This window comes from Choloepus didactylus, chromosome 2, assembly GCF_015220235.1.
Source record: "Choloepus didactylus isolate mChoDid1 chromosome 2, mChoDid1.pri, whole genome shotgun sequence".
Classification (NCBI taxonomy): Eukaryota; Metazoa; Chordata; class Mammalia; order Pilosa; family Megalonychidae; genus Choloepus; species Choloepus didactylus.
In genome coordinates, this window is record NC_051308.1 from 117015558 (window position 1) to 117071644 (window position 56087).

At 48.2% G+C, this 56087-nt stretch overlaps 10 non-coding genes and 2 pseudogenes across 10 annotated transcripts; 6 read left to right on the top strand and 6 right to left on the bottom strand.

The window, feature by feature from the left end:
* Positions 1-1586: 1586 nt before the first annotated feature.
* Positions 1587-1720, top strand: LOC119528350 (annotated as a pseudogene).
* A 7581-nt stretch (positions 1721-9301) lies between these two features.
* On the bottom strand, positions 9302-9473 carry LOC119528400. Its single transcript, XR_005215699.1, has one exon. It is a non-coding gene; the product is annotated as a U1 spliceosomal RNA (small nuclear RNA).
* A 5288-nt stretch (positions 9474-14761) lies between these two features.
* On the top strand, positions 14762-14835 carry TRNAN-GUU. Its single transcript has one exon. It is a non-coding gene; the product is annotated as a tRNA-Asn (tRNA).
* Positions 14836-22821: 7986 nt separating this feature from the next.
* LOC119528339 lies at positions 22822-22985 on the bottom strand. The gene has a single exon (XR_005215646.1). It is a non-coding gene; the product is annotated as a U1 spliceosomal RNA (small nuclear RNA).
* Positions 22986-27008: 4023 nt separating this feature from the next.
* On the top strand, positions 27009-27081 carry TRNAV-CAC. Its single transcript has one exon. It is a non-coding gene; the product is annotated as a tRNA-Val (tRNA).
* Positions 27082-34299: 7218 nt separating this feature from the next.
* On the bottom strand, positions 34300-34401 carry LOC119528384 (annotated as a pseudogene).
* A 3912-nt stretch (positions 34402-38313) lies between these two features.
* TRNAV-CAC lies at positions 38314-38386 on the top strand. Its single transcript has one exon. It is a non-coding gene; the product is annotated as a tRNA-Val (tRNA).
* Positions 38387-40596: 2210 nt separating this feature from the next.
* TRNAG-CCC lies at positions 40597-40667 on the top strand. The gene has a single exon. It is a non-coding gene; the product is annotated as a tRNA-Gly (tRNA).
* A 4070-nt stretch (positions 40668-44737) lies between these two features.
* LOC119528294 lies at positions 44738-44900 on the bottom strand. Its single transcript, XR_005215610.1, has one exon. It is a non-coding gene; the product is annotated as a U1 spliceosomal RNA (small nuclear RNA).
* A 1051-nt stretch (positions 44901-45951) lies between these two features.
* TRNAE-UUC lies at positions 45952-46023 on the bottom strand. Its single transcript has one exon. It is a non-coding gene; the product is annotated as a tRNA-Glu (tRNA).
* A 4105-nt stretch (positions 46024-50128) lies between these two features.
* Positions 50129-50202, top strand: TRNAN-GUU. Its single transcript has one exon. It is a non-coding gene; the product is annotated as a tRNA-Asn (tRNA).
* Positions 50203-53283: 3081 nt separating this feature from the next.
* Positions 53284-53357, bottom strand: TRNAN-GUU. Its single transcript has one exon. It is a non-coding gene; the product is annotated as a tRNA-Asn (tRNA).
* Between the last annotated feature and the right edge of the window lie 2730 nt (positions 53358-56087).

Consider the following 56087-nt stretch of genomic DNA (forward strand, 5'->3'; position numbering starts at 1 on the left):
TAAAAGTGACTCACGCAACTGTGGGTATGCATGAGTCCAAATTCTGTAGAGCAGTCAGCAAACTGTCAACCCCAAGGAAGATGTCCGATGAACTCCTCAGGAAATGAACGGGCAACTTCCATGAACTCCTAAGGAAACTCTTCACTGGGCAGCTGAAGAAGTGAAGGTTCTCTATCTGGCTTGCTTATAAGTCTTCAACTGGTTAATTGGATTAAATCCAGCCAATTGCATTCTCTCATTGTGGAAGACATGCCCTTTGGTGAGTCATCAGTCACAGCTGCAGTCAATTGACTGATGATTTAATAAACCAGCCTATTGGTTTATTAACCAAACTCAAATGTCCTCACAGCAATTGTTAGGCCAGTGCCTGCTTGACCAGGCAGCTGAGCACTATCACCAGGCCAAGTTGACACCTGAACCCAACCATCACAGTCCACCCCTTGTCAACTTGGCAGTTATACACATCACACAAAATGATAACCTATCTCTAAGTAGATAACAATAATAGACATACATTTTGCCTAACAATACTCTGCTGTGCAGCATACAACAGGAAACACACTAAATCTCTCCAGAATAGGGTGCAACTCCTCGGGTGACATTAGCTCTTAAAATTGATTTCCTTTAGCTTAAATACAGCAAAATGAACAGTACAGGTTATGCCATATGATAAGGGAATAAGACAGAGAAGAAAGCAAAGATATTTGCTTTACAGACAAATACAAACATAATCATAACAAAACAAGGAGGAAGTATTCACTCCATCATAGTCCTCATTTCTGTAACTGGTCACGTGGCCATAGTTCATATTTACCACTACCTTCTTCCACTACCCATTCCATGTTCCCTTTACCCTCAGCAAGCACTTCAGCTGGCCATGGTTCTTTGCCTGGTGGGGTGACCCAAACCTTCATTCCTGAAGTTTCTTGGCCATTGGTAGTCCTGCCTGGATTGGGTTGTTGCAGTTTTCCATTGACTTTAATCACAGGGCATGGTAGTACTAAGAGACACCCTAGGGGATCTCCTGTATTCCAGGAAAACTATTCTTTATTTCCATTTTGTAGTTGCAGTGCTATTTCCCCTTGATAGTCAGGATCAATCATCCCAGCCAGTACAGTAATCCCTTCCTTGCCTGTTGATTCAGAGGCATAGGAAGACCAAAGTGGCCAGGCGGCAGTTTTAAGTTCCAGTTCAATGGGATTATTGTTGTGTTTCCTGGTGGAAGCACTCCTCCTTTTGGAACCAAGACCTGTAGACTAGCAGAGCTTAAGCTTGCAGGGACAGGAAGCAAAAATTTACCTAGTGGATCACTAGGAGTGAGAGTGAGTGGTGCCACTCCTGTTTCCACCCCTTGATTCCTGGACCCATGAATCCTGGCTATGGGAGAAACAGCACCATAGAGTGGATGCTGATTCAGAGCATACACAGTCTCCTGGAGAACACTGCCCCAACCCTGCAAGGTATTGCCACCTAGCTGGCACCGTAATTAAGTCTTCAACGGGTCATTCCACCGTTCTATCAACCCAGCTGCCTCTGGATGATGGGGAACATGGTAAGACCACAGAATTCCTTGAGCATGTGCCCATTTCCTCAGTTCGGGGGAAGTACCATGATCACGAAGGTGGTTTCCCAAGGCGAGGCTGGTCCATTGCACTCCGGGGCCTGTTGACCACTGCGATTTCTCCGCTCACAGGAGACTCGACTGCATAATTTGTCTTGTGGGGTCGGGGGAGGGGGGATTTGAGTGGTCGCTTTCCAGGATGTTCTCCGTTGTCACGATGATAGACCTGCGATTTCTCGGCCAGCTGGGGGCGGTCGGCAGTACTCCTCTCCTGCGCCCGCCTTACCTAACCTCTGCTGATTTCTCCCCGAGCTGTTTTCAGCGCTCCGAGCTCGGCCTGCCCGGATCCCGACAAGGCCACACAGGCGCGCTTAACTTAACGCTTTTTGTTTCCCTCTCCCTCTCCCTCCCTCCTCCCTCCTCCTCTCCTTCTCCCATCTAAAAGCCCCTTGAGTCCAAGACCAGCGCGTTTGCCCCAATTCCCGCTTTTCTCCAACCAGGCACTTCATGCCCAGCGCTCCTCATGCCGCTGAATCTCCCACCTGCCTCGCGCTCCCTCCCGGCAAGGGGTCGCACACCCAGAACAGAGTCCGGCTCTGGCTCAGGTTTCCGCTTCAGGGCGGGGGGATTGCTCGCGGGAGGGACCCGGCCGGTTTAGCTTGCGTCTGCAGGAGAAAGATGGGAAGGCATGGATATGCGCCCTCCCCATGTGAGAAGAAGGCCTTTCCAAAATCTCGTCGGGGAACTGAAGGAAGGAGGGCGTCTTTCAGGAAGAAGGAAGCATGGTAGCCTGTGGTCGCAGGGAGGCTCGTGGAGCCGAGCGCCCGATCTCTACCTGCATTATACAGACGCTATGGACATCTCGCTTGGTTTCCTCCTCCAGGTCCCCCTCCTCGCCCTCCTCCTCCTCATCTATCCTGGTGTTCTCTGAGTCCCTATCTTCCTTTTGTGCCTGGGAACCTCCCTCCTTCCACCCCAGATCACACATTTCCTTGGGTCTCTGGCTGGACAAATAGACGTCCTGTATCAGGCCAGAGGACCACTGGGGATTCAGAAAGAAAAGAAGGGCCACCAGATTGTGGCTGCAATAAGCTGGCCATTGTTAGGGGCTGTATGCCCCGCTACTGAGGAAGCTTTAGCAGCAAAGGTGGCCATAAGCCACCTCAGAGGTAAATTAAACTAGAAAAAGATATGAGGCTAGCACACGCAGGAATGAAAGATGCTCTGGATTAAAGTTTACAAATATTGGCATACCAGCACACTAGAGTAAGAGGGCATAAACTGCCCAAAGGGGAAGTTAGGCATATCCTGGCTTCCCCTGACTGAACCATAAAGTGTGGGACCCTGTTTATTCCTCATCAAAAGATGATGAGCCCCTGTCTGACTTGGAAATTGATACTAAGGAAAGTAAGCATGCTCGACCTCTGTTCCAACAAAGGATTAAAGCAGAGGAAGTTCAGCACCCTGATCCTCCATGGAAGGAAGAAGGTGGGGCAGTAGCAGCAGCTTCTAATCAGAAGGTGCTCATTTCATCCTGGGAGCTTTTTCCTCTGGTCGAATAAAGAGATATTAGTAACCAATATTGACAAAAGCCTGGGAGCCATTAGCAAACTGGTTGCTCCTGTTTCATTTTGTGTTAAACCTTGCTAATATATTATTTAGAATATTTTTAGATTTTTTCCAGTCAACCTGTGTTAGACTTCACGTGGGGAAAACAACAGTGGACATTTGCTGTGTGTCCACAAAGATACCTTCAAATGTGAAAATCTCCAGAAAAGCCTGACTACTCTAACAAGTTCTTGGGTATTGTCTGGTTGGGTAAAACTAAGGCTATTCCTTCAGCTGTTGTTAAAATGTAAAGTTATCCCACATTGCCTACTTCTGAATAGTTGATGGCTTTTCTTGTGTTGTTAAGTTATTGGAAAGTGTTTATACTCTATGTAGTACGAATTTAAAAACCTTTGTATACCCTAATTAGAAAAGGAAAAGCGAGGGAATGGGATTTTCCACAGTAGGCTGTGTTTGAAAGGACTAAACGAAGTATTGTGTAAGCACAGACTTTAAGTGGGGGTGAGCCCCGATATACCCTGTGACTTAGATGTGGCCAGTGCCAATATTGGCTTTGGGTGGGGTTTGTGGCAAAGGGAACAAGCTAAATGTGTACCTATTAGATTCTCATCCAAACTGTGGAAGGGCACAGGACTCAGATACAGTCCACCGCCGCCTTCCCGCCCGGACCCCTCCCCTCAGCCCGCGCTCCCGCCAACGCTGTGCAGCCACCGAGCCCGCGACCTCAACTCCGCGCAAGCTCCCAGCGCTGATTTCTAAGACAACCTTTCATACGTTCGGTTTGGACGATTGCAATGTCCCTGTAGCAATTCTTTCCGAACAACTGCCCCTGAAGAATCGTATCTGTAATCAGGAGGCCGAGCCAGCGTTGGTGGTTCAAGGGTAGATTTCTCGCCTCCCACGCGGGACACCCGAGTTCCATTCCCAGCCACTTGGTTCCCCGCAGGTCCTGCTTCCACCGCTTCCCTACCCTTCTGAAGGGTTAGATTAGCAAGTGCACTCACTCAGCCCATCTGTTCCATCCCAATACTCTGGGGTCCCCCCTGACAGGAGCAGCGGCCCCGAGAAAGCCAACCCAAACCCGCACAACTCACTGGAGAACCCATACTTACCATCCTTCGTCTAGTCCTTCCTCTTTTTATTTCTACTTTCTAAACTCCTGCTTTCATATCGAATTTCTGCTTTCATATCGAATTTCTGCTGACATGTGAGGTTCTTTTTTACTTTTATTTATCGAAAAATTAAAAAACAAACAAAAAACTATTTCAAAAAAAAAACAAGACAATAAGAAGAACAAATAACTTAAAATAAATACATTGCCTCCAACATGTTCCTACCATACCCCGTCCCCCCTCCACCACCAAAATTAACAAACCATAGTCGTTCCTGAGCATTCCCATAACATTGAGATTACCCTGCATGCCTTATCTGCTCTTCTTACGTTATGGTTCCCCCTTTACTAGTTGCTGTCTATCTCTACATCCCCTACATTCTACCACACAAAATATTTATTTTACATTTTTCACAGAGTTCACATTAGTGGTAACACACAATCTCTCTCTTTTAGTGCCTGGCTTGTTTCACTCAGCATTATGTCTTCAAGTTTCATCCATGTTGTCATATGTTTCACGACCTCGTTCCTTCTTACTGCCGAGTAATATTCCATCCCGTGTATGTACCACATTTTGTGTATCCACTCATCTGTTGAAGGACATTGGGATTGTTTCCAGCTCCTGGCAATTGTGAATAATGCCACTATGAACATTGGCTTGCAAATATCTGTTCGTGTCACTGCTTTCGGAGAACATATACTGAGAAGTGAAATTGCTGGATGGACGGGTAACTCGATATCTAGTTTTCTGAGGAACTGCCAGACTGTCTTCCAGAGTGGCTGTACCATTATACCATCCCAGCAACAATGAAGAAGAGTTCCAATCTCTCCACATCCTCTCCAGCATTTGTAGTTTCCTATTTATTTAATGGCAGCAATTCTAATTGGTATGAGAAGGTATCTCATTGTGGTCTCAGTTTGCACCTCCCTAGTGAAGCTAGTGAAGATGAACACTTTTTTTTCTCATGTGTTTTTTAGCCATTTGTATTTCCTCTTCAGAGAAATGTCTTTTCATATCTTTTATAATTTGGTTGTTCGTACTTCTGTCACTGAGTTGTAGGATTTCTTCATATGTGCAAGATATCAGTCTTTTATCAGATACATGGTCTCCAAATATTTTTTCCCATTGAGTTGGCTGCCTCTGCGGTCACAGTTGATTCGTCGGGGGGGGGGGGGGGTGGCGGCCGGTTGCTAAATCCTAGGCTCTCAGGATTGCTTGGAGGGTACCGGCGGCGGGGGCTCTTTCCCGGAGGCGAGGGCGAGGCGGGGGACTTGGCCAGGTCCCCGGCGGGGTGGCGTGCAAAGTATGGAGGGCGGCGAGAAAGGAACAGGCGGGACACGTTTCTTTTTAGGGTGAAGAAACCAAGAGAGTTTATTAGGGGAGAGTACAAGCTTATATCGGGCGTTTAGAGGGCGGGGTAGCTGTAGAGGTTAAAGGCTTGGATTGGTTCTGAGAGGGCGCGGAGGTTGATTGAAAAGGGGCGAGAGTTGCTCCGGTAACGGTGTCTGGCAACAATGTATGCGCACTGGTGGTGATGGGAGTTGCACTGGCAACGGGGAGTGTCCGGGCAAGATAAGAGGGTGGGGAAAAGGCGGTTCCCTCCGGCAAGCCTCCCCTAACAGTGTTATTTTGGGTGAGGAAATGGGGCCTGCCTCCGGCCTCACTTTCCCAGGCCCGGGGGACTGCGGAGGGCGCTGTCGCCCGTGCCCACCACCCTCCCCAGGGGCTGATCGGGTCCCCCAGCCCAGGCCCGCCAAGTTGAAGCACGTAATGAGTGTCCCGCATGCCTCTTCACCTTTTTGACAAATTCCTTTGAGGTACAGAACCTTTTGGTTTTCAGGAGTTCCCATTTATCTATTTTTTCTTTCATTGCTTGCGCTTTGGGAGTAAGGTCTAAGAAGTGACCTCCTAATAAAGGGTCTTGAAGATGTTTCCCTATGTTATCTTCTAGTAGTTTTAGGGTACTGTCTCTTATATTGAGGTCTTTGATCCATTTTGAGTTAATTTTTATGTAGTGTGTGAGATAGGGGTCCTCTTTCATTCTTTTGGATATGGATATCCACATCTCCCAGCTCCATTTGTTGAAGAGACTGTTATGTCTCCCATCTGCTTTTGCCGTTTTCAGTCTTCACGTAAAAGTCTTTCGACTGGGAGGCTTAGTTCACTGATGATCGTCCTAAGTACCTAATATTGACATGGAAAGCTGTATATTGTCCTCTAAGGACTGGTTTAGCTGCACCTTCTGCAGTGTACACCGCACATGAATTTCCATTCAGTTCAGAGTATTTTCTAAGTTCTCTTTCCATCTTTGCCTTCAAAAAAGAATTCTAAACTGCCAAATACATGGGATTTCCTTCCTACGGTTTTGTAACTGAATTCTAGATGCTGGTTGATCCTCTTCAAATGTCTCATGATGAGCATATTCTCCTCCAGAGAGTCTCTGATCTTGCCTCTAACAGGCACTTGGGGAACACCACACCAATCCTGATGCCCTAAGGTTCCCCACACTACCCAGGCTGTGTATTAGAACAGGAAAATCCACTAGGGCTCAAGTCTCTGGTCACGATTTTCGTGTACTTTTTAAACTTCCCCTTGTACTGTTTGTAAAGCCAAGACTGCCTTGTACAAAGAACCCTGGGATTTGAAGGGGCAGGGCCAGATCGCATCACCCTTATGCTGGGGGTTGGGAATTGCGGTCACACCTTAAGGTGGTGAGGACCACCTCCTTTGGGACTTCTCAAATTTGCCTGGGAAAAACCTTGACCTTTGTACTCTTTGTCCTCAAGAACATTGAACAGAAAGAGACCCAATAAACTATCGTTGGCAGTTGGCCTCACGGCATAAGGAGCTTTGAGGTCTGCATTTTGACGTTTTTCACTGACACCTGCAAGCATTAGTGGCAGGCTTACCATATGCCTTAGGTTTAAACTTTTAAAAGCTATACATAAAGCAAGCAAGCAAACAAACAGACAAGCCACACAGTTAAATAAAATATATTATCTGCTCTTACTTTGGCAACTAGACCTTCATAAGCACCTGGAGGGTAAAGCTGAATTTAGAGTCCCTGGATGACTTGGACACCACACTAGAGAAAGGAAGCATGGTGAGAGCCTTTCCCTTACCACTTGCCCACAGGCCTCCTCCAACCAGGGGGTGTTCTGCACCGTCTACCCATGCAAGCCCCATCCACTAACTCTCTCTTCCCAACATGTTATCCCTTGACACCTCCACCCCACCCCACCCCCACCTTTCCCTGGGCGTGGAAACGCTACACGTGGGCTAAAAGACACGTGGGCAAGGAATTCTGGGATTTCCTGTGGCTTGGATGGGCCCTTGAAGGAGAGGGGTGACGGGCTCCATGTGGGAATGTCCTCCACATTATCCTTGCCCAGTGAAAGAAAGCATAGCTGGAACTGGCCACTTGATATTAGGAAGTTGGGAGCATGCAAACAAAACAGAAGAGAGCAGAGAAAAATCAATCAGTGTCAAGGAAGCCAGCATATTGGGTCAATTGTCCAGAGTCCTCAACCTGAGATGGTGCCAAGCTAGGGAAATTTGCCCTCAAGGGCCTGAGTGTTGGCAAAAATTGTTACAGGTAATTTGGTTGGCCGTAGGATTGATACAAGAAAAATAATTGTGAAGCATATTTGTGTAAAGTATTCTCTGTGGCGTTAGTTTTGATAATGAGAGAACAGAACCAACTGATGATTCAACGGTAACTGTAGTGTTTAAAGGTATTATCAATATATTCAGACATCAAAGCTAAGCAACTGCTAAAAAAAGGAGTTAGCTGATAATACTGATTCGGGTGGTATTACTGATGAAAATAATACGACGAGATCACAATTCTCGGGCACGTGTCACCTTTCTTCCCTTATGGAAAGCTCAGAACTGAAGTGGGGCCCCTTTCCCTTAATCTTAAAACATCTGCAAAGCAACAGTGTTGTGTAAATGGCATTAGGCCACGAGGAGGAGGGAGTGAGACTGTGCCTGTACCAGTTAAAGGAAGCGAAATTTTACCATTTACGGGAGGCAAAGCTGCGGTTGCACGCATCAGCCAAGCCTAACCCTTTTAACAATAACTGCTCCAGGTCCAAATGAAACCCTTTGTAACCCTTTTAATAATCAATAACTGCTCCATTTCCAAGTGAAACTCTTTGTGAAATTGTTTTTTTGTGATCAAGAGCTAACTGCCAACTCTGCTTCTGTTCGAATAGCTTGCTTGCGTTTCTAGGATACGGTTTCTGTCCATATAAGGTACCAGCGCACACAGGTGGAAGCTGCTCACTGTTTTCCCTGTGTGGAGGGAGTCAAGCTGAGCAGTGGCCTGCCGACTAATAAAGGTTTTTAAATTCTAATTGGCTGTCTTGAACTTTAACTCGCGGGCACCGTAACAAGACCAACCCAAGGAAATGCGTGGTCTGGGGTGGAGGGGGGGAGATGGTTCCCAGGCACAAAAGGAAGATAGGGACTTGGAGAACAACAGGATAGAAGAGGAGGAGGACGGGGAGGGGGAGGAGGAAGCCAAGTGAGATGTCGGAAGCATCTGTATAACCCAGGCAGAGGTTGGGCGCTCGGCTCCACGGAGCCTCCCTGCGACCACAGGCCACCATGCTTCCTTCCCCCTGAAAGAGGCCCCTCCTTCCTTCGGTTCCCAGACGAGACTCTGTAAAGGCCTTCTCCTCACGTGGGAAGGGCACATGTCGCATGCCTTCCCCACAGGGCGCGGCCAGTTGAAGTACCCTTGTCCTGCAGGAGCAAGCTAAACCGGCCGGGTCCCTCCCGCGAGCAATACCCCCGCCCTGAGGCGGAAACCTCAGGCAGAGCCCGACTCCCTGTGCCGGGTGTGCAGCGGGAGCGCAAGCGTAAGTTAAGCGGAAGCATAAGTTAAGCGCGGCTGTGCGGCCTTGTCGGCATCCGGGCAGGCTGAACTCGGAGCGCTGAAAAGAGCTGGGGAGAAATCAGCAGAGGTTAGGTAAGGCGGGCGCAGGAGAGCAGCACTGCCGACCAACCCCCGCTGGCGGGGAAATCGCCACTCTATCTTGACAACATAAAACGTCGGGACAAAGCGCGCACGCAGCTCCCCACCAACTTACATTACACAGTCGAGATTCCCGCACGTGGGAAATCGCAGGGGTCAGCAGGCCCCTGGGTGCAGTGGGCCAGCCTTGTTCTGGGAAAACCACCTTCGTAGTCTTGGCATGGTAGTGCGCACCCCGCCCGCACACTTCAGCCTCCTCTCTCTTCACTGCACACGCACGGTCACCACCCTCCCCGCCACCCGCCCGCCGCCATTCTTCCAAATCGCTCTCGCCAATGTCATGCGCGCCCCAGCCACCAACCACCGCCCACGACACCGCCACCTCTGCCGCCTTGAAGCAGCCTCCGCAGACCGCCAGCCACTGCGCTGCCTCATCTGCATAACGCACAGGCTGCCTCTGTAGGGTCACTCGGCGTCACCTCCCTGGGTCTCGCTCTCCTCTAGGGTTACAACGGACACAGTATTTATCTCCACACCTCTTGGGAGGATAGACTGGAAAAGAGGAAACGCGGACGGTGCCCATGTGCGGTTGAACTATACAATCCGTTGCCTGGTTGTGGGGTTTTACTGTGACACATCCCATCGTGTTGATCTCGTGGTGTTCATTTTTACCCCTACCTTCTGCTCATGGAACTGATGATGACACTTCCATTTCTGCGTAGCTCACAAGCCGCCTGCGTTGGGCCCTGCACCGCCTCACTTACTCTACAGACGACGACCTGCAGCCCTCGAGGACCTCACCCAGCCGCTCGCCTCCCTCCCACCTTCGCGGGCAGCGCGCCCCAGTCACCTCCTCCAAACGCCTAGAAAGCATTTTACCAGCAAAAGGAGCCGAGGAGCCGGAGCTGAACAGCTGACCACGTCATTTCCAAGGGAGGCATTTCAATCGCCATGAATTGGCCTCTGCCTCTGCCTCTGTCCCTGCCTCTCCCTCAGTTATTCCGAGCTGAGTCCCAGCTGCGCCCTCTCGGCGGCTTTACTGTAGCGGGACAGGGATTTGAATCGCTGCTTGGCTGTGCCTATTGGGGAAGATGGTCAGTAGCCGTCTAAAGTCACTGCCGCATTACCATATGGTGGTTGGTCTGGACATAAGGGAAGACTCAGCGCGTGCTGTGAAGCTGCCCACTAGAACTTCGCCCCCTTCCCTGGTGCTTTAGGAGTGGTTGCGGAATCTGTTGTGCTGTGGCCCTTGGAGCACTGTAGACCTCTGCGGAGCAAAACGTTTCCCTGACCGGGAATCGAATTCGGGGCGCGGTGCTGAAAGCGCCAAATCCTAGCCGCTAGATCACCAGGGAGCCGGAAAGTACGTTTTTTTTTCACGTTGCTTCTTCCGGGTGTAGAAACCAGTACACTGAGAACTGGGAAGCCCCGGCTCACCTACCCTCCGGGAGCCGCGCGCGTCCCTCCAGGAATCGTCCCCGAAGGCCGGTGCATCTCTGCTTTCTGCACAAGGCGAGCCCGCATGCGACGCACCGAGCGCTCTGCCGGACCAGTGTTGTGCCCGCAAGTCCTGCCAAGACCACAAGCCAAGGAGTGAAGTGGATCCCCAGGCTGTACCTCCGAACTGATCTCCAGATTCGCCTTTGCGAGGCGGCAGCGTGTTGAGAGATGGTCGCGGGAGCCAGGCCTGTGGACCTGGTTAAGGGGAGAAGGCTGGAGGGGAGAAGCCCAAGGAGAGAAGGGGGCCGAGCACCGAGACCCTGACATCTCCATCTCTGCAGAATCGGGGACAGCCTGGAAGGAAAACTCGGTCCAGCAAGGCTTCGGGGTCCTGAACTGAACTCCTGATCTTCTCCCTACAACCTGCTGCACCTTGGGTTTGCCCAGTGTTTTAGTTTGCTAATGCTGCCGGAATGCAAAACACCAGAGACGGATTGGCTTTTATAAAAGGGGGTTTATTTGGTTGCACAGTTACAGTCTTAAGGCCACACGGTGTCCAAGGTAACACATCAGCAATCGGGTACCTTCACTGCAAGATGGCCAATGGCGTCTGGAAAACCTCTGTTAGCTGGGAAGGCACGTGGCTGGCGTCTGCTCCAAAGTTCTGGTTTCAAAATGGCTTTCTCCCAGGACGTTCCTCTCTAGGCAGCAGTTCCTCAAAAATTGCACTCTTAGTTGCATTTGGGGTACTTGTCCTCTCTTAGCTTCTCCGGAGCAAGAGTCTGCTTTCAACGGCCGTCTTCAAACTGTCTCTCATCTGCAGCTCCCGTTGTTTCTGCAAAGTGTCCCTCTTGGCTGTAGCTCCTCTTCAAAATGTCACTCACAGCTGCACTGAGTTCCCTCTGCCCATCAGCTCATTTATGTGGCTCCACTGATCAAGGCCCACCCCGAATGGGTGGGGCAATGTCTCCATGGAAATATCTCATCAGAGTTATCACCTACAGTTGGGTGGGGCACATTTCAATGCAAACAACCTAATCCAAAGGTTCCAACTTAATCCCCACTAATATGTCTGCCCCACAAGATTGCATTGAAGAATATGGCTTTTTCTGGGGGACATAATACATTCAACCCAGCACACCCAGCTTAGGTGATGGAAACTCCATCATATGCTGAGTCCAAGAAACGTAGACGCTGGTGGTTTCCTCAGACCCAATAGCCAACTGGTCAGCAATCCATGTTTCCTCATTGGTCAAGAGTGGACACTGATCCACACCAGGGTTTCTCAACCTGGGCACCCTTGATATTTTGGATCAGAGAATTCTTTGTTGGGCAGCTCTCCCGTGCAATGTAGCATATTTAGCAAGATCCCTGGCCTCTGCCGACTCCATACCAGTAGAATACCCCCCAACAACACCCACAAGCCTGCCCAATTCATGACAATCATACATGGCTCCAGACATTTCTTCTCACCTTTTCTGGAGTCTCACATCTCTTTCCGTTCAGTCTACAGGGATACTATGGGGGCCATTTTATTCTGCTACCTCGAGCATTCCAGAACAGCAGATGAGTGTGCGAGGGGAAGAATGTGCTTAGATTGTGGTCCCCTTCCCTCTGATCCTGCTTCCCAGCAAGTGCTACCATCCCGGCTCCTCCCCAATCCCACCAGAGGAATTAGGTCCTGGGTCAGCCTGAGCTCTGGTGACACCGGGTGGGGAACGACACATAGGGAAAACCACCTGCTCCTTTCGGTCCTGCCCAAGAGGAACCTCAAATTGTCCTGATGCAACATTAAAATGGAGAATCCACTCTTGTTGGGGGATGGATAGTGGGGGAGAGGTCAAAAGGAAGAGGAGAAATCCCGTGAGATTTCCGGATCTAAAGTTACCAAGAAATCGACCTCCTCTTGAACTGGGTCCTCCCGTGGCTGGGGAAGGTGAGTCGCATACCAGGGTCCAGTTTGCCAGATTACACAAAGCATGCAACATGGCCCGCCTACCAGTGACTAGGCAATCCCCAGACTTCCCACTTGGTAGCATTTGAACTTCCCTACCTAGGATTTCTGTGGATTCCAAGGATGCAATCGTTTTTGGTTTTCAACTGCCCTTATTGGAACAAAGGATAGCATGTAATGGAAACAGGAAAACACCAGAGAAGGCAGGGCAAATGTTGTTGAGACTCTGAAACACACACCCCTCTTAATTTTAATTGCAGTTTCCCAGGTAGACCCCACCACCACCACCACCAGCTTGGGCTCATTTTACTTTTAGTGCACAGCTGGTGGAACCTAACATGAATCTGGGAGGTTCACGGAAGAAGATTTGAAGTACAGTAATCATTTTTTTAAAAATATGCATTCCAAAAAAACCATGCTCATAACAAACACGTCAAGCTCACCTAGGCCATATTTATAAAGATGGTCAAGTAGAATTATACATAAACAAATGACGATGTCATCAAAGGCCTTTAAATATATGCTACTTCCACTTAAGTTCATCTCTTCTCTTTCTCCAAGAAGAGACATCCGCTGCCAAACCGAAAAATCAGTATTCTAGGTCTTGCCTATTCATCCCCGCTCCATATCTCAGGCTCTCCTGCATCTTCTTTCAAAAAAGTCAGCTCTCCTTCAGCCTCCGAACATCACATCCAACCATCAGCTTAGCGAATTAGGGACCCTCCATAGGACTCTAGCTCTCTTGAAAGGAGAGGAAATTGTAAATAACACAATGCTTTGTACATTTCACAGTTACACACAACTGAAGAAAACTGTTCCCAAGATTAAAGGCCTGAAAAATTAGCTCTTTTTTTCCTCCAGGAAAAATCCAGATGCATTGCTGATTTTTGAAGGCATTTTGCCTCTTCATCAGCTCTGCAAACAAGTGGAGGTTTATTCTTGTAGGGTACAATAGAGGATCTTTGGTCACAGAGGGGCAACAAGTACACGTGTGGGCATGTGTCCCACTCTGAAATGAGAAAGGTTAAGTGACAGCATATTTTGTTCTGTGGGATGGTTTCATCAGTTTTTGCATATTTCAAAATTTATTGCACTGTATGGAAAAGAAGAACAAAACTGGAAGTCTTGTACTACATGACTTTAAGACTACACGAGGCATAAGGCCACACAAGTAGAGAAATGGACTGAGTTGAGAGGCCTCAAACAGTCCCACACATACATGGTCAGCTGCTTTTCAATCAATGAGAAAGGAAATCATTTCAATAAATGGTGCTGAAACAACTGGGCATAGATGTTGGGGGAATAATAAACCTCTATTTCTACCTCACACTACATGCAAAAGTTTACTTGAGGTACATCCTAGACCAAAAAACATACATACTAAAGCTATAAAACCTTTTGAAAATATCTTTGTGACTCAGTAGAAGGCACGGTTTATTAAACATGATGAATACAGTATAAGTATGAAAGAAAGGAGTGATTAATTAAGCTCATCAATATTATAAATGCCTTCTTATTAAAAGACATCGTTAAGAAAGTGAATGGCAAGCCACACACAGGGAGAAGATATTCACAAAACACATCTGACTACAAGCCTGTGTCTAGAATGTATAATGAGCGCCTCCAACCTCATAATAAAAATATCAAACCACCTAAGTTCTTTAAATGGGTAAGAGACAAGTGATAACTCAGAAGAAAAGATACACAGATGGCCTTATATGAAAAGCTACATCAAAGAGTCCCCAATATTATCAGTTGTCAGGGACATGGAAATTAAAACCATAGAGAGATAACACCATTCCCAGTAGAGTGGTTCAAATTATAAAGACTGGAAACACCCAACCTTGGTGAAGATGTGGAACAACCACAACTCTCTCACACCTTGTTCATGGGAATGTGAATGGGTGCACAACGTTGGGAAAGTTTTGGCAAGATTTATAAAAGTTTTGCACGTACCTCTCTTTGATACCAGGAATTCCACACCTAGGCGTTTTTCCAAGAGAAATGAAAATATATGTCCACAAAACCGCTCATGCAATGAGTGTTCAAAGCAGCTTTATTCATCCGGCAATGGACTACTATTCAGCAATGAAAAATGGACTGAGTTCTCGATCACCATGGTTATCCAGGAACAGTTTCGAGGTGTCTCCGTGGCGCAATCGGTTAGCGCATTCGGCTGTTAACCGGAAGGCTGGTGGTTTGAGCCCACCCGGGGACGACGCTGTACGTTTCTGCAGCACTATATTCATAATCACTTTTATGCTCCACATGTTTTTGTTTTGTTTTGTTTTGTTTTGTTTTGTTTTGTTTTTTGATAAAGGAATCTCTACCCTATTTTGTTTGTACTATTATTTGGTCCTTCCCACATACTTTTTTCTCCCACTGCAAAACATCTTAATAGGTTCTCAAATATACACTTATTAGAAAAAATATCTGTATCTCTCATTAGATGATTATGTAAAATAAAAACACAAATCACACATTGACAATAACCCCTGCAGTCCAACAATATCCCCATCAGTACAAATTTACAAATAATTTTAAAAAGAAAAACTAGAGACAATAGACATTTAAACCAAGGTAACTGAGACTAGACTACATTAAGTACACTCATTCAAGTACAATAAAGTTGGCATTGCTGCTTATAATCACGGATAACACAATTTTAGGTGCAATTTCATACAATGGAATATGTTAAGTCATCTCTGATTCAACATGATGTCTTCAAGGTTTATCCATGTTGTTGCACATATCAGAACTTCATTCCTTTTCAGAACTGAACCATATTTCATCCTATGTTCTTCCGGTTTGCTATTGCTGCGGTCATGCAAAACACACAGAAATGTATTGGCTTTTATAAAGGGGGTTTATTTGGCTTCAAAGTTACAGTCTTAAGGCCATAAAAGTTGAAATTATTCAAAGCACATTCTCTGATCACAATGGAATACAATTAGAAGTCAATAACCATCAGAGACTTAGAAAATTCACAAATATCTGGAGGTTAAACAACACACTCCTAAACAATCAGTGGGTTAAAGAAGAAATAGCAAGAGAAATTGCTAAATATATAGAAATGAATGAAAATGAGAACACAACATATCAAAACATATGGGATGCAGCAAAGGCAGTACTGAGGGGGAAATTTAGAGCTCTAAATGCAAACATTAAAAAGGAAGAAAGAGCTAAAATCAAAGAACTAATGGAGCAACTGAAGAAGCTAAGAATTGTACAGCAAACTAATCCTAAACCAAGTAGAAAAAAAAAAAAGAAACAAGAATTGAAGCATAAATAAATGACACAGAGAACAAAAAACAATGGAGAGAATAAATAACACCAAAGTTGGTTCTTTGAGATCAGCAAGGTTGACAGGCCCCTAGCTAGACTGACAAAAGCAAAAAGAGAAAAGACCCAAATAAACAAAATAATGAATGAGCGAGGCAACATTACTGCAGATCCCAAAGAAATTTAAAAAATTATAAGAGGATACTATGAACAACTGTATGCAAACAAACTAGATAATTTAGAGGATATGGACAATTTCCTGGAAACCCATGAACAACCTAGACTGACCAGAGAAGAAATAGAAGACCTCAACCAACCAATCATAAGCAAAGAAATTCAATCAGTCATCAAAAAGCTTCCCATAAATAAATGCCCAGGGCCAGATGGCTTCACAGGGAAAGTCTACCAAACATTCAAAAAAGAACTGACACCAATCTTGCTAAAACTCTTCCAAAACATTGAAGAAAATGGAACACTACCTAACACATTTTATGAAGCTAACATCACTCTAATACCCAAACCAGGTAAAGATGCTAAAAGAAAGGAAAACTACAGGCCAAATTCCCTCATGAATACAGATGCGAAATTTCTCAACAAAATACTTGAAAATCGAATCCAAAGACAAATTAAAAAAAAATCATACCCCATGACCAAGTGGGGTTCATTCCAGGCATGCAAGGATGGTAAAACAAAAGAAAATTGATCAATGTATTGCAACACATTAAGAAATCAAAACGGAAAAATCAATTTATCATCTCAATAGATGCTGAAAGAGCATTCGACAAAATCAAGCACCCTATTTTGATTAAAAAAACACTTCAAAAGGTAGGAATTGCGGGAAACTTCCTCAATATGATAAGGGCATATATACTCAGAGATGCCTGTAAGGCGTTTGGCTTGTACATTAGGAGTTGTGAGTTGGAAAGGCAGGTTTGTAGTTGAGAAAGGGATGTGGGGATAAATGTAGATCTGATTGAAAGTGCAATGGCTAGACATGGTGCATGTCTTGGGTGCTGAGCAGTGGTCAAATAGAGCCAAAGCTATGAGAGGTCAAAAGGAAGGTCCAGGTCCTTCTTGAGATCGGGTTTACGACTCAGCCACAACCTAGCCCAACTTCTCAGCAAGAGTGGCATCATTGCATATCTTCAATCCCCATCTTTCAAAAAGTCATAATGACTCTAGTCCCAACACGTGGGGGAACTCTGCAGGTTCCTTTCCTCAGTTTCATTTCCCCAGCAAGAACTGGGAAAAGAAATCTCTTTTTATTTCAATTCCATGAAAGGACCTACATGTCAATATTTCAGCGATCAATAAATCGTTAAAGCCCTCTCCGTTTTATAAAACGGATTCACCAAATGCATCTCAGAGTCACAAATGGTAAAACTCAATGCACCACCGAGTCCAATTTAGGAAACTGTATTCCCCCTAACCTGTAAACATCGATTGCATGCCTACTCTAAATGAATGTTTATAATTAGGATATTTTACATATCCATTGAAATGCTTTGAACCCCTTAAAAAGCAGACTCACGATATTGCTATCATGATGGCATGACCGGTTCATCACTTTGGCACCAAAAGAAATAAAAACTAAAATAAAAAAGCAGCTGCAGAGCTCTACCTCCAATTGACCAAAATTTGTTTCCCCATTATCTCTATTTTGATTCTGACCTTTTTCTTCTAATTCTACTTCTGCTTCTTCTTTCTTCCCGGGATCAGAATTTTACTTACCAACCTTATGACTTAGGGCTCCTTCTGAGACCCACTGAGTAACATTTCGAAGTTGGCAGTTGAAGGTTTGGGGTCATAAACAAGGGACCTGGATGAATTTCTGATGTTTCTCTATAGGGCTCTCTAGGTGTGGTGGGAAAGATCCTTTTGCAGATTTGGAGTTTGCGCTAACGAACAGGTAAAACGGGTATTTTGATAGTTTCGTTTGAATGCCATGACTTTATAGTGTTGCCTGAAAGAAGTCTCCTTGGCGAGGCAATACTTTAGGTGTCTGTAGGTGTTTCAGCGCTGATTTCTAAGACAAGACTTTGTACATTCGATTTGGACGATTGCAGTGTCCTTCTAGCAATTCTTTCTGAAGATTGCTGGTGAAGAATCCTATCTCTAGGGCTGGGGCCAGAGTAGCGTTGGTGATTCAGTGGCGGACTTCTCGACTCCCACGCGGGAGACTCGGGTTCCATTCCTGACCAATGCAACTTGTGCCACGCGGGTCCTGGTTCCACGGATCCCCTTCCCTTTCGAAGGATTAGATTAGCAAGTGCACTCCAGTCAGCCCATTCTTCCCATCACAATGCACTGTCGTCCTCCCTGCCCGGAGCAGCGACCCCGAGAGACCCAGATGAAAGCAAACTCACACCCGCACAACTCGCTGGAGAACTCATACTTGACGTCCTTGGTCTATTCCTTCCTCTCTTTGTTTCTGCTTTGTAAACTCCTGCTTTCCCAAATTGAATTTCTGCTCCCATTTGGGTTTGTATTTTTTAAACTGTATTTATTGAAAACTTAAAAAGCAAACAAACAGAAAAATATTTCAAACAAAACAAAACAATAAGGATAACAAATAACCTAAAATAACTACATTGCTTCCAACATGTTCCTACCATACCCACCCACCGCCCCCCCCAACAAAATTTACATACCGTATTCGTTCCTGAGCATTCCCATAACATTAAGATTACCCTCCATACCTTATCTGTTCTTAGATTATGGTTCCCCCTTCACTAGTTGCTGTCTATCTCTACCTCCCCTACCTTCTACCACATAAAACATTTATTTTACATTTTTCACAGAGTTCACAGTGGTAACATACGATCTCTCTCTTTTAGTGCCTGGCTTATTTCACTCAGCATTCTGTCTTCAAGGTTCATCCATGCTGTCACATGTTTCACAATCTGGTTCCGTCATAGTGCCGCATAATATTCCATCGTGTGTAAATACCACATTTTGTGTATCCACTTACCTGTTGAAGGACATTTGGATTGTTTCCATCTCTTGGCAATTGTGAATAATGCCACTATCAACATCGGTGTGCAAATATCTGTTCGTGTCACTGCTTTCAGAGAATAAATACCGAGAAGTGAAATTGCTGGATCGAAGGTGTAGCAACTGGTGGCCTGAGAAAAACAGGCCTGCAGATCTTTGGTGCACAGCAGTCTGCATGACCTAGGCAGCTAAATGTTTAACTTATTGTCTTTCTAAGCCAGTAAATAGAAAAAGGGTAAATTTACCTTAAAATGTAACTTTATGGGAAGCAGGCAGGAAGTGAGAGACTCAGCCTCACAAAAAGAGCAAAATGTAATTGTTCAAGTGTTATTCTAGTTCTTCTTGCACCCCCCCCCCCCAGGTCAGAGTAACCTGTTCCTGCATCTATGCTCCCCCACCCTTAGAAAGGCCTTTGTCTTAAACACTTATAAAAGGCTTTCTGTCCGCTTTGCATCACTCGGTCGTCTTACCTGTGAATGCGATGCCTGCCTGGCCTGAGAGAGCCGTCATGATCTCTCCATGACTTCTCACCCTGTAAGTAAGCTCTGAATAAAAGTTCATGTGTCGAAAAATGCTCGTTGTCTTCTTTGGCCTTTGGACTGGCATGGCCCTCTTGGTCTGCGACAGAAGAGTAACTCCCTATCAAGTTTTCTGAGGAACTGCCAGACTGTCTTCCAGAGTGGCTGTACCATTATACGGTCCCACCAACAATGAAGAAGAGTTCCAATCTCTCCACAAACTCTCCAGCATTTGTAGTTTCCTGTTTGTTTAATGGCAGCCATTCTAATTGGTGTGTGAGATGATATCACATTGTGGTCTTAATTTGCACCTCTCTAAAAGCTAGTAAAGATGAACCCTTTTTTATCATTGTGTTCTTTCCTCTTGAGAGAAATGTCTTTTCATATCTTTTATAATTAGGTTGTTTGTACCATTGTCATTGAGTTGAAGGATTTCTTCATACATGAAAGATATCAGTCTTTTATCAGATACATGGTTTCCAAATATTTTTTCCCATTGAGTTGGCTGCCTCTTCAGCTTTTCCATGAATTCCTTTGAGGTACAGAAGCTTTTGGTTTTCAGGAGTTCCCATTTATCTATTTTTTCTTTCATTGCTTGTGCTTTGGGGGTAAGATTTAAGAAGCGATCCCCTAATATAGGGTCTTGAAGTTGTTTCCCCATATTATCTTCTAGTAGTTTTATGGTACTGTCTCTTATATTGAGGTCTTTGATCCATTTTGAGTCAATTTTTTTTGTAGGGTGTGAGATAGGGGTCCTCTTTCAAACTTTTGGTTATGGATATCCAGATCTGCCAGCTCCATTTGTTGAAGACATTATTATGTCTCCCATCTGCTTTTGCGTTTTCAGATTTCTTGTAAAAGACTTTCGACTGGGAGGCTTAGCTCATTGATGATAGCCCTCAGTATCTAATATTGACATGCAAAGTTGTATATTTTCCTCCAAGAACTGGTTTAGTTGCACCTTCTGCAGTGTACACAGCACGTTCATTTCCATTCAGTTCACAATATTTTCTAAGTTCTATTTTCATCTCTTCCTTCAAAAAAGAATTCTAAACTGCCAAATACATGGGATTTCCTTCCTATGGTTTTGTAACTGAATTCTAGATGCTAGTTGATCCTCTTCAAATGTCTCACAATGAGCATATTCTCCTCTGGAGAGTCTCTGATCTTGCCTCTGACAGGCACTTGGGGAACACCACACCAATCCTGGTTCCATAAGGTTCCCCACACTACCCAGGCTGTGTGCTAGAACGGGAAAATGCACTAGGGCTCAAGTCTCTGGCCACAATTTCTCGTGTACTTTTTAAATTTCCCCTTGTACTCTTTGTAAAGCCAAGACTGCCTTCTACAAAGAACCCTGGGATTTGAAGGGACAGGGCCAGATCGCATCACCTTACCATGGAGGTTGGGAACTGTGTTTGCACCTTAATGTGGTGATGACCACCTCCTACCAGACTTCTCAAATTCACCTGGGAAAAACCTTGACCTTTGTTCTCTTTGTCCTCAAGAACATTGAACAGAAGAGACCCAATAAACTATCATTGGCAGTAGCCCTCAGGGCAGAGGGAGCTTTGAGATCTGCATTTTTACATTTTCCACTGACACCTACAAGCGTTAATGGCAGGCTTGTCAAAAGCCTTAGTTCTAAACTTTTAAAAGCTATCCATCAAGCAAACAAACAAGTGACACAGTTAAATAAAATATATTGTTTTCTCTTCCTTTGACAACTAGACCTTCATAATCACTTTGAGGGTAAAGCTGAATTTAGAGCCCCTGGATGACTCAGATGCCACACAAGAGAAAGGAAGCATGGTGAGAGCCTTTCCTTTACCGCTTGCCCACAGGCCTCCTCCAACCAGGGGGTGTTCTGCACCGGCTGCCCATGCAAGTTCCATCTACTATCTCTTCTCAAAATGCTAACGCTTGACACGTCCACACAGCCACCCCTCCACACACACTCACACACACAGCCCTGGGTGTGGAAATGCTACACGTGGGCTAAAAGACATGTGGGCAAGGAATTCTGGGATTCCAGGTGGCTGGGCTGGGTCTTTGGAGGAGAGGGGGCCACCGGCTCCACGTGGGAAAGTCCTCCACATTATCCTTGCCCAGTGAAAGAAAGTATAGCCCAAACTGGCCACTTCATATTAGGAAGTTCGCACCAGGCAAACAAAACAGAAGAGAACAGAGAAAAATCAATCAGTGTCAAGGAAGACAGCATGTTGTTTCAATTGTCCAGAGTCCTCAACCAGAGATGGTGCTAAGATAGGGAAATTTGCCCTCAAGGGCCTGAGTGTTTGCAAAAAATTGTTACAGGTGGTTTGGTTGGCCGTAGGATGGATACAAGAAAAATAATTGCGAAGCATACTTACCTGAAGTATTCTCTGCGGCATTAGTTTTGATAATGAGAGAACAGAACCAACTGATGATTCAACGGTAACTGTAGTGTATAAAAGTATATCAATATATTAGACATCAAAGCTAAGCGACGGCTCCAAAGGAGTTAGATGATAATACTGATTCAGATTGTATTACTGATAAAGATAATACGACGAGATCAAAATTCTTGGACACTAAAGGCACGTCTCACCTTTCTGCCCTTACGGAAAGCTCAGAACCACCCAAGGAAATGTGTGGTCTGGGGTGGAGGGAGGGAGGTTCCCAGGCACAAAAGAAGATTGAGACTCAAAGAACACCAGGATGGGAGAGGAGGAGGAGGAGGAGGGGAGGAACCGGGAGGAGGAAGCCAAGTGAGATGTCGGAAGCATCTGTATAACCCAGGTAGAGATCGGGCGTTTGGCTCCACGAACCTCCCTGCGACCACAGGCCACCATGCTTCCTTCTGCCTCAAAGAGGCCCCTCCTTCCTTCAGTCCACCGGCGAGACTCTGGAAAGGCCTTCTCCTCACATGGGAAGGGCGCATATCCATGCCTTCCCACCTTTCTCCTGCAGGAGCAAGCTAAACCGGCCGGGTCCCTCCCGGGAGCAATCCCCCCCCCGCCCTGAAGCGGAAACCGGAGCCAGAGCCGGACTCTCTGTTCTGGGTGTGCGGCCGGTTGGCGGGAGGGAGCGCGAGGCAGGTGGGAGAGGCGGCGGCATGAGGAGCCTTGGGCGTGAGGTGCCTGGTCGGAGAAAAGCGGGAATTGGGGCAAACGGGCCCGGGCTTGGACGAGGGGAGGATAGGAGGAGGGAGGAGGGAGGGGAGGGAGAGGGAGAGGGAAACAAAAAGCGTTAAGTTAAGCGCGGCTGCGTGGCCTTGTCGGGATCCGGGCAGGCCGAGCTCGGAGCGCTGGAAAGAGTTCAGCGAGAAATCAGCAGAGGTTAGGTAAGGCGGGCGCAGGAGGGGAGTACCGCCTACCGCCCCCGCTGGCCGAGAAATCGCAGGCCTATCATCCTCACAACGGAGAACATCGGGAAAGCTAGCACGGAACCCACCCCCCCCCCCCGCCACCGCCCCGCAAGACAAATTATGCAGCCGAGTTTCCCGCGAGAGGGGCCCCGGAGTGCAATGGACCAGCCTCGCCCTGGGAAAACCACCTTCGTGATCATGGCATCTCCGCTGCCAGGTAAGTATGCACACGCACCCCGCCCGCACACTGCAGTCCCCTCTCTCTTCACTGCGTACGCACGCTCACCACCCTCCCCGCCACCCGCCCGCCGCCATCCTTCCAAACCGCTCTCGCCACAGTCACTCGCGCCCCAGTCGCCAACCACGGCCCACGGCACCGCCCCTTCCGCCGCCTTGAAGCAGCCGCCGCAGACCTCCAGCCACTGCGCTGCCTCATCTGCATACCGCACAGGCTGCCTCTGTCGGGTCACTCAGCGTCACCTCCCTGGGTCTCACTCTCCTCTAGGGTTACAACGGATACATATTTATCGCCACACGTCTTGGGAAGCTAGACTGGAAAAGAGGAAATGTGGAACGTACCTAGGTGGGACTGAACTATACCATCCGTTGCCTGGTTACGGGTTTTGCTGACACATCCCATCGTGTTCATCTTGTGGTGTTCATTTTTACCCCTACTTTCCGCTCATCGCACCGATGACACTTTTCCATTTTTGCGTAGCTCACAAGCCGCCTGCGTTGGGCCCTGCACCGCCTCACTTACTCTACAGACAACGACCTGCAGCCCTCGAGGACCTCACCCAGCCGCTCGCATCCCTCCCACCCTCGCGGGTAGCGCGCCCCAGTCACCTCCTCCAAAGGCCTAGTAAGCGTTTTAACAGCAAACGGAGCCGAGGAGCAGGAGCTGACCCCGTCATTTCCGAGGGAGGCATTCCAATCGCCATGAATTGGCCTCTGCCTCTGCCTCTCTGCCTCTGGCCCTGCCTCTGCCTCAGTTACTCGGAGCTCAGTCAGAACTGCGCCCTTCGGGAGGCGGTGGCAAAGTACGCGGACTCGACCGGAATGCGGCCCGACGGGGATTTGAATCTCTGCCTGGCATAGCTCTGTAGACCTGGGCGGATGCTCCGGTCTCGAAAGGTCTCGAAAGCCACTCTTCCCTGCGTGTGATGCAGATAAAGCAAGAACCTCTGCGTCCTCAGGGAAAGAAGGGGGAAGTGTTTCGAAGAGGGCTTCCTACAGCAAGCTAAGCGGCTGGATGGCCAGCACCGGTTTAGGACGCGCCCAGCTGGACTTCGTTATTTCCCGCTCACCGGCATTTTGGGGTTCCTTGCGCCGGCACGTGTGCATTTGGCTTCTGCGACACACTACTGTTACGCGGACGAAGGGGAAGTTTCCAGCGTGAAGAGATACATTGCAAAAGGGTTCCCAGACCGGGAATCAAACCGCGAAGTCGAAGTGAATACACCGGATAACCAGGCTGTGGGCCACAAGGGAGCTTCAGCTTGCTCCTTTTTCTTTCTGTATCCTGCCGACGATCCCTCCTTGCACTGAGCTCGGAGAAGCTATGGCCCGCCTACCCTTCCGGATGCCGCCAACCCCTCCAGGGATGTCCCCGAAGGTCGTTCCTCCCTGCTTTCTCCAAAAGACCAGCCAGCATGCGACGCACCCACCGTTCTGCCAGGCCCATGGGCGCGCCTGCGAAACCCACCAGGTCCGTAAGTGACAGAGTGCGTTGATGGTCTTGGTAGCTCCAACGAACTGATCTAGGGATACGCCATTCCAAGGAGGCAACGTTAGGAGAGATGGTCTCCTGATCAAGGGCAGTAGAGGAGGCTGAGGCTGCCGGGAGGAGGTAAGAGAGGAAGCACCGCGGGTGAGAATGGGCCCATCACTGAGGCCCTTCACCCCAACCCCCAGCATTTCCAGCACATACACACGCCAAGTAGACCTAACCGCTTGGGTGGAGTTCTCTTTCAAGCAAGCCTCCCAAGCCCTCCCAGGCTTTGACTTGAACCCTGGATGTTCCCCCAGAAAACCTTCTGCACCTGCAGTTTTCAATATTAATTGATGGTAACTCCAACCTTCCAACGCTCCTGAAAATCAAACAAACAAAACAGAACAAAAACAAACAAACAGAAAAAAAACAAAACAAAAAACAACAACAACAAAACAGACTTCTCCGTGACTCCTGTGTTTCCCTCATAAACCTGCACACTATTGGTCAGAAATTCATGTTTTCTTCTCTGCGAAGTGTAGATGTTGGCCAATGAAATCCTTCCCTTTCGTGATCTCTGCATTTCAGTAAATGACTCTTCTGACAAAGGAGGGGAGGTCAATTTAATGCGCGACCCTCCACTCGCTCAGAATTTAGGGTTTGAGGAAATTGAATTCGGATGCTGGGTTTGGGTCGCCATTGCTGCTGCCACTCAGAATTGGCCTCGAGACCCAGGAACATGGCTGACGCTGCCTTGGTGCGGCTCCTTTCGCCGGATCGCATCAGGTAGCACAGAATCTTGGGGTGGGACTTTACCGGGTTAGCAAGAAACCGGCCAGTCGCAGGTGGCGCGGGGTTCTACGGCTCACACGGAGAGTTGCAGGTCCCGTGATGCTGCCTGCCCTTTCCGCTCCTGTAGGAGAAGGATAATTGCCCCCTTTGTCCTATCGAGGAGGGGCCCTAAAGGGTTCTGACCCGATAGGAAGGTGGTGAAACCTCTTACTCTTCGTGGTCAGGGTAGGCGGGAGAGAAGACCCAAGAGAGAAGGAGTGGCGGATTGGGGGTGGAAAGAGTCATGAAATTTTCTGATCTAAAGCTACCATGAAGTCCGCTTGGTCTTGAGCTGGGCCCTCCATCGCTGGGGAAGATACCTTGGACCAGTCGCGCCACGTCTCCAGTTTGAGGAAAAGCAGGACATGCCAAACACCGCGATCAGCTTTCCAGTGAGCACGTGACCCTCGACTTCTCCGGATTGGAATCCCCTGAACTTCTGGAGTGAAAGGAGCACTGAAACCACCGCAAAAGAAAATACATTGTTGGGGCGAAAATCGCACAATCTTCCCCCGACATCAGAGAAAGAGAGAGAGAAACAGAGAGTGAGGGAGAGAGAGAGAGAGAGATGGAGGGAGGGAGAGAGAATGTGACGGTCTTTCAGCAAAAAGAAACTCTCTCTTCCCTTTGGCTTTTTGTTGTGATGACAACGTGTAGACGTCTCCAGACGCTACCTTTCTCTGAAAACCGCCCTTGGTCTGTGTGAAAACTGGCAGTCCACGACCTGTTGATCAAGGAACGTATTTAAAAGGCAAACAAAACGATGGCTCAAGTATGGAAAAGGGTGAATAAAAGTGCCCTTGGAAGAGAAACTCAAGACAGGTAAGGAATCATTGGAGCGATTGTGAAATCTGTGTGGGCTTGTCCCTGGGTCCTCCACCTGGTCAACGCCCTGATACTTTTGCAGTCGTTACTCAGCCTCGAGACTAGCCTTCAAAGGAAGTCAGTAGAGGCGGCCGAGTGTGTGTGGACCTGTGTTGGAGGTTCGAGGCTTTCCATCAGTCGAATGTCTTTGCCTCGGTACCGGCGAAAACCCGAAGGCCTGACGGAAGTACTGGACTTCAACTGAGTGGAATAGAAGGAGCGACAGCGGCAGGCAAAGGAGGAGTCCCCTTTGTCGGGGAAGACAACGCAGAGACGTTGAGGCGAAAGGGCTTTCCAGGAACGCGAGCAGGTCTGGCCCATCGGAAGTCTAGGGAAGAGACGGCCGGTTCCCGGGTGAACTTGAAGCATGGATCATCTGTCAGGAGCCAAGAACCCCAAGCGCCGGTGCCGTGAAGAGTGCCACCGAGACTCTCGTCCGCAACCCGGGAGGCGCGGTGTCCGCGGTGGGGAGCGTCGGGGACGCGGCGGAGCAGCAGAAACGGCCGGCTCCTGCAGCTCCCGGGAGCTGGAGAGCCTGTCAAGGCGAATCCTGTCCATGGGCGCTTAGTTCCAGAACCAAGCGAGATGCGGAAGACTGAATCCAGCGTGTGGGGCTCGGGGTCCTTAGGCGCAAAACCCTAAGCCAGGGCCTTTGGGTCGCAGCAGTCTCCTCTGCCCCAAAGAATCTCGCGGTGCTCTCCGAGACCTTTTTCCACCACTTGGCTGCTGGTGCACGAATTTTTCGAAACCCAGTTGAGTTTGGTACATTGCAAACCCCAGCAGTTGGGGACAGCAGGGCGGGGATTTTCCAGGACGCATCACCATCCGCGGTAAGCCGTGCGGTTTCCGTAGTGTAGTGGTTATCACGTTCGCCTCACACGCGAAAGGTCCCCGGTTCGAAACCGGGCGGAAACAGCTTCCTTTTCCTGACCCCACTCTCCCGATACTCTGCACTCCGTGGTGCTTGCTTGACACCTACCGAGTGGTGGCAGGCACTGGACGAATGCAGCCAGACCCAGGTCTTAGGCGCCTGGATTCGCAGTGTTCCGCGCGGAAGTGCCAAGGGCCTTCGGCACCGCCTCTTGCCCAGCATCCTACCCTTCCCTGTTCAACTGCACTCACTCAAAACCAGTTGACCCCGTCGCTTCTTTTCCGGTCTCTTAATTCTCCACCTATCTATTTGTGCATCCTGTTGTCACTAGCAAAACTGCCTTGTCTTGCGTAGCTTCTAGGGAGTCGCAAAGTCAGACAGTACAGTTCTCTTTTTCTACACAAGGCTCACTAAAGTTTGAAATGTGCAGAAACCGGGATAACTGTCACACGGATCAAAGTATGATGTTTGAAGTTCAAACCCTCTCTTTTCAGGGTGAGACACAGGTGCTCACATGTACTGGTTGCCCCCTAGTGGCCACAAGTCCTCTGCTGTAACCGCGGGGGCGGGGTGGGGGGTGTCTTTAACACTCAGCACTGAGTCTGGATATTTTCCTGAAAAACAGCCAACCAACCAACCAATCAGACAGACAAACTTCTAACTAACTAAATAAATAACTAACTAATAAACAAACAAACTCACTTTTCAGGCAGGATTTTGGTTTTAGGAAAAGTTTCTTTAGTTATGCACAACCATGAAATGTTCAAAGAAAGCCTTGTGAGATTTCTAATTTCCCCTTCCTGCTAGGAAAGACAGAGCCCTCTGTTGCAAGCTGGAGATTGAGGCAGAGTTGACTTTTCACTGCCTATGAAAGAACATGGGTGTAAGAATAAGATGATGCAGAGTGGAGAAGAAAAGCCTGGAAACAGAAAACCGCTTGCCATGTCTGGAAGTGGCTGTCAGAAAGAGAACATCCTGGATGGGCATATCCAGCGAAGAGGAACTTCAGTGGAAACAGCAGTTTTTAAGGCCATGTTTAACATTTTTCTTTGGCTATATATAATTTTTCCTTCCTGTCTAGGGGCGGGGGAGGGGTGAGGGGCGCGTTGGTACAGGTGAGCTTGGTGTGTTTATGATGCAGTGTTTTGGAGTGAATAAAATGACCGTAAGACTACAAATGTTCATCAGCGATCCTCCTAGCCTCATCTTAGGTCCCAGAAACAGTGCATTTAGAAAGTAAAATGGGCCCAACCTGGCGAGTTTACCTAGGAAAATGCAATCAAAACTAAGGGCGGAGTGCTTGTGATGGTGGCACTCAGTGTGGCTTTTCCGACTACAGTGGATTCCCTAGTTCCTTCACACAAGATCCTTTCTTCAAGGAAGGGCAAGTTGCATCCTTGGGATCCACAGAGCTGCCGGAAAGGGAAGCTTAATTGCTCTTCGTCACAGAGGACTAGGGATTGCATACTCCGTGGTAGGCGGGTCAAGGTCGTCTGCTTTGTGTACTTGGGCAAACTGGAGGCCAGCCATGGGAGCAACCGGTTCCCGAGGAGGTCGTCGTCTTGGTCCTTTTAGCTATGGGAATCTCGCGGGATTTCTTCCCTCCCCTTTGAGCTAGTTCTCCCCAGCACCTTCCCGAACAGGAGAGGACTCAGCGCCTTTCTCTCCAGTCAGGACTCTTTGGGAGCTCCTCTTGGACAGGACCAAAGGGGCGGCTGGTTTCCCCGACATGTCCCTCATAGCTAAGCGTCTCCGGGGCTCAGGCTGAGCCAGGACGTCACTGCCGTCCGGTGGGAGCGAGAGGAGCCGGGGTGCGGCGAATGTTGGGGGTGACCAAATCTAACCACATTGGCTCCCAAACGGCGCACCCACTCGTCGGGTGTTCGGGGAAGCGGGAAACGTGGCGGCTCTCCTCTGCAGGCCGGACAAAAAGACATATGAGGTCCTAAAGGGTCGAGACGATACTCGCTGAGATCACCCACATCCCTCCTAAAAGACCTGGAGGAAACGCTGATTTCGAGGCCACGGCTGAAGAAAAGCGCAAGGGCGGTGCAGCCGCTCGGTGCGGAGATTAAGGTCTCAAATCCTAAGGAACGGCAGTGTAAGCTTGGGCGCGATGCTTCGTGGCTCTGGAAGGCCACTCCCGTACGAGCGTGAAAGGGAGAATACGAAGACCGTGGCGCCCAGGGAAGCTGAGCCTCATCGTTACCTCCCGTGTCTACCTGGGGCCGAGTGCTGTGAGGCTGGGTTCGGAGTAGCATTCGTAGTTTAGTGGTAGAATTCTTGCCTCACACGCGGTAGACCCGGATTCGATTCCCGGCCAATGCACTGGGTGCCCCGCGGCTCCTGGTCCCACCGCTTCCCTACCCTCTCGAAGGCTTAGATTAGCAAGTGCACTCACTCAGCCCATCGGTTCCTTCGCAATACGCTGGGGTCCTCCCTGCCAGGAGCAGCGGCCCCGAGAAAGCCAACCCAAACCCGCACAACTCACTGGAGAACCCACACTTAACATCCTTCGTCTATTCTTTTGTCTTTTTATTTCTAAACTCCTGCTTTCATATTGAATTTCTGCTCACATGTGGGTGTTTGTTTATTTTTGTTTTTTAACTATCTTTATCAAAAAAATTAAAAAACAAAGAAAACATTTCAAACCAAACAAAACAATCAGAAAAATGAATAACCTAAAATAACTACATTGCTTCCAACATGTTCCTAGCATAACCCGCCCTCACTCCCCACCCCCACCCCCACCAAAATTAACAAACCATAGCCGTTCCTGAGCATTCCCATAACATTAAGGTTACCTTGCACACCTTATCTGTTCTTCTTAGGTGATCGTTCCCGCTTCACTAGTTGCTGTCTCTCTCTGTGTCCCCTACCTTCTGCCACATGAGACATTGATTTTACATTTTTCGCAGAGCTCACATTAGTGGTAACATACAGTCTCTCTTTTTGCGCCTGGCTTATTTCACTCAGCATTCCGTCTTCGAGGTTCATCCATGTTGTCATATGTTTCACGACCTCGTGCCTTCTTACTGCCGCGTAGTATTCCATCGCGTGTATGTACCACATTCTGTGTATCCACTCATCTGTTGGAGGGCATTCGAATTGTTTCCATCTCTTGGCAATTGTGAGTAATGCCACTATGAACTTTGGCTTGCAAATATCTGTTCGTGTCACTGCTTTTGGAGAACATATACCTCGAAGTGAAACTGCTGGATGGAAGGGTAACTCAATATCTAGTTTTCTGAGGAACTGCAGACTGTCTTCCAGAGTGGCTATGCCGTTATACCGTCCCAGCAACACTGAAGAAGAGTTCCAATCTCTCCACAATCTCTCCAGCATTTGTAGTTTCCTGTTTGTTTAATGGCAGCCATTCTAATTGGTATGAGATGGTATCTCACTGTGGTCTTAATTTGCATCTCCCTCATAGCTAGTGAGGATGAACACTTTTTTTTTTCATGTGTTTTTTAGCCATGTGTATTTCCTCTTCAGAGACACGTCTTTTCATATCTTTTATCATTGGGTCGTTTGTACTCTTGTCATTGAGTTGTAGGGTTTCTTCACATGTGACAGATATCAGTCTTTTATCAGATACATGGTTTCCAAATATTTCCTTCCCACTGAGTTGGCAGCCTCTTCACCTTTTTGACAAATTCCTTTGGGGTGGAGAAGCTTTTGGTTTTCAGGAGTTTTTCCATATATCTATTTTTTCTTTCATTGTTTGTGCTTTGGGGGTAAGGTCTAAGAAGGGACCTCCTAATACAGGGTCATGCAGATGTTTCCCTACATTACCTTCTAGCAGTTTTATGGTACTAAGTAGTCTTTGATGCATTTTGAGTTAATTTCTGTGTAGGGTGTGAGGTAGGGGTCCTCTTTCATTCTTTTGGATATGGAAATCCAGGTCTCCCAGCTCCGTTTGTTGAAGAAACTGTTATGGCTCCCATCTGCTTTTGCTATTTTCAGTCTTCATGTAAAAGTCTTTCAACTGGGAGTCTTAGCTCACTGATGATCGTCCTAAGTATCTCATATTCACATGGAAAGCTGCATATTGTCCTCTAAGGACTGGTTTAGCTGCACCTTCTTCAGCGTACACAGCACATGAATTTCCATTCAGTTCAGAGTATTTTCTAAGTTCCCTTTTCATCTCTGCCTTCAAAAAAGAATTCTAAACTGCCAAATACATGGGATCTCCTTCCTATGGTTTTGTAACTGAATTCTAGAGGCTGGTTGATCCTCCTCAAATGTCTCACGATGAGCATATTCTCCTCCCGAGAGTCTGTGATCTTGCCTCTGACAGGCGCTTGGGGAATGCCACACCAATCCTGATGCCCTAAGGTTCCCCCGACTACCCAGGCTGTGTACTTGAATGGGAAAATCCACTAGAGGTCAAGTCTGTGGCCACGATTTCTCGTGTACTTTTTAAACTTCCCCTTGTACTCTTTGTAAAGCCAAGACTGCCTTGCACAAAGAACCCTGGGATTTGAAGGGTCAGGGCCAGATCGCATCACCCTTACGCTGGGAGGTGGGAATTGGGGTTCCACCTTAGGGTGGTGAGGACCACCTCCTACGGGACATCTCAAATTCGCCTGGGAAAAACCTTGACCTTTGTTGTCCTTGTCCTCAAGAACACTGAACAGAAGAGACCCAATAAACTAGAGTTGGCACTCGGCCTCAGGGCAGAGGGAGCTTTGAGGTCTGCATTTCTACGTTCTCCACTGACACCTGCACGTGTTAGTTGCAGGCTTACCAAGGGCCTCAGGTCTAAACTTTTAAAAGCTATCCGTCAAACAAACAAACAAGCACACAAGCCACACAGTTAAATAAAATATATTGTTTTCTCTTCCTTTGACAACTAGACCTTCGTAATCACCTGGAGGGTAAAGCTGAATTTAGAGTCCCTGGATGACTCAGATGCCACACCAGAGAAAGGAAGCATGGTGAGAGCCTTTCCCTTACCACTTGCCCACAGGCCTCCTCCAACCAGGGGTGTTCTGTACCGTCTACTCATGCAAGCCCCATTCACTAACTATCTCTTCCCAAAAGGCTATCCCTTGACACCTCAACAAAGCCTCCCTTCCCCCCGCCTCCCCGCACACACACCACCCTGGGTGTGGAAACGCAACACGTGGGTGAGGAATTCTGGGATTCCCTGTGGCTTTGATGGGTCTTTGGAGGAGAGGGGGCCACGGGCTCCATGTGGGAATGCCCTCCACATTATCCTTGCCCAGCGAAAGAAAGTATAGCCCGAACTGGCCACTTCGTGTTAGGAAGTTGGCACCAGGCAAACAAAACAGAAGAGAGCAGAGAAAAATCAATCAGTGTCAAGGAAGCCAGCATGTTGCGTCAACTGTCCAGAGTCCTCAACCTCAGATGGTGCCAGTCTAGGGAAGCTTGCCCTCAAGGGCCTGAGTGTTGGCACAAATTGTTACAGGTATTTTGGTTGGCCGTAGGATGGACACAAGAAAAATAATTGCCAAGCATACTTACGTGGTGTATTCTCTGCGGCATTAGTTTTGATAATGAGAGAACAGAACCAACTGATGATTCAAGGGTAACTATAGTGTTTAAAGGTATATCAATGTATTCAGACATCAAAGCTAAGCAACTGCTCCAGAGAAGGAGTTAGATGATAATACTGATTTTGGTGGTGTGCCAGTTTGAATGTATTGTGTCCCCCAAATGCCATTATCTTTGTTGTAATCTTGTGTGAGCAGACGTTGTCAGTGTTGATTAGATTGCTTTGAGTGTTTCTTTGGCGATGTGCCACACCCAGCCGTGGGTGATGACTCTGATTGGATAATTTCCATGGAGGTGTTGCTGCACCCATTCAGGGTGGGTCTAAGTTGAGTCACTGGAGCCGTATAAATGAGCTGACATAACAGAAGGAACTCAGCGTAGCTGTGAGTGACATTTTGAAGAGGAGCTACGGCCAAGTGGGACACTTTGAAGAAAACACAGGAGCTGCAGATGAGAGACGGTTTGAAGACGGCCGTTGAAGGCAGACTTGCTCCTGAGAAACTGAGAGAGGACCAATATCCCAAGTGCCACTAAGAGTGACATTTTTGAGGAACTGCAGCCTAGAGAGGAACGTCCTGGGAAAAGCCATTTTGAAACCACAACTTTGGAGCACATGCTGGCCACGTGACTTCCCAGCTAACATAGGTTTCCTGGACACCATTGGCCATCCTCCAGTGAGGTACCCGATTGCTGATGTGCTCCCTTGGACACTTGATGGCCATAAGACTGTAACTGTGTAACCAAATAACCCCCCTTTTATAACAGCCAATCCTTCTCTGGTGTTTTGCATTCTGGCAGCATTAGCAAACTAGAACAGGTGGTATTACTGATAAAGATAATACGACGAGATCAAAATTCTTGGACACCAAAGGCACGTCTCACCTTCCTTCCCTTACGGAAAGCTCAGAACGACCCAAGGAAATGTGTGGTCTGGAGTGGAGAGAGGGAGGTGGTTCCCAGGCACAAAAGGAAGATAGGGACTCGGAGAACACCAGGACAGAAGAGGAGGAGGAGGACGGGGAGGGGGAGGAGCAAGCCTATTGAGATGTCGGAAGCATCTGTATAACCCAGGTAGGGATCGGCGCTCGGCTCCACGAACCTCCCTGCGACCACAGGCCACCATGCTTCCTTCTGCCTCAAAGAGGCCCCTCCTTCCTTCAGTCCACCGGCGAGACTCTGGAAAGGCCTTCTCCTCACATGGGAAGGGCACATGTCCCATGCCTTCCCACCTTTCTCCTGCAGGAGCAAGCTAAACCGGCCGGGTCCCTCCCGCGAGCAATCCCCCCGCCCTGAAGCGGAAACCGGAGCCAGAGCCGGACTCTCTGTTCTGGGTGTGCGGCCGGTTGGCGGGAGGGAGCGCGAGGCAGGTGGGAGAGGCGGCAGCATGAGGAGCCTTGGGCGTGAGGTGCCTGGTCGGAGAAAAACGGGAATTGGGGCAAACGGGCCGGGGCTTGGACGAGGGGAGGATAGGAGGAGGGAGGGGAGGGGAGGGAGAGGGAGAGGGAAACAAAAAGCGTTAAGTTAAGCGCGGCTGTGTGGCCTGTCGGGATCCGGGCAGGCCGAGCTCAGAGCGCTGGAAAGAGTTCAGCGAGAAAACAGCAGAGGTTAGGTAAGGCGGGTGCGGGAGGGGAGTACCGCCCACCGCCCCCGCTGGCCGAGAAACCGCAGGTCTATCATCGTGACAACGACAACGGAGAACGTCGGGAAAGCTAGCCCGCAACCCAACCCCCACCCCACCCCCCACCCCCGCCGCCCCGCGAGAGGGACCCCGGAGTGCAATGGACCAGCCTCGCCCTGGGAAAACCACCTTCGTGACCATGGCATCTCCGCTGCCAGGTAAGTATGCACACGCACCCCGCCCGCACACTGCAGTCCCCTCTCTCTTCACTGCACTCGCACGCTCACCACCCTCCCCGCCACCCGCCCGCCGCCATCCTTCGAAACCGCTCTCGCCACAGTCACTCGCGCCCCAGCCGCCAACCACGGCCCACGGCACCGCCCCCTCCGCCGCCTTGAAGCAGCCGCCGCAGACCTCCAGCCACTGCGCTGCCTCATCTGCATACCTCACAGGCTGCGTCTGTCGCGTCACTCGGCGTCACCTCCCTGGGTCTCACTCTCCTCTAGGGTTACAACGGACACATATTTATCTCCACACCTCTTGGGACGATAGACTGGAAAAGAGGAAATGCGCGCGGTTCCTAGCTGGGGTGAACTATTCCATCCGTTGCCGGGTTATGGGGTTTTGCTTTGACACGTCCCATCGTGTTGATCTTGTGGTGTTCATTTTTACCCCTACCTTCCGCTCATGGCACCGATGACACTTTTCCATTTCTGCGTAGCTCACAAGCCGCCTGCGTTGGGCCCTGCACCGCCTCACTTACTCTACAGACGACGACCTGCAGCCCTCGAGGACCTCACCCAGCCGCTCGCCTCCCTCCCACCCTCGCGGGTAGCGCGCGCCCACTCACCTCCTCCAAACGCCCGGTAAGCGTTTTAACAGCAAACGGAGCCGAGGAGCAGGAGCTGACCCCGTCATTTCCAAGGGAGGCATTCCAATCGCCATGAATTGGCCTCTGCCTCTGCCTCTCTGCCTCTGGCCCAGCCTCTGCCTCAGTTACTCGGAGCTCAGTCGGAACTGCGCCCTTTGGGAGGCGGTGGCAAAGTACGCGGACCCGACGGGAAGGTGGCCCGACGGGGATTCGAATCTCTGCATGGCATGGCTCTGTAGACCTGGGCGGATGCTCAGGAACCCTCGTAAGCCACTCTTCCCTGCGTGTGATGCAGATAAGGCAAGAACCTCTGCGTCCTCTGGAAAAGAAGGGGGAAGTGTTTCGAAGAGGGCCTCCTACAGCAAGCTAAGCGGCTGGGTGGCCAGCACCGGGTTTAGGACGCGCCCAGCTGGACTTCTCTATTCCCCCTCACCGGCATTTTGGGGTTCCTTGCGCCGGCACGTGTGCATTTGGATTCCGCGGCACACTACTATTAGGCGGACGAAGGGGAAGTTTCCAGCGTGAAGAGAGACATTGCAAAGGGGTTCGCCCACCGGGAACCAAACCGCAAAGTCGAAGTGAATACACCAGATAACTAGGCTGTGGACGACAAGGGAGCTCAGCTTGCTCCTTTTCTTTTCTGTATCCTGCCGACTGTATCGCTCCTTGCACCGAGCTGGGAGAAGCTATGGCCCGCCTACCCTTCCGGACGCCGCCAACCCCTCCAGGGATGTCCCCGAAGGTCGTTTCTCCCTGCTTTCTCCAAAAGACCAGCCAGCATGAGAAGCACCCAGCGTTCTGCCAGGCCCATGGGCGCGCCTGGGAAACCCTCCAGGTCCGTAAGTCACGGAGTGCGTTGATGGTCTCGGTAGCTCCAACGAACTGATCTAGGGATACGCCATTCCAAGGAGGCAGCGTTAGGAGAGACTGTCTCCTGATCAAGGGCAGTAGACGAGGCTGAGGCTGCCGGGAGGAGGTAAGAGAGGAAGCACCGCGGGTGAGAATGGGCCCATCACTGAGCCCCTCTCCCCAAACCCCAGCGTTTCCAGCACATACACAGGCAAGTGGACCTAGACAGATGCACACCTCTTGGGTGGAGTTCTCTTTCAAGCAAGCCTCCCAAGCCCTCCCAGGCTTTGACTTGAACCCTGGATGTTCCCCCAGGAAACCTTCTGCACCTGCAGTTTTCAATATTAGTTGATGGTAACTCCATCCTTCCAACACTGCTGAAAATCAAAGAAACCAACAGATAAACATAACAAAACAAAAACAAAACAAAACAACAACAACAAAACAGACTTCTCCTTGACGCCCGTGTCTCCCCCATAACCCTGCACCCTATTGGTCACAGATTCATGTTTTCTCGTCTGCGAAGTGTAGACGTTGGCCAATAAAATCCTTCCCTTTCGTGATCTCTGCATTTGAGCAAATGACTCTTCTGACAAAGGAGGGGTGGTCAATTTAACGCGCGACCCTCGACTCGCTCAGAATTTAGGGTTTGAGGAAATTGAATTCGGATGCTGGGTTTGGGTCGCCATTGCCGCTGCCACTCTGAATCTGCTCTTCCTGGTCTGTCCTCGAGGCCCAGGAACATGGCTGAGGCCACCTTGGTGCGACTCCTTTAGCCGGATCGCATCAGGTAGCACAGAATCTTGGGGTGGGACTTTACCGGATTAGCAAGAAACCGGCGAGTCGCAGGTGGCGCGGGGTTCTAGGGCTCACATGGAGAGTTGCAGGTCCCGTGATGCTGCCTGCCCTTTCCGCTCCTGTAGGAGAAGGATAATTGTCCCCTTTGTCCTATCAAGGAGGGGCCCTAAAGGGTCCTGACCCGATAGGAAGGTGGTGAAACCTCTTACTCTTCGTGGTCAGGGTAGGCGGGAGAGAAGACACAAGAGAGAAGGAGTGGCGGATTGGGGGTGGAAAGAGTCATGAAATTTTCTGATCTAAAGCTACCATGAAGTCCGCTTGGTCTTGAGCTGGGCCCTCCATCGCTGGGGAAGATACCTTAGACCAGTCGCGCCACGTCTCCAGTTTGAGGGAAAGCAGGACATGCCAAACACCGCGATCAGCTTTCCAGTGAGCACGTGACCCTCGACTTCTCCGGATTGGAATCCCCTGAACTTCTGGAGTGAAAGGAGCACTGAAACCACCGCAAAAGAAAATACATTGTTGGGGCGAAAATCGCACAATCTTCCCCCGACATCAGAGAAAGAGAGAGAGAAACAGAGAGTGAGGGAGAGAGAGAGAGAGAGATGGAGGGAGGGAGAGAGAATGTGACGGTCTTTCAGCAAAAAGAAACTCTCTCTCCCCTTTGGCTTTTTGTTGTGAGGACAACGTGTAGACGTCTCCAGACGCTACCTTTCTCTGAAAACCGCCCTTGGGTCTGTGTGAAAACTGGCAGTCCACGACCTGTTGAGCAGGAAGTATTTAAAAGGCAAACAAAACGATGGCTCAAGTATGGAAAAGGGTGAATAAAAGTGCCCTTGGAAGAGAAACTCAAGACAGGTAAGGAATCATTGGAGCGATTGTGAAATCTGTGTGGGCTTGTCCCTGGGTCCTCCACCTGGTCACCGCCCTGACACTTTTGCAGTCGTTACTCGGCCTCAAGACTAGCCTTCAAAGGAATTCAGCATAGGCGGCCGACTGTGTGTGGACCTGCGTCGAAGGTTCGAGGCTTTGCCTCGGTACCGGCGAAAACCCGAAGGCGTGACGGAAGTACTGGACTTCAACTGAGTGGAATAGAAAGAGCGACAGCGGCAGGCAAAGGAGGAATCCCCGGGTGAACTCGAAGCATGGATCATTTGTCAGGAGCCAAGAACCCCGAGCGCCGGTGCCGTGAAGAGTGCCACCGAGACTCTCGTCCGCAACCCGGGAGGCGCGGTTGTCCGCGGTGGGGAGCGTCGGGGACGCGGCGGAGCAGCAGAAACGGCCGGCTCCTGCAGCTCCCGGGAGCTGGAGAGCCTGTCAAGGCGAATCCTGTCCATGGGCGCTTAGTTCCAGAACCAAGCGAGATGCGGAAGACTGAATCCAGCGTGTGGGGCTCGGGGTCCTTAGGCGCAAAACCCTAAGCCAGGGCCTTTGGGTCGCAGCAGTCTCCTCTGCCCCAAAGAATCTCGCGGTGCTCTCCGAGACCTTTTTCCGCCACTTGGCTGCTGGTGCACGAATTTTTCGAAACCCAGTTGAGTTTGGTACATTGCAAACCACAACGGTTGGGGACAGCAGGGCGGGATTTTCCAGGACGCAACACCAGCAGCGGTAGGCCGTGCGGTTTCCGTAGTGTAGTGGTTATCACGTTCGCCTCACACGCGAAAGGTCCCCGGTTCGAAACCGGGCGGAAACAGCTTCTTTTCCTGACTCCACTCTCCCGCACTCCGTGGCGCTTGCTTGACACCTACCGAGTGGTGGCAGGCACTGGACGAATGCAACCAGCCCCAGGTCTTAGGCGCCCGGTATTCGCAGTGTTCCGCGCCAAGTCCCAAGGGCCTTCGGCACCGCCTCTTGCCCAGCATCCTACCCTTCCCTGTTCAACTGCACTCACTCAAAACCAGTTGACCCCGTCGCTTCTTTTCCGATCTCTTAATTCTCCACCTATCTATTTGTGCATCCTGTTGTCACTAGCAAAACTGCCTTGCCTTGCGTAGCTTCTAGGGAGTCGCAAAGTCAGACAGTACAGTTCTCTTCCTCTACACAAGGCTCACTAAAGTTTGAAATGTGCAGAAACCGGGATAACTGTCACACGGATCAAAGTATGATGTTTGAAGTTCAAACCCTCTCTCTTCAGGGTGAGACACAGGTGCTCACATGTACTGGTTGCCCCCTAGTGGCCACAAATCCTCTGCTGCAAACCGCGGGGGCGGGGAGGGGGGGTGTCTTCAACACTCAGCACTGAGTCTGGATATTTTCCTGAAAAACAGCCAACCAACCAACCAACCAACCAGACAGACAAACTTCTAACTAACTAACTAACTAACTAACTAACTAATAAACAAACTCACTTTTCAGGCAGGATTTTGGTTTTAGGAAAAGTTTCTTTAGTTATGCACAACCATGAAATGTTCAAAGAAAGCCTTGTGAGATTTCTAATTTCCCCTTCCTGCTAGGAAAGACAGAGCCCTCCGTTGCAAGCTGGAGACTGAGGCAGAGTTGACTTTTCACTGCCTGTGAAAGAACACGGGTGTAAGAATGAGATGCAGAGTGGAGAAGAAAAGCCTGGAAACAGAAAACCGCTTGCCATGTCTGGGAGTGGCTGTCAGAAAGAGAACATCCTGGATGGGCATATCCAGCGAAGAGGAACTTCAGTGGAAACAGCAGTTTTTAAGGCCATGTTTAACATTTTTCTTTGGCTATATATAATTTTTCCTTCCCGTCTCGGGGCGGGGGAGGGGTGAGGGGCGCGTTGGTACAGGTGAGCTTGGTGTGTTTATGACACAGTGTTTTGAAGTGAGTAAGATGACCGTAATACTTCAAATGTTCATCAGCGACCCTCCTAGCCTCATCTTAGGTCCCAGAAACAGTGCATTTAGAAAGTAAAATGGGCCCAACCTGGCGAGTTTACCTGGGAAAATGCAATCAAAACTAAGGGCGGAGTGCTTGTGATGGTGGCACTCAGTGTGGCTTTCCGACTACAGTGGATTCCCTAGCTCCTTCACACAGGATCCTTTCTTCAAGGAAGGGCAGTTGCATCCTTGGGATCCACAGAGCTGCCGGAAAGGGAAGCTTAATTGCTCTTCGTCACAGAGGACTAGGGATTGCATACTCCGTGGTAGGCGGGTCAAGGTCGTCTGCTTTGTGTACTTGGGCAAACTGGAGGCCAGCCATGGGAGCAACCGGTTCCCGAGGAGGTCGTCGTCTTGGTCCTTTTAGCTATGGGAATCTCCGCGGGATTTCTTCCCTCCCCTTTGAGCTAGTTCTCCCCAGCACCTTCCCGAACAGGAGAGGACTCAGCGCCTTTCTCTCCAGTCAGGACTCTTTGGGGGCTCCTCTTGGACAGGACCAAAGGGGCGGCTGGTTTCCCCGACATGTCCCTCATAGCTAAGCGTCTCCGGGGCTCAGGCTGAGCCAGGACGTCACTGCCGTCCGGTGGGAGCGAGAGGAGCCGGGGTGCGGCGAATGTTGGGGGTGATCAAATCTAACCACATTGGCTCCCACGAACCGCGCAACCACTCGTCGGGTGTTCGGAGAAGCCGGAAACGTGGCGGCTCTTTCCCCTGCAGGCCGGACAAAAAGACATATGAGGTCCTAAAGGGTCGAGACGATACTCGCTGAGATCACCCACATCCCTCCTGAAAGACCTGGAGGAAACGCTGATTTCGAGGCCACGGCTAAAGAAAAGCGCAAGCACGGTGCAGCAGCTCGGTGCGGAGATTAAGGTCTCAAATCCTAAGGAACGGCAGTGTAAGTTTGGGCGCGATGCTTCGTGGCTCTGGAAGGCCACTGCCGTACGAGCGTGAAAGGGAGAGTAGGAAGACCGTGGTGCCCAGGGAAGCTGAGCCTCATCGTTACCTCCCCTGTCTACCTGGAGCCGAGTGCTGTGAGGCTGAGTTGAGAGTAGCATTGGTGGTTCAGTGGTAGAATTCTCGCCTCCCACGCGGGAGACCCGGGTTCGATTCCCGGCCAATGCACTGGGTGCCCTGCGGCTCTTGGCTCCACCCCCTCCCTACCCTTTTGAAGGCTTGGATTAGCAAGTGCACTCACTCAGCCCATCCGTTGCATCCCAATACCGGGGGGCCCCCCTGCCAGGAGCAGCGGCCCCGAGAAAGCCAAACCAAACCCGCACAACTCACTGGAGAACCCATACTTAACGTCCTTCGTCTATTCTTCTGTCTTTTTATTTCTACTTTCTAAACTCCTGCTTTCATATTGAATTTCTGCTCACATGTGGGTGTTTGTTTTGTTTTGTTTTTTAACTATATTTATCAAAAAAATTAAAAAACAAAGAAAACATTTCAAACCAAACAAGACAATCAGAAAAACGAATAACCTAAAATAACTACATTGCTTTCCAACATGTTGCTAGCATAACCCGCCCCCCACCCCCACCCGCACCCCCACCGAAATTAACAAACCATAGTCGTTCCTGAGCATTCCCATAACATTAAGATTACTCTGCACACCTTATCTGTTCTTCTTAGGTTATCGTTCCTGCTTCACTAGTTGCTGTCTATCTCTACCTCCCCTACCTTCTGCCACATGAGACATTGATTTTACATTTTTCACAGAGTTCACATTAGTGGTAACACACAGTCTCTCTTTTGCGCCTGGCTTATTTCACTCAGCATTCTGTCTTCGAGGTTCATCCATGTTGTCATATGTTTCACGACCTCGTTCCTTCTTACTGCCGCGTAGTATTCCATCGCGTGTATGTACCCACATTCTGTGTATCCACTCATCTGTTGGAGGGCATTCAGATTGTTTCCATCTCTTGGCAATTGTGAATAATGCCACTATGAACATCGGCATGCAAACATCTGTTCGTGTCACTGCTTTCGGAGAACATATACCGAGAAGTGAAACTGCTGGATGGAAGGGTAACTCGAGATCTAGTTTTCTGAGGAACTGCCAGACTGTCTTCCAGAGTGGCTGTACCGTTATACGGTCCCACCAACAATGAAGAGGCGTTCCAATCTCTCCACATCCTCTCCAGCATTTGTAGTTTCCTGTTTGTTTAATGGCAGCCATTCTAATTGGTATGAGATGGTATCTCATTGTGGTCTTAATCTGCATCTCCCTCATAGCTAGTGAAGATGAACACTTCTTTTTTTCATGTGTTTTTTAGCCATGTGTATTTCCTCTTCAGAGAAACGTCTTTTCATATCTTTTCTAATTGGGTCGTTTGTACTTTTGTCATTGAGTTGTAGGGTTTCTTCACATGTGCAAGATATCAGACTTTTATCAGATACATGGTCTCCAAATATTTCTTTCCCATTGAGTTGGCAGCCTCTTCACCTTTTTGACAAATTCCTTTGAGGTACAGAAGCTTTTGGTTTTCAGGAGTTCCAATTTATCTATTTTTTCTTTCATTGCTTGTGCTTTGGGGGTAAGGTCTAAGAAGGGACCTCCTAATACAGGGTCGTGCAGATGTTTCCCTACATTACCTTCTAGCAGTTTTATGGTACTAAGTAGTCTTTGATGCATTTTGAGTTAATTTTTGTGTAGGGTGTGAGATAGGGGTCCTCTTTCATTCTTTTGGATATGGAAATCCAGATCTCCCAGCTCCATTTGTTGAAGAGGCTGTTATGGCTCCCATCTGCTTTGGCCATTTTCAGCCTTCATGTAAAAGTCTTTCGACTGGGAGTCTCAGCTCACTGATGATCATCCTAAGTATCTCATATTGACGTGGAAAGCTGAATATTGTCCTCTAAGGACTGGCTTAGCTGCACCTTCTGCCGTGTACACAGCACATGAATTTCCATTCAGTTCGGAGTATTTTCTAAGTTCTCTTTTCATCTCTGCCTTCCAAAAAGAATTCTAAACTGCCAAATACACGGGATTTCCTTCCTACGGTTTTGTAACTGAATTCTAGATGCTAGTTGATCCTCTTCAAATGTCTCACGATGAGCATATTCTCCTCCCGAGAGTTTCTGATCTTGCCTCTGACAGGCACTTGGGGAACACCACATCAATCCTGATGCCCTAAGGTTCCCCTGACTACCCAGGCTGTGTACTCGAACGGGAAAATCCACTAGAGGTCAAGTCTGTGGCCACGATTTCTCGTGTACTTTTTAAACTTCCCCTTCTACGGTTTGTAAAGTCAAGACTGCCTTTTACAAAGAACCCTGGGATTTGAAGGGGCAGGGCCAGATCGCATCACCCTTACGCTGGGAGGTGGGAATTGGGGTTCCACCTTAGGGTGGTGAGGACCACCTCCTTCGGGACTTCTCAAATTCGCCTGGGATAAACCTTGACCTTTGTTCTCCTTGTCCTCAAGAACACTGAACAGAAGAGACCCAATAAACTAGAGTTGGCACTCGGCCTCAGGGCAGAGGGAGCTTTGAGGTCTGCATTTCTACGTTCTCCACTGACACCTGCAAGTGTTAGTTGCAGGCTTACCAAGGGCCTTAGGTCTAAACTTTTGAAAGCTATCCGTCAAGCAAGCAAACAAACACACAAGCCACACAGTTAAATAAAATATATTGTTTTCTCTTCCTTTGACAACTAGACCTTCAAAATCACCTGGAGGGTAAAGCTGAATTTAGAGTCCCTGGGTGACTCGGATGCCACACCAGAGAAAGGAAGCATGGTGAGAGCTTTTCCCTTACCGCTTGCTCACAGGCCTCCTGCAACCAGGGGGTGTTCTGCACCGTCTACCCAGGCAAGCCCCATCCATTAACTATCTCTTCCCAAAAGGCTATCCCTTGACACCTCAACACAGCCCCCCCACTCCCCACACACACTCACACAGCCCTGGGTGTGGAAACGCTACACGTGGGTGAGGAATTCTGGGATTCCCTGTGGCTTGGACGGGTCTTTGGAGGAGAGGAGGCCACGGGCTCCATGTGGGAATGCCCTCCACGTTATCCTTGCCCAGTGAAAGAAAGTATAGCCCGAACTGGCCACTTCATATTAGGAAGTTGGCACCAGGCAAACAAAGCAGAAGAGAGCAGAGAAAAATAAATCAGTGCCAAGGAAGCCAGCATGTTGTGCCAACTGCCCAGAGTCCTCAACCTGAGATGGTGCCAATCTAGGGAAATTTGCCCTCAAGGGCCTGAGTGTTGGCAAAAATTCTCACAGGTAGTTTGGTTGGCGGTAGGATGGATACAAGAAAAATAATTGCGAGGCATACTTACCTGAAGTATTCTCTGCGGCATTAGTTTTGATAATGAGAGAACAGAACCAACTGATGATTCAAGGGTAACTGTAGTGTTTAAAGGTATATCAATATATTCAGACGTCAAAGCTAAGCAACTGCTAGAAAAAATGAGTTAGATGATAATACTGATTCGGGTGGTATTACTGATGAAAATAATACGACGAGATCACAATTCTCGGACACTAAAGGCACGTCTCACCTTTCTGCCCTTATGGAAAGCTCAGAACAACCCAAGGAAATGCGTGATCTGGGGTGGAAGGAGGGAGGTTCCCAGGCACAAAAGGAAGATAGGGACTCGGAGAACACCAGGATAGAAGAGGAGGAGGAGGACGGGGAGGGGGAGGAGCAAGCCGAGTGATATGGAAGCATCTGTATAACCCAGGCAGAGGTCGGGCGCTCGGCTCCACGGAGCCTCCCTGCGACCACAGGCCACCATGCTTTCTTCTTCCTGAAAGAGGCCCCTCCTTCCTTCGGTCCCCCGACGAGACTCTGGAAAGGCCTTCTCCTCACGTGGGAAGGGCACATGTCGCATGCCTTCCCCACAGGGCGAGGCCAGTTGAAGTCCCTTTGTCCTGCAGGAGCAAGCTAAACCGGCCGGGTCCCTCCCGCGAGCAATACCCCCGCCCTGAGGCGGAAACCTCAGGCAGAGCCCGACTCCCTGTGCCGGGTGTGCAGCGGGAGCGCAAGCGTAAGTTAAGCGCAAGCGTAAGTTAAGCGCGGCTGTGTGGCCTTGTCGGCATCCGGGCAGGCCGAGCTCGGAGCGCTGAAAAGAGCTGGGGAGAAATCAGCAGAGGTTAGGTAAGGCGGGCGCAGGAGAGGAGCACTGCCGACCAACCCCCGCTGGCGGGGAAATCGCCACTCTATCTTGACAAGAGAAAACGTCGGGACACAGCGCGCACGCAGCTCCCCACCAACACATTATGCAGCCGAGATTCCCGCATGTGGGGAAATCGCAGGGGTCAGCAGGCCCCTGGGTGCAGTGGGCCAACCTTGCCCTGGAAAAACCACCTTCGTGGTCGTGGCATCTACAATGCCACGGAAGTATGCACATGCATCCCGCCCGCACACTGCAAAGCCTCCTCTCTCTTCACTGCACACGCACGGTCACCACCCTCCCCGCCACCCGCCCGCCGCCATCCTTCCAAATTGCTCTCGCCCAAGTCATTAGCGCCCCAGCCGCCCACCACCGCCCACCGTACCGCCACCTCTGCCGCCTTGAAGCAGCCTCCGCAGACCTCCAGCCACTGCGCTGCCTCATCTGCTTACTGCACAGGCTGCCTCTGTCGGGTCACTCGGCGTCACCTGCCTGGGTCTCGCTCTCCTCTAGGGTTACAACGGATACAGTATTTATCTCCACACCTCTTGGGAGGATAGACTGGAAAAGAGGAAACGCCGAAGGTGCCTAGGTGGGGTTGAACTATACCATCCGCTGCCTGGTTATGGGGTTTTGCTGTGACACATCCCATCGTGTTGATCTCGTGGTGTTCATTTTTGCCCCTACCTTCTGCTTATGGCACCGATGACACTTTTCCATTTCTGCGTAGCTCACAAGCCGCCTGCGTTGGGCCCTGCACCGCCTCACTTACTCTACAGACGACGACCTGCAGCCCTCGAGGACCTCACCCAGCTGCTCGCCTCCCTCCCACCCTCGCGGGTAGCGCGCCCCCAGTCACCTCCTCCAAACGCCTAGTAAGCATTTTACCAGCAAACGGCGCCGAGGAGCCGGAGCTGACCACATTTCCAAGGGAGGCATTTCAATCGCCATGAATTGGCCTCTGCCTCTGCCTCTGTCCCTGCCTCTCCCTCAGTTATTCCGAGCTGAGTCCCAGCTGCGCCTCCGCGGCGGCTTCACTGTAGCGGGACAGGGATTTGAATCGCTGCTTGGCTGTGCCTATTGGGGAAGATGGTCAGTAGCCGTCTAAAGTCACTGCCGCATTACCATATCGGTGGTTGGTCTGGACATAAGGGAAGACTCAGCGCGTACTGTGAAGCTGCCCACTAGAATTTCGCCCCCTTCCTCGGAGCTTTAGGAGTGGTTGCGGAATCTGTTGTGCTGTGGCCCTTGGAGCACTGTAGACCTCTGCGGAGCAAAACGTTTCCCTGACCGGGAATCGAACCCGGGGCGCGGCGGTGAAAGCGCCGAATCCTAGCCACTAGACCACCAGGGAGCCGGCGAGCGTGTCTTTTCCACGGTGCTCCTTCCGGGGTGTAGAAACCAGTGCACTGAGACCTGGGAAGCCCCGGCTCACCTACCTTCCCGGCGCCGCGCGCACCCCTCCAGGAATCGTCCCCGAAGGCCGGTGCCTCCCTGCTTTCTCCACGAGGCGAGCCCGCAGGCGGCGCACCGAGCTCTCTGCCGGGCCGGTGTTGTGCCCGCAAGTCCTGCCAGGTCCACAAGCCAAGGATCGATGTGGATCTCCAGGCTGTACCTCCGAACTGATCTCCAGATTCGCCTTTGCGAGGCGGCAGCGTGTCGAGAGATGGTCGCGGGAGCCAGGCCTGTGGACCTGGTTAAGGGGAGAAGGCTGGAGGGGAGGCGCCCAAGGAGAAAAGGGGGCCGAGCACCGAGACCCCGACGTCTCCATCTCCGCAGAATCGGGGACAGCCTGGAAGGAAAACTCGGTCCAGCAAGGACTCGGGGTCCTGAACTGAACTCCCGATCTTCTCCCTACAACCTGCTGCACCTGGGGTTTGCCCAGCTTAGGTGATGGAAACTCCATCATATGCTGAGTCCAAGAAACGTAGACCCTGGTGTTTTCCTCAGACCCAATATCCAACTGGTCAGCAATTCATGTTTCCTCGTCGGTCAAGTGTGGACACTGATCCACACTACGGTTTCTGAACCTGGGCAGTGTTGATGTTTTGGATCGGAGAATTCTTTGCTGGGCGGCTCTCCCGTGCATCGTAGGATATTCAGCAACATCCCTGGCCTCTGCCGGCTCCATGCCAGTAGAATGCCCCCGAACTCCACCCGCGAGCCTGCGCAATTCATGACAATCATACATGGCTCCAGACATTTCTTCTCGCCTTTTCTGGAGCCTCACTCATCTTTCGGTTCAGTCTACAGAGATACCTTGGGGGCCATTTTATTCTGCTACCCCGAACATTCCAATACAGCAGATGAGCGGTGTTGAGGGGAAGAATGTACTTAGATTGTGGTCCCCTTCCCTCTGATCCCGCTTCCCAGCACGTGCTACCATCCCGGCTCCTCCCCGATCCCACCAGAGGAGAGTTAGGTCCTGGGTCAGCCTGAGCTCTGGTGACACCGGGCGGGGAACCACATGTAGGGGAAACCACCTGCTCCTTTCGGTCCTGCCCAAGAGGAACCTCAAATGGTCCTGACGCGACATGAAAACGGAGAATCCACTCTTGTTGGGGGACGGATAGTGGGGGAGAGGTCAAAAGGAAGCGAAGAAATCCCGTCAGATTTCGGGATCTAAACTTACTACGAAATCGACCTCCTCTGGAACCGGGTCCTCCCGTCGCTGGGGAAGGTGAGTCGCGTACCGGGGTCCAGTTTGCCAGAGTACACAAAGCATGCAACATGGCCCGCCTACCAGTGACTAGGCAATCCCCAGACTTCCCACTTGGTAGCACTTGAACTTCCCTACCCAGGATTTCTGTGAATTCCAAGGACGCAATCTTTTTTGGTTTTCAACTGCCCTTATTGGAAGAAAGGACAGCATGTAAAGGAAACAGGAAAACCACCAGAGAAGGGAGAGCAAATGTCGTTGAGACTCTCCAAAACACACACCCCTCTTAATTTTAATTGCAGTTTCCCAGGTAGACACCCCCCCCCCACACACACACACACACACCGGCTTGGGCTCATTTTACTTTTAGTGCACAGCTGGTGGAACCTAACATGAATCTGGGAGGTTCATGGAAGAAGATTTGAAGTACAGTAGTCATCTTTATTTAAATATGCATTCCAAAAAAACCCATACTCGTAACAAACACATCAAGCTCACCTAGGCCATATTTATAAAGATGGTAAAGTAGAATTATACATAAACAAATGAAAATGTCATCAAAGGCCTTTAAATATATGCTACTTCCACTAAAGTTCATCTCTTCTCTTTCTCCAAGAAGAGACATCCACTGCCGGACGGAAAATCAGCATTCTAGGTCTTGCCTGTTCGTCTCTGCTCCATATCTCAGGCTCTCCTGCATCTTCTTTCCAAAAAGTCAGCTCTCCTTCAGCCTCCAAATTGCAACATCACATCCAATCCTCAGCTTAGCGAATTAGGGACCCTCCATAGGACTCCAGCTCTCTTGAAAGGAGAGGAAATTGTAAATAAATAACACAATGCTTCGTACATCTCACGGTTAGACACAACTAAAGAAAACTGTTCCCAAGATCAAAGGCCTGGAAAATTAGCTTTTTTTTTTTTTTTTTTTCTCCAGGAAAAATCCAGATGCATTGCTGATTTTTGAAGGCATTTTGCCTCTTCATCAGCCCTGCAAACAAGTGGAGGTTTATTCTCATCGTAGGGTACAATAGAGGATCTTTGGTCACAGAGGGGCAATGAGTACAGGTGTGGGCATTTGTCCCACTCTGAAATGAGAGGGGTTAAGTAACAGCATATCTTGTTCTGTGGGATGGTTTCATCAGTTTTTATGTATTTTGAAATTTACTGAGCTGTATGGGAAAGAAGAACAAAACTGGAAGACTTGTACTACCTGATTTTAAGAGTACATGAGGCATCAGGCCACACAAGTAGAGAAATGGACTGAGTTGAGAGGCCTCAAACTGACTCACACGTATATGGTCAGCTGCTTTTCAAATCAATGGGAAAGGAAACCGTTTCAGTTAACAGTGCTGAAACAACTGGGCATAGGTGTTGGGGGAATAATAAACCTTTATTTCTACCTCACACTACGCACAAAAGTTTACTCAAGGTACATCCTAGCCGGAAAAGCATACACGCTAAAGCTATAAAACATTTTGAAAATATCTTTGTGACTCGGTAGAGGGCAAGATTTATTAAACATGATGAAGACAGTGTAAGTATGAAAGAAAGAAGTGATAAATTAGGCTCATCAATATCATAAATGCCTTCTTATCAAAAGACATCGTTAAGAAAGTGAATGGCAAGCCACAGACAGGGAGAAGATACTCACAAAACACATCTGACTACAAGCCCGTATCTGGAATGTAGAACGAGCACCTCCAACCTGATAATAAAAATATCAAACCACCTGTATTAGTTAGGGTTCTCTAGGGAAACAGAATCAATGAGAGGTGTCTCTGATTATCAAATTGTAAAAGTGACTCACGCAACTGTGAGCACGCACGAGTCCAAACTCCGTAGAGCCGTCAACAAACTGTCAACTCCAAGGAAGATGTCCGATGAACTCCTCAGGAAACGAACCGGCAACTTCGATGAACTCCTCAGGAAACGAAGTGGGATCTTCGACGAACGTGTTCGATGAACTCCTCAGGAAACGAACCGGCAACTTCAACGAACTCCTCAGGAAATGCTTCACTGGGCAGCCGAAGAAGAAGTGAAGGTCCTCTATCTGTCTGCCTTATAAGTCTTCAACTGATTAATTGGATTAAATCCAGCCAATTGCATTCTCTCATTGTGGAAGGCACGCCGTTTGGTGAGTCATCAGTCACAGCTGCAGTCAATTGACTGATGATTTAATAAACCAGCCTGTTGGTTTATTAACCAGCCTCAAACGTCCTCACAGCAATTGTTAGGCCAGTGTTTGCTTGACCAGACAGCTGGGTCATCTGGCCAAGTTGACACATGAACCTAACCATCACACCAGCTAAATTCTTTAAATGGGTAAAAGACAAGAGAAGCGATAACTCAGAAGGAAAGATACACAAATGGCCTTATATGAAAAGATACATCGACGAGTGCTCAATATTATCAGTTGTCAGGGACATGGATATTAAAACCATAGAGAGAGTACACCATTCCCAGTAGAGTGGTTCAAATTATAAAGACTGAGAACACCCAACCTTGGTGAAGATGTGGAACAACCACAAGTCTCACACCTTGTTCATGGGAATGTAAACGGGTACACAACGTTGGGAAAGTTTTGGCAGGATTTATAAAAGTTTAGCACGTACCTCTCTTTGATACCAGGAATTCCACACCTAGGCATTTTTCCAAGAGAAATGAAAATATATGTCCACAAAACCGCTCCTGGAATGAGTGTTCAAAGCAGCTTTATTCATCCGGCAATGGACTACTACTCGGCAACGAAAAATGGACAGAGTTCTTGATCATCAGGGTTATCCCCAGACGGGCCCGCGGTGTCTCCGTGGCGCAATGGGTTAGCGCGTTCGGCTGTTAACCGAAAGGCTGGTGGTTCGAGCCCACCCGGGGACGACTCCGACCTTCTCAAGGTGCAGGGTGGTTTGCAGTCCTTTCAACCCCGCACACCCTCTCAGACGATTGGTACATACGAGTATGTTTAGTTTAATCACATCGAGAAGAAACCTGGGGCACTGCCCTCATCATCATTTTTACCCTCCACATGGTTTGGTTTGGTTTGGTTTGGTTTGGTTTGATTTGGTTTTTTGATAAAGGAATCTCTACCCCGTTTTGTTTGTACTATTCTTTATTTGGTCCTTCCCACATACTTTTTTTCTCACACTGCAAAACTTCTTAATAGGTTTTCAAATATACACTTATTAGAAAAAAAATCTGTTTATCACATTAGATGATTATGTAAAATAAAAACGCAAATCACACATTGACAATAACCTCTGCAGTCCAACAATACCCCCGTCAATACAAATTTACAAATACATTTTTAAAAGAAAAACTGGAGACAATAGACATTTAAACCAAGGTAACTGAGACTAGACTACATTAAGTACTTTCTTTCATCAAGTACAATGAAGTTGGCATTGCTGCTTAATAGTCACTGACAACACAATTTTAGGTGCAATTTCATACAGTAGAATATGTTGAGTCATCTCTGACTCAACATGATGTCTTCAAGGTTCATCCATGTTGTTGCACGTATCAGAACTTCATTCCTTTTCAGGACTGAACCATATTCCATTGTATGTTCTTCCAGTTTGCTAATGCTGCGGTTTTGCAAAACACTCAGAAATGGATTGCCTTTTATAAAGGGGGTTTATTTGGCTACAAAGTTACAGTCTTAAGGCCATAAAAGTTGAAATTATTCAAAGCACATTCTCTGATCACAATGGAATACAATTAGAAGTCAATAACCATCAGAGACTTAGAAAATTCACAAATATCTGGAGGTTAAACAACACACTCCTAAACAATCGGTGGGTTAAAGAAGAAATAGCAAGGGAAATTACTAAATATATAGAAACAAATGAAAATGAGAACACAACATATCAAAACTTATGGGATGCAGCAAAGGCAGTATTGAGGGGGAAATTTACAGCTCTAAATGCATACATTAAAAAGGAAGAAAGAGCTAAAATCAAAGAACTAATGGAACAACTGAAGAAGCTAGAAATTGGACACCAAACTAATCCTAAACCAAGTAGAAGAAAAGAAATAACAAGGATTAAAGCAGAAATAAATGACATAGAGAATAAATAACACCAAAGGTTTGTTCTTTGAGAAGATAAACAAGATTCACAAGCCGCTAGCTAGACCAACAAAAGCAAAAAGAGAGAAGACCCAAATAAACAGAACAATGAATGAGAGAGTGTAAGCAACCCATAGCCTGAGCAAAACAGGCCTGCAGATCTTTGGTATACAGCAGTCTGCATGACTTAGGCAGCTATATGTTTAACCTATTGTCTTTCTGAGCCAGTAAGGGAAAAAGGGTAAACTGACCTTAAAATGTAATTTTATCCAAGCAGACAGGAAGCGACAGGCTTTTAGTCTCACAAAATGAGCAAAATGTAATTATTCAAGTGTTATTCTAGTCCTTCCTGCACTACCCCTTAGGTCAAAGTAACCTGTTCCTGCATCTATGCTCCCCCCACCTTAGAAAGGCATTTGTCTTAAACCCGTATAAAAGGCTTTCTGCCCTTTTTGCATTGCTCGGTCGTCTTCCCTGTGAATGTGATGCCTGCCCGGCGTGAGAGAGTGGTCATGATCTCTCCACGACTTCTCACCCTGTAAGTATCAGAAAATTCTCATCATCTTCTTTGGCCTTTGGACTGGCATGGCCCTCTTCGGCTATGACAGAGAGGCAACATTACTGCGGGTCCCAAAAAAATTTTAAAAATTATAAGAGGATACTATGAACAACTGTATGCAAACAAACTAGATAATTTAGAGGAAATGGACAATTTCCTGGAAACACATGAACAACCTAGACTGACCAGAGAAGAAATAGAAGACCTCAACGAACCAATCACGAGCAAAGAAATCCAATCAGTCATCAAAAAGCTTCCCATAAATAATTGCCCAGGGCCAGATGGCTTCACAGGAAAATTCTATCAAAAATTCAAAAAAGAACTGACACCAATCTTGCTTAAACTCTTCCAAAACATTGAAGAAAATGGAACACTACCTAACACATTTTATGAAGCTACATCACTCTAATACCAAAACCACGTAAAGATGCTAAAAGAAAGGAAAACTACAGGCCAATCTCCCTCATGAATATAGACGCAAAAATTCTCAACAAAAATAGTTGCAAATCAAATCCAAAGGCACATTAAAAAAATCATACCCCATGACCAAGTGGGGTTCATTCCAGGCATGCAAGGTTGGTTCAACATAAGAAAATCAATCAATGTATTACAACACATTAAGAAATCAAAAGGGAAAAATCAAATGATCATCTCAATAGATGCTGAAAGAGCATTTGACAAAATCCAGCATCCATTTTTGATTAAAAAAAAATAAAAAACAAACAAATGAACAAACAAAGAAAAACACTTTCAAAGGTAGGAATTGAAGGAAACTTCCTCAATATAATAAAGGGCATATATGAAAAACCCACGGCCAGCATAGTACTTTGCACAGGCCAGTACTTAATGTAGTCTAGTCTCAGTTACCTTGGTTTAAATGTCTATTGTCTCCAGTTTTTCTTTTAAAAATGTATTTGTAAATTTGTATTGACGGGGGTATTGTTGGACTGCAGAGGTTATTGTCAATGTGTGATTTGCGTTTTTATTTTACATAATCATCTAATGTGATAAACAGATTTTTTTTCTAATAAGTGTATATTTGAAAACCTATTAAGAAGTTTTGCAGTGTGAGAAAAAAAGTATGTGGGAAGGACCAAATAAAGAATAGTACAAACAAAACGGGGTAGAGATTCCTTTATCAAAAAACCAAATCAAACCAAACCAAACCAAACCAAACCAAACCATGTGGAGGGTAAAAATGATGATGAGGGCAGTGCCCCAGGTTTCTTCTCGATGTGATTAAACTAAACATACTCGTATGTACCAATCGTCTGAGAGGGTGTGCGGGGTTGAAAGGACTGCAAACCACCCTGCACCTTGAGAAGGTCGGAGTCGTCCCCGGGTGGGCTCGAACCACCAGCCTTTCGGTTAACAGCCGAACGCGCTAACCCATTGCGCCACGGAGACACCGCGGGCCCGTCTGGGGATAACCCTGATGATCAAGAACTCTGTCCATTTTTCGTTGCCGAGTAGTAGTCCATTGCCGGATGAATAAAGCTGCTTTGAACACTCATTCCAGGAGCGGTTTTGTGGACATATATTTTCATTTCTCTTGGAAAAATGCCTAGGTGTGGAATTCCTGGTATCAAAGAGAGGTACGTGCTAAACTTTTATAAATCCTGCCAAAACTTTCCCAACGTTGTGTACCCGTTTACATTCCCATGAACAAGGTGTGAGACTTGTGGTTGTTCCACATCTTCACCAAGGTTGGGTGTTCTCAGTCTTTATAATTTGAACCACTCTACTGGGAATGGTGTACTCTCTCTATGGTTTTAATATCCATGTCCCTGACAACTGATAATATTGAGCACTCGTCGATGTATCTTTTCATATAAGGCCATTTGTGTATCTTTCCTTCTGAGTTATCGCTTCTCTTGTCTTTTACCCATTTAAAGAATTTAGCTGGTGTGATGGTTAGGTTCATGTGTCAACTTGGCCAGATGACCCAGCTGTCTGGTCAAGCAAACACTGGCCTAACAATTGCTGTGAGGACGTTTGAGGCTGGTTAATAAACCAACAGGCTGGTTTATTAAATCATCAGTCAATTGACTGCAGCTGTGACTGATGACTCACCAAACGGCGTGCCTTCCACAATGAGAGAATGCAATTGGCTGGATTTAATCCAATTAATCAGTTGAAGACTTATAAGGCAGACAGATAGAGGACCTTCACTTCTTCTTCGGCTGCCCAGTGAAGCATTTCCTGAGGAGTTCGTTGAAGTTGCCGGTTCGTTTCCTGAGGAGTTCATCGAACACGTTCGTCGAAGATCCCACTTCGTTTCCTGAGGAGTTCATCGAAGTTGCCGGTTCGTTTCCTGAGGAGTTCATCGGACATCTTCCTTGGAGTTGACAGTTTGTTGACGGCTCTACGGAGTTTGGACTCGTGCGTGCTCACAGTTGCGTGAGTCACTTTTACAATTTGATAATCAGAGACACCTCTCATTGATTCTGTTTCCCTAGAGAACCCTAACTAATACAGGTGGTTTGATATTTTTATTATCAGGTTGGAGGTGCTCGTTCTACATTCCAGATACGGGCTTGTAGTCAGATGTGTTTTGTGAGTATCTTCTCCCTGTCTGTGGCTTGCCATTCACTTTCTTAACGATGTCTTTTGATAAGAAGGCATTTATGATATTGATGAGCCTAATTTATCACTTCTTTCTTTCATACTTACACTGTCTTCATCATGTTTAATAAATCTTGCCCTCTACCGAGTCACAAAGATATTTTCAAAATGTTTTATAGCTTTAGCGTGTATGCTTTTCCGGCTAGGATGTACCTTGAGTAAACTTTTGTGCGTAGTGTGAGGTAGAAATAAAGGTTTATTATTCCCCCAACACCTATGCCCAGTTGTTTCAGCACTGTTAACTGAAACGGTTTCCTTTCCCATTGATTTGAAAAGCAGCTGACCATATACGTGTGAGTCAGTTTGAGGCCTCTCAACTCAGTCCATTTCTCTACTTGTGTGGCCTGATGCCTCATGTACTCTTAAAATCAGGTAGTACAAGTCTTCCAGTTTTGTTCTTCTTTCCCATACAGCTCAGTAAATTTCAAAATACATAAAAACTGATGAAACCATCCCACAGAACAAGATATGCTGTTACTTAACCCCTCTCATTTCAGAGTGGGACAAATGCCCACACCTGTACTCATTGCCCCTCTGTGACCAAAGATCCTCTATTGTACCCTACGATGAGAATAAACCTCCACTTGTTTGCAGGGCTGATGAAGAGGCAAAATGCCTTCAAAAATCAGCAATGCATCTGGATTTTCCTGGAGAAAAAAAAAAAAAAAAAAGCTAATTTTCCAGGCCTTTGATCTTGGGAACAGTTTTCTTTAGTTGTGTCTAACCGTGAGATGTACGAAGCATTGTGTTATTTATTTACAATTTCCTCTCCTTTCAAGAGAGCTGGAGTCCTATGGAGGGTCCCTAATTCGCTAAGCTGAGGATTGGATGTGATGTTGCAATTTGGAGGCTGAAGGAGAGCTGACTTTTTGGAAAGAAGATGCAGGAGAGCCTGAGATATGGAGCAGAGACGAACAGGCAAGACCTAGAATGCTGATTTTCCGTCCGGCAGTGGATGTCTCTTCTTGGAGAAAGAGAAGAGATGAACTTTAGTGGAAGTAGCATATATTTAAAGGCCTTTGATGACATTTTCATTTGTTTATGTATAATTCTACTTTACCATCTTTATAAATATGGCCTAGGTGAGCTTGATGTGTTTGTTACGAGTATGGGTTTTTTTGGAATGCATATTTAAATAAAGATGACTACTGTACTTCAAATCTTCTTCCATGAACCTCCCAGATTCATGTTAGGTTCCACCAGCTGTGCACTAAAAGTAAAATGAGCCCAAGCCGGTGTGTGTGTGTGTGTGTGGGGGGGGGGTGTCTACCTGGGAAACTGCAATTAAAATTAAGAGGGGTGTGTGTTTTGGAGAGTCTCAACGACATTTGCTCTCCCTTCTCTGGTGGTTTTCCTGTTTCCTTTACATGCTGTCCTTTCTTCCAATAAGGGCAGTTGAAAACCAAAAAAGATTGCGTCCTTGGAATTCACAGAAATCCTGGGTAGGGAAGTTCAAGTGCTACCAAGTGGGAAGTCTGGGGATTGCCTAGTCACTGGTAGGCGGGCCATGTT